General features: G+C 30.3%; 3 protein-coding genes, 3 long non-coding RNA genes and 2 pseudogenes across 14 annotated transcripts in view; 6 read left to right on the top strand and 2 right to left on the bottom strand.

Moving 5' to 3' along the window:
* Positions 1–15,155, bottom strand: part of LOC145184197 (phospholipid-transporting ATPase IB-like) — a 30,256-nt gene extending 15,101 nt beyond the window's left edge. Inside the window, exons 1-5 of one of the 3 annotated variants that reach the window (XM_090077814.1) lie at positions 14,931–15,155; positions 5,336–5,438; positions 586–685; positions 283–381; positions 164–209 (exon numbers count right to left, since the gene is read on the bottom strand). In XM_090077814.1, the coding sequence (XP_089933940.1) occupies positions 164–209; positions 283–381; positions 586–685; positions 5,336–5,438; positions 14,931–14,973 (391 nt within the window). In that variant the 5' untranslated portion in view covers positions 14,974–15,155. Of the gene's footprint in view, positions 1–163; positions 210–282; positions 382–585; positions 686–5,335; positions 5,439–6,854; positions 6,999–7,574; positions 7,783–14,930 lie in introns of those variants that run through there. The other 2 variants (XM_090077813.1, XM_090077812.1) reach the window with 2 other exon arrangements.
* Positions 2,040–5,184, top strand: LOC149891441 (zinc finger BED domain-containing protein 6-like). The gene is made up of 2 exons (XM_090077841.1): positions 2,040–3,645; positions 3,701–5,184. Exon 2 carries the CDS (start codon positions 3,907–3,909, stop codon positions 4,441–4,443), a length of 537 nt encoding a protein of 178 aa, XP_089933967.1. The 5' UTR covers positions 2,040–3,645; positions 3,701–3,906; the 3' UTR covers positions 4,444–5,184.
* Positions 15,156–15,926: 771 nt separating the features above from the next.
* LOC149891440 (uncharacterized) lies at positions 15,927–18,532 on the top strand. 2 transcript variants are annotated; one of them, XR_016449412.1, is made up of 2 exons: positions 15,927–16,172; positions 16,728–18,532. It is a non-coding gene; the product is annotated as an uncharacterized LOC149891440 (long non-coding RNA). The 2 variants fall into 2 exon arrangements; XR_016449411.1 differs by having other exon boundaries at positions 15,927–16,434.
* Positions 18,533–21,484: 2,952 nt separating this feature from the next.
* LOC149891439 (uncharacterized) lies at positions 21,485–27,771 on the top strand. Of its 3 annotated transcripts, XR_016449627.1 has the most exons (5): positions 21,485–21,622; positions 22,564–22,606; positions 24,693–24,943; positions 25,185–25,246; positions 25,434–27,771. It is a non-coding gene; the product is annotated as an uncharacterized LOC149891439 (long non-coding RNA). The 3 variants fall into 3 exon arrangements; XR_016449626.1 differs by lacking the exon at positions 22,564–22,606 and having other exon boundaries at positions 21,491–21,622; XR_016449628.1 differs by lacking the exon at positions 22,564–22,606 and having other exon boundaries at positions 21,491–21,622; positions 25,453–25,644.
* Positions 27,772–29,677: 1,906 nt separating this feature from the next.
* Positions 29,678–30,810, top strand: LOC149891438 (RING finger protein 150-like; annotated as a pseudogene). Its single transcript, XR_016450113.1, has 2 exons — positions 29,678–30,462; positions 30,619–30,810. The product of XR_016450113.1 is annotated as an RING finger protein 150-like (transcript).
* Positions 30,811–41,746: 10,936 nt separating this feature from the next.
* Positions 41,747–53,305, top strand: LOC145195945 (hormone-sensitive lipase-like). 2 transcript variants are annotated; one of them, XM_090078748.1, is made up of 9 exons: positions 41,747–41,916; positions 42,162–42,377; positions 47,743–48,050; positions 49,552–49,788; positions 50,038–50,217; positions 50,570–50,695; positions 51,028–51,214; positions 51,344–52,602; positions 52,697–53,305. In XM_090078748.1, exons 1-9 carry the CDS (start codon positions 41,796–41,798, stop codon positions 52,949–52,951), a joined length of 2,889 nt encoding a protein of 962 aa, XP_089934874.1. In that variant the 5' UTR covers positions 41,747–41,795; the 3' UTR covers positions 52,952–53,305. The 2 variants fall into 2 exon arrangements, with proteins under 2 accessions (XP_089934874.1, XP_089934875.1); XM_090078749.1 differs by lacking the exons at positions 41,747–41,916; positions 42,162–42,377; positions 47,743–48,050 and adding an exon at positions 48,985–49,122.
* LOC149891437 (uncharacterized) lies at positions 44,287–47,223 on the bottom strand (annotated as a pseudogene). The gene has a single exon (XR_016450260.1). The product of XR_016450260.1 is annotated as an uncharacterized LOC149891437 (transcript).
* Positions 53,306–55,395: 2,090 nt separating the features above from the next.
* On the top strand, positions 55,396–59,867 carry LOC149891436 (uncharacterized). Its single transcript, XR_016449657.1, has 3 exons — positions 55,396–55,625; positions 56,316–56,406; positions 59,601–59,867. It is a non-coding gene; the product is annotated as an uncharacterized LOC149891436 (long non-coding RNA).
* The last annotated feature ends 12,222 nt before the right edge of the window (positions 59,868–72,089 follow it).

Here is a 72,089-nt window from a genome sequence, read left to right as displayed (position 1 = left end):
TTCAAGAATATATACAACCATAAAATAATTTTTAAAAGGTTTCCTACAAATTTACAAATAACGAACTTAGTAACTTTATCATTATGTTATTTTTGAATAAGCTTCTAAAAAGTCAAAACTTTTATTTTTATTTCAAATGAGAGTAAAATCTTTAATTATTTACCTTTAACAACTCTATTGTTAGTCTGGTCATCTGCTCTGTGGCGTTTCTAAAATTTTATGCATTTTTTTATAAAGTAAGAAAAAAAAAAGGTAAATTATATAAAAATGTATATGGCCTACTAAGTCTTCTACAATCTCTTTTACAGCTGAACATGTTAACACAAACAATAACGGAACTGCAGTAGTGTATCGACCTGTTGGCGAAACATTAGGAATTTGCTACAAGAAAAAAAGAAAAATCCTTCATAAGTAAATAAACCTGAAACCCTCATTAAAAAAAAGAGCAGTTTTAAATAGATTAAACATCACTAAAATTTTATTAAAAAAACTCTCCAGTTCCAACAATGTCACAACAAAAAATACCATTAGTAAATGTAGGCAAATAAAAGTAGTAAGAAGATTATTACAAAAGGAACAAAATACCTGAAGTAGAGCAATCAGCAAAAAGAATATATTTGCATAGCGACTGAATTGCTCCAGCAGAAATTTTGGTAGGAACGTAACAACATTGTATTTAGCAGTACTAATAAAAAGGCAATGTTTTTTAAATAAAAAAATGTTTTAGGATTGTTCTAAAAAAAATTTACAATTTAAAAAAAAACTTAAACTTTAAAAAATTTTCAGGTTATGCAAAAAATAAGGGTTAATATTATTACATTAATAGTCACAAACATTTTGGATTAAAAAAAAAATCATTTTACAGTAATCATGTATCAAATTTAGAAAAAGCCATAGTTTATGTTGTCTATTGATATCAAGAATTTTTGCATCAGACATTGGATTGTTGTTAACATATAAAAGATTTATAAGTTTAAAACAATTTCCATAAAATTTGAAAAAACCAAAGACCACCAATCACTAGGAACACTGTTTTGATTTTGAAATTACTTTTTTCAACTTTCAGTTACACTTAAATTATTAATGAGCAAACACATCATCTACACTCAGAAAAATTTCCATAGTTCCATCTTGTTATTGTAAATTTTATATGAAATTTTATATGATTTGTAAAACTGATCACAGAAACTTTTTTTATTAGACCTTTTTTTTTTACAGATGCATTTGCTACAATTTTATGTGACTCTGAGAAAATTGAAAAAATTTTTTTTGAAAAGTTAAAATCTCCATAGTTCTATCAGTTTGTTTCGACCATTTAATTAGAGCTGACTGAAATTTGGGTAAGACTTTGATTTTTAACAAAGATTGGTTAAACAGGATCAGAAGAAAAAAGCAAGAATTGTTGATTACAAAGATGTGAATTGTTCTAATTGACAACTGCAAATAAAAATCAAAAGGTTTTGTCATGTAGTAAATAATTTTATAAACTTAAGTTAAAAAACTAGGCACCGCCAATTTGGTTCGTAAAATCCGCAAAAAGCCAATCCGACTTATTTTGCGGATTAAAACAGTCAGTTTGTAAAAATTTTTCGGATTAATAATCCGAAAACTAATTTACGAACCACTACTGAATTTTTTTTTTGCGGATTCACTTCACTGTTCAGATTATTAATCTGAAAAAGTTTTACAATCCATAAGCGGATTTTTTCCCGGATTCTCTTTGCTGTTCGGATTATTAAACCGAAAAATTTTTACGAATCAATTTAACTTTAATTTGCTTAGCGAACTATATGAATCGCGTTCTGTTTGCGTCACCATTAAATGGTATGGTCCAAAAAAATTACTTTTTTATTATGTGCGCGTCCTATAAATAGTGGATTTCCTTTTTATTTTCAATCAGTCCTATTTGGAAATCTTAACCTACAACAATTCATTCAACAGATCAAGTCTACTATTCTTCACCTACATTTATTATGGTAAGCCATTGTTATATTATTTTGATTTAAAAGTTAAGAATATTTCAAACTGAATTTTTGTGGTTTTTTTTTTTGTGGATCCGAATTCCTTTGCAAATTATTTCGTATTGCGGATTGCTTCAGTTAGTGGATTGGTCTGATAAAATTTATATTGTTACATTTCTTCTACTTAAATATTAACAAAATAAAAATAGAAATAGAGATAAAAACTAGTTTAAAAAATTGTTACGTTCATTTCAATAATTAAGGCAAATAATTAGTTCTTTTATTGAAAACTTTATGGATGCCTTTAAAATATCATTTATTGTTAAGACAAATATTAAGGAAAATTTTCAAATAACTTAATAAACAATTAGTTCTTTTTTGGAAACTGTTTGTATGCATCAAAAACAGTCGCGTTTTATTAAGGCAAATATCAAGGAAATATTGAGGCAAATATTTCAATAAAAAGTCCGTAAACCGAAAATGTGATTTGATCCGTGTTTTCGAATTTTTAATCCAAAAAGTAATCCTTATTAACAATCTGATTCATTTTTGTGGATTTTAAGTTCAATAAATAATCTGAAAGATTCGTCCGATCTGATATGGCAAACTTAATCTGATTTGTTTCTTTTTTTTTTATTTCATTTTTTTTTTCTTTTCAGATGCCTAAGCTATCTAATATTTGGGAATTCTTCAACAATGTGGAGGAAAACAAGGCAAAATGCAAGGCCTGTGGCAAAATATACTTAATCAATAAAAGTACCACAAGTCCTTTAAGGAACCATTTGAAAAGAGTCCACTTGAATTTATATAAACAATTAGAAAGGAAAGACAAGCAAAAATCAACAATACCAGACATTTTTGATGAGCTTGCCTCTGAAGACTCAGATTTTGAACAAACACTAGAAAGAGGAAAAAAGAGGAGATGTCCAGAGACACAAAAAGATACACCAGCATCGCCACAGCCTGGACCAAGTGGAACTTGTGGCACTTCCAACACACAGACATGGCAAGGCAGAAAACAGGCTACCAAACCTGAATGGGAAGTTACTGACATCAATCAAATAAGAACTATTGTTGACATTACTAAATGGGTGATTGAGGACACAACCATTTTCTATTGTAGAAACTGACGCATTCACCCGGATGATGAAAACTGCAAGCAATGGTCAATTCAGAGCCATTACAGTAAAGAATATATCTATAAAATACATTCCTCTGCTTTTTAAATTCATCAAGGAACAATTAAAAAACATTTTCAATACAGACAAGTCAAATCTTGATGGAGTGGCTTTTACATCCGACGTGTGGACCACTGATCACATCAATTTGTCTTTCATGAGCCTTACACTCCACTATATAGATTCAAAGTTCCAATTAAAGAGTTTCTTGGTGGAAATATCGTACTTCCCCGAACAACATACTGGCGACAATATTGCCAAGAAGCTCAATGAATCTATCAACAAACTTGAACTTGATTTTGGAGTCAAACCTGGATAACATTCGACGGTGCAGGAAATCAATTGGGATTCAAAGTGCAATTGGTGTGTCGACCACCGTCTAAATTTAGTTGTCAGTGGTGCTGTCGGTGATAAAAGATGTCCAAAATGGTCAATTCTTAACCACAACATAACAAAATTAGTAGGTCACAACCAGTCCTCTCAAAAAGCTATGACTTTAGTTAATGGTGCCAAAGCCTTAAATAACTCCAGAACGAAGTTAGCACAGAGATGCCCCACAAGATGGAACTCTGACCTCCATCAAATGGAGTCTGTGGTGGATCTTCTTCCGGCGATGCATTCTTTAAAGGATCCGAACCCTACTGTTTCTGGAGGTTGTAAATCAAAAACCGAGGTGTCATCAGAGCTTGCTCACTACTTCAATGAAGATCTAAACAAAAGATTCGAAGGGGAGTTGATGAATATTGAATTCTCTGAACAGCAAGGGCATGTGCTTTGTGGATGAGGGGGAAAAATTTGAAGTAGTCAAAACTGCAGTAAAGAAATCTATGGGACAACTGTCAAAAAAAGAAATTTTGGCTAGCCAAAGCACGCCTTTCCCTTCAATCTTGGATGATGAAAATGATGACGACTTTGATTTCACTGAACAACTGAGGAAGAAAGTGTTTGGTGCAGGTTATATTATTCCTGGAGGTGAAACAAGCACCAAGAAAGCCATTTCTGCTGAAATTGAGGGGTATTTGAAATCAAAACCAATTCCAGCAAATACAAATGTACTGGAATTCTGGAAACAAAACCAGTATATTTACCCAATAATGTCAAGGCTGGCCAGAAAAAACCTCAGTATACCTGCTGCATCATCAACATCTGAAAGAGTTTTCTCAACAGCAGGGAATATATACAGCTCTAGAAGAACCAATCTTTCAATCTCAAAGGTTGAGATATTGGTATATATGAAAGAAAACACTAAGCAACTCAGTAAAATTCAAGACATTGTGTGGCCAGGAAATGAATTCGGAAAATGATTAACTTTCAGTGTGATTTTGAGTTATTTTATTTCTTAACAAGGAAATCATTTTGTTTCATTGTATATTTGAATATTATAAATAAATAAAAATGAATCTTATTTCAAAAGCATTTTTTATTCTGAATCTGTATAAATCCGTAAAAATAATATCGGTTCGGATTCTAATTCGAAAAAAATTTTTCGAATTGCAATCCGATCGGAAAGTATCGAATCGGATTGCAATCCGAAAAAATTTTAACAAATTTTTTTCTGATACATTATTTTCGGATCAAATCAATCCATAAATAATTTGAACCGTTTAGCATAGATAATTTGGTGCAAAATCCGCAAACCGATAAACAGTAACGAATCGGCGGTCTCTATAAAAAACCCTTAAAAAAACAGAACATTCTTACAATGTGCATCATCAGGAGAGCTAACAAGACAAAAAAAATAAGGACTGAGCTAAAATTAACTAACATTGACAAAAAAACATTAAGAAGCAAAACTTAAGTTTTCCAAAGATCACATGATATAGGATGAAACGACCAGATAACTACAATATATAATAAATTTTTCACAAAACATATAATTTTTTTCAATTATTGTTTTACTTTATTTCTAAAAATTCCTGCACCAAACCAAAACACAAACAAAAAAATAAAACAAATACTTTATGTATTCATTTTTATGTACAAAACTGTATATGGAACAAAAGGAGATTTGCTCAGTGTATTTAAATTAAAATTTCATGAACCATGTCATGGCTCTTAAAGGAGAACACTCATTTGAACTATTGAAAATTTAATTTAAAAAAGGGGGAGTCTAATTCAATGGACACAAGTGCTTAAAGGAATAAATTAAGTTCTTTGTTTACTTAACTTTCAAAAACAAAAAAGGAAGCATAATACCTAATTTTATTGCCACAAAACTTATGCGGTTGGATTTGATTTAAGTAAATGATACGATCAGCTTTTCGTGTTTCATCAGTCTCTGATAAGGTACCGTATGATTCTAAAAAAGCATTTTTCATTTGTAAAGTCTTTTGTAGTTATGTTACTAGATCTTTTTAAAGAGGATAATTTTAGTAGCACTAATTACTAACGTATAATCAATACAAAGATTAAAAAAAAAAACTTGGAAAGATAGATATGAAGATTGATCCTTTAAAAAATAAAGTCTTTTAGAGCATAATAAGACCATCATTAAGTCATTTAAACATTTAAGACCACGATTCTCACTAAGCGTAATTTTAACCTAATTTACTGATATGGGTTAAAAGATGTAGTTTTTAATTTAAGAACTATATATAACCATAAATGATTTTATGCTGTTTAAATTGTAAAACTGATCACAAAAATATTTTAGATTATCTTTCATATCAAATTGGTAATTAGCTGTAACTTCTTATTTGAAAACTAAAAAAAACAGAATAGCTTTTTTTATTATCTTTATTTCAGAAGACCATTTTTTTAGCAAATGCATCTTAACAGTCATTTAATGAATAATTAATAATTTTAATGTTCCAATATTTCTCACAGTTGAAGATCCTTTGAAAGATCATTACAGAAATATTGAATAACCATCAAATAAAAGATGGTGCATTGAAAATCATCATTAAAAATAAAAAAGATTTTTTAATATTTAAAAAAGTATTATGATCAATAATCATGAATAAATAATTTTTTTAAAAATTTATCTTAAAGACAAATAAAAACTATTTCACACAAAAAGTAAACAATGAGTGCATCTTGATAAGAATAAATTGAAATAGATTTAAAGGTTAATAGAAAAAAAAGCTTTAAAGGTTGATAGAAAAAATTAGAATGGAAAGGAATTAAAATTTAACCAAAAAAAAAAAAATCACAATTCATATTGAAGCAGGTGATTAACAAGATTCCTAAAATTAATATCAATAAATTATAATTCCTATATGCTAACATAAAAGTATAGCAACTTAAAACTTATATATGTTTATATGTGTGTATGTATAGTATTATATATACTACATATGTATATATTCATATAAATACATAAATTATATTATATACATATATATTTTATATTATATTATATTGCATATATATATATATATATATATATATATATATTTTATATATATATATATATATTTTATATATATATATATATATATATATATATATATATATATATATATATATATATATATATATATATATATATATATATATATATATATATATATATATATGTAATATGAACCTCACTATTTAATACAAATTTCAATTGCAACTACACTTATTCCCACTCTTACTAGTTTATTCTTAATTTAAATGACAGTAATAATTTAATACATTGAGGTTTTTACATTTTCTATCAAATAAAAAATATTTTAATATCAAAATTAAATTGCAATACATATAGTACATTTGAAATTATAACTAATGCCTGTGAATGTAGAGCTTTGCTTGAACATTTCCATAAAGGGTTCAAGATCTTCAGAAGTTTTATTTAAATTTTTTTGAAAATTTATTTGATACATTATAAAAGCCCTAAAATGTCAATCAACTCTAAAATGTCATGAACGCATTTTGTGTAGAAAAACTTTTATTGAAGCAATTTTTACATTGAATGTTTGCATTTTGCAAACACCTTAATCTGTGTTATTTCTTATGCCCAGTTAGCTGGGCATAAGAAATAACAAATTTATTTGTTTGCAAGAAAAACATCAACATACGGAAAAATTGAATGGCAGGACTCTATGTTTATTAGGAGCTTAAACTCAGTGTTGTTTCATGGCCCAAATTTTCTTTCAGTGGCCTTGATACACATTACTAACACAATTCAGCTAATTTATTTAACAAGATTTCATTACAATGCACATAGCAATTTATACATCAGGATTTTTATATTTATCAAAATTTTATTATAATGCACATATTAATTTATATTCAGGCATATATATGCTCAAATATAGGTGCAAGTTTAATGTTAAGCAAATATAAATTTATATGTGGATTGAATACAAACAAATTTTTCTTTAAAAATATTATTAAACTCTAGATATATTGTTTCATTTACACTTTAGAAAAGCAACAATTATGATGTTAATAATAACAGCAACAAACAAATTATACAATATATAATTTACAAAAAATGTTACTCCACCTCTGCCGACCATTCGGCCGAAAGATCGTTTAAGATTGAGTTTTTCCATTACTGTTTAAAATATACGTTATTTGGCAAATTATTCTGAGCCATTTAAAAATAAAAATAAAAAAGTTTGACACATTACAAGTGAAATAGTAATGGTATTTTAAAAACTAAACAGGAGAACGACAAGTCTGAGCGACATAAAATAAACAGATTAACAATTAAGTTAGGTTTACATTGGAGCTTCAAAGAGACTGGAACGAACAAACGAGCAATGCTAAACATCCGTAGTTTAAGAAATACATTTCCTCTAAGGAAAACCCATGTTTTTTTCTTTATTCTTTTGTGAACGCATTGGGGCTGATGTAGTGGCTAGGGAGTCTTTATTGTTAATTTTTTTTTTTTTAGATAACCAAAACACCCTTCATCATGTGCTTGAAATATTGTTTTTTTGTTAAATTTGCCATAATTCCCGTTTTCTTAATGTTTATGGGAGAATTACCCAAATGCCGTGTACATTCCGCATTTGATAAAATTCAAAGATTTCTAATGCTGCAATATTCTCACAATTTAGATATTTTGGAACTTCAACTGTTTTTCAAACCATTTTTCAATATCAAATTTAGACCATACATATGCTATTCCCAATTCATCCCCAGTAAATAATATAGCTTATATTAGGTAATATTGATACTCAAAATAGTGCCATGAACGAAACAGAAATAACAGGTTCTAGAATCTATCAAAATTTTCCATTAAAAAAAACAATTCTTTCCAGGGGGTTCTGATATTTTAATTTACCCTCTCAAATCATTAAAAAAACGAAAATCGCATTGAAACAACAGCATTTTTTTTTTCTACATCTAATGAAGAACTGGAGTACGAATGAATAGAAGTTCAAACAAAAAATAGTATTTTGTGACTTCGCCTCTTTAGAATATTCGTGTTCAGTAAAAAGAATGTATTTTAGTGTAAATATTTCTTTAATACAATTTAAAAGTCATTCAAAGAAATTTGAATTTTCTGTAGTGTTTTCAATGAATCAAAAAAATTTATTTTACTCTCAAATAATGTGTGGGAACAAAAAACCATTTGATGCAGTTTTTATCAAACAAGCTGAAGAGCATTAGAAAAAAAAAACGATCTCGCCCCAAGTTTGAATGTGTTTGAAAGTTTCGTTTGGTAGCATAAACAAATTTCTCAAATCATTGCAAAATTTACCAAACGAAAACATGTTTGTATGAAAAAAGTTCCTTTCCAAAAAAAACCTCTTTCCCAAAACTCTTGAACGAGATCTAAACGGTCAGAAACTTGAAAAAGAAATTATGGTAGACCTTACATTCGGAGGACATTTTGAGATGCAGGGTGAAGATGTCACGGAAAGCGAAAAGAGAAAAAATACCTTCTCTAACATGTTAACACTAAAGTCCGATACTTGCTCGATTATGGTTGGGGTTACACGTTTGAAAGAGTCCATAAAAAAGTTCAGAAACCTCCTAAATTGTCTTCCAGCGAGGAAATGAAAAGCACACTGAAAAATTAACTCAAAAATAGTTTTCAGACAAACGAATTGATATAAACCACGCGAAATATGCAAAACTCTTGTTGAAAGCATGCCTAGGCGGATTTTTAAATTCAATAAAACTGTATATATGAATGAAAGTTAGCTTTTTTTACATAAAACAAAATACAAATAATCGAAGAAGTGTATAAAAGAAGTGTAAGTTCGAAGAAGTGTATAAAATTTTGAGAGTCACTGTAAGTAAAAAACGACCATATTAAGTTTGAGTGGGTAAAAATAGGTCTTATAGCTAGTGTTTTAAAAATTGATGCTTAGACAAATGTCATGTTTGATTTTGTCAAAGGTGACCACTTCCGATAGAAGTTCCGGTATCCGCTATTATGATTGTTCGGACTAAGTTAAAAATATCGGACAAATATCGCGAGGTTAGAATTATTTTGTTCTATCTCCATATTTAAAAGTTGGGAGAAAATGAGTTATTGATTTTAGTTAGTAATAATAACTTTTAAAATACGAATTATTTTATAATTTTTTTTCTAAATAATTTGCTTAAACATTAATCATTTAAAGCATAAGTTATTATTTTTTTAAAAATAAAAGCTAAAACTTAAACAATTTTTACTTTTAGAAAAAATCAAAAACTTTCTCTCAACATTTAAACTTGGAGATAGAACAAAATAATTCTAATCTCGCGATATATAAAACGGGATTTCAATAATCAGATAGGTAATACAGTACAATCTCTCTAATTCGAACTTCATAGGTAAAAATAAAAGTTCGAATCAGAGAGATTTTCGAATTATAGAAAGTTATGTTTTTTTCAAATATTTTGGTCAAACTACAAATAGAAATGAAAAAACAAACAAATAGTGATTCTTAGGCATAAAAGCAATAGAGATTAGGTGTTCTAAACTTTTTTATTTTAGAAAAAAAAGTCAGTAACTGTAGATCGCCTTTTTTTGAATATAAGCTCATTTGTTTGAAACATTTAAGTACAGCTTTGTTGACATGATAATACGTATCAACCTACACCCGTTTAGCCAAATTTCCTTGACGAAAAGCGTCAAAGATTTTAACTTTATTATTTTTCCAGGTTAAAAGAATGTTTGGTGGAATATCAAAGATTTTCGAAACCTCTATTTGTTTTTCCTTTCTCCAATTCCAGTAGAACATCGTGTTTCCGCATTAAATTGGTTTCTTTATGCGGTCTCTCTGATGCCATGATGTTTTTTAAACAAAAGATAATAATTCACGGTAATCGTTTTTCAAAAACTCAAAACATTCGAAATTTGAAAAAAGAACTCAACGGTTAACGAGCTTTTTACACGTCAGAAAATAAAAAAATCGATTTACAGACAGATTTTTGCTAAAGGGTCCGAAAAATCCAATCGAATTATTGAGGTTTTTGAATTATAGAGATTCGAATTATAGAAAGTTAAACAAGAATTTCTTTAGAGCATTTCACGGTGACTTTACATTTTATCGAATTACGGAGGTTTTCGAATAAGAGACTTAGGGATCGCCGGTTACAGTATACGGTATACTAACTTTACGGTATACTTTACCGTATACTTGGTATACTAAAAGTTATACCCCATTCACACCAACAAAACCAAGTTTTAATAACACTCGCTTTTAAAACGGTGTTTTATTTAGCTACCGTTTTTTGAAACTCATTTATTTAAAACATGGTTTTAAAAAGCAGTGTGAACGGAAAAATGCGTCACAAGTTTAAATAACCACGATTAAAACAAGTTTTATTTTTGGTGTGAATGGGGTATTAGTATACACAGTGGCGTATCTAGGGTAGGGCAGGCAGGGGAAGTGCCATGGGCGCCAGCCTGAAAGGGGCGCAAAAGAGGCTTGGTTGCGATACAATAAGCGAGAATTATATAAAATAAATTAAGAAATAATATATCATATAAAATAAATATATTATATAAAATAAAGTTTGTGTCATCATTTATTAAAAAATTGTAATTAAGCACTTTATGTGGGGGAAGAGGGGCGCGAGATCGGTGTTTGCCCCAGGCGCTATTTACCCTAGGTACGCCACTGAGTATACAGATTAGTATACCTGTTTACTTTTATTTGTGAAATATTTTTGGACTTTCTTGATAATCTGATAATTATATTTTCTTAATGAATTAAATTACTGGACTATGTCTATTATTTGACTTATGATTAAAGTGCTTTTGTTTTTTTAATTCAATTTTTGTTTCTTAGATTTACTTATAAAAACTTTAATTTGTTAAGTTATTATATTTTTATACCAGGCTGTTTGTGCTGCTCTTCACCGTTTCAAGATTTAAGATTGTTTATTCCATGAATATCTCTGATCTCAAATAAATTAATAGTTATAAAAAAAATTAATAAGTAAAAAGTTTAGTTTACCTTATATTTCACAGTATACTTTACGGTATACTATACGGTAAACTGTACACTAAATTTTTAGTATACCATAGACTAGCGATCCCTAATTGTATTAGACTTTCGATATTCGATAGCTACCGGACTAAATAAAAACTGAGTTAAAACAACTGAGACTTCGACTCGATCAGACTTCGACTCGATTAGACAGTCTAGATTTTGCACAGTAATGTCCGTTATTTCAAATGCTACTCTTTTTGAACATTTGCAATTTCAAACAAAATCTTAAGTCCCCTGAGCTTGCCTTAAGAAACTCTTATAAGCTATATCGTTGTTTTATAGTCTTATGACAAAAATGCCATTCTTTAATACGAACTTTTAAGGGAAAGTTGAAAAAAAAAAACAAAGTTAGAATTTTAATTGAACCAAGATCATTATCATATGTTTTGTAAAACTTTAAACAGTTTAAAGAAATTAATAGAGTTTTAAATGTGTGATTATGGAAACCACGCGTTCGAAACTTTATACAGTACAATCTCTCTAATTCGAACTTCATGGGGAAAAATTAAAGTTCGAATTAGAGAGATTTTCGAATTATAGAAAGTTGATTTTTTTTCAAATATTCTGGTCAAATTACAAATAGAAATGAAAAAAACAAACAAATAGTGATTCTTAAGCCTAAATGCAATAGAGATTATGTGTTTTAAACTTTTTTATTAAAAAAAAAAAAGTCAGTAATTGTAGATCGCCTCTTTTAAATATAAGCTCATTTGTTTGAAACATTTAAGAACAGCTTTGTTAACATGATAATACGTACCAACCTGCACCCGTTTAGCCAAATTTCCTTGACGAAAAGCGTCAAATAATTCATCTTTGTTCTTTTTACAGGTTAAAAGAATGCTTGGTGGAATATCAAAGATTTTCGAAACCTCTATTTGTTTTTCCTTTCTCCAATTCCAGTAGAACATCGTGTTTCCGCTTTAAATTGGTTTCTTTATGCGGTCTCTTTGATGCCATGATGTTTTTTAAACAAAAGATAATAGTTCACGTTAATCGTTTTTCAAAAATTCAAAACGTTCGAAATTTGAAAAAAGAACTCAATGGTTAACGAGCTTTTTACACTTCAGAAAATAAAAAATCGATTTACAGAGAGATACTCACTAAAGGGTCCGAAAAATCCAATCGAATTATTGAGGTTTTTGAATTATAGAGATTCGAATTATAGAAAGTTAAACAAGAATTTCTTTAGAGCATTTCACGGTGACTTTACATTTAGTCGAATTACGGAGGTTTTCGAATTAAGGAGATTCGAATTAGAGAGATTGTACTGTATTACATTTAATTGTTATCTACTTTGCACGTGCATTATAGATTCTCTAATAAAAATTGAATTTTGAAACAAGATCCCACAGAAGCTGATAGCATTTGAAGAAAGAGAAGCGACGTAATGCGCAATTACAAATTTAGTAAATATTTTCAAAATAACTGCTACAAAATAACAGTTCCATTAGAACTGTTGTTCTTCTTATTTTTTTTTTTTTTTTTAAAAAAAAGCATTAGAACATGCTCTGGATACACTTGACTGTATATTTAATTTCGACGAAACTAGTATTATGTTGTAATATCATAGCTAGGTGTGGGTAAAAACGTATTGGTAAAAACTTATCAGCTCAAAGAGGGATTTTATACCGCTATTTTTTTCCGAGAGCAAGAGTTTATGAACATATTCGAAGTAGGATGTAACAGTTGTGGTTTTGCTTACAGCCACAATAGTGGTTTGATGACAGAAGAACTTTTTATAAAAATGCTTGAACATTTTAAAAAGCAATATAAATCAAGATTTTGCAATTACTTGATATCCATGTGAGCCACTTATTGTTGTTAATTTTTGAAAAGATAAAGGAATGGTTTTAGTTTTATTTCTACCACATGTTAAATGCGCAAACTTCAGACTCTTGATGTTTCAATATTATGTCCTTTTAAACAAAAGCTAAATAAAAGTAACTATTTTTCAGCTTTCTCTAAAAAAAACGAAAAATCAGTTTTTTTTCTAATTTCATGTTTATCGTACTGTGAAGGGATGAGCTTGATGAGACATAAAAAAATTTCATGTTTATCGTACTGTGAAGGGATGAGCTTGATGAGACATGTTTTATGTAGCAATGTGCCAAAATAGCTCAAGAACATATATTTTTAAATAGTCATTATTATTGAAAATCCTTTTTTTTTTTTTTTTTTTTCAGTTTTTTTCCACTTACTTTGATTATGCGAAAGTAATGCCACTGTACGCCTAATTTCCATAATTTTACATTTTATGATGCCAATTGGCAATAAATTGTCCGTTCATTTTCTTAATTACTCAGCACAAATTACATCGTGGACATATAAGAGATCAACGTCCGACGATGTTTTTTTTTGCGAACCATGCTATTTGCGCATTGCTTCAAATTTTTTGTAAACAATAGAAATTGAATAAAGTCTGTCGGATTCGTCGGAAATTTTTGGTCTCGTCTAACCAGTCACATCAACTTCCTTTAATTTATTGAAGATAAATTAAAGGAAGTTGATGGAGCTAAATTTTTAGCTGAATTTTTTTTAACAGCGATGGAACTAAATTTTAAGCTGAATTTTATAGAGAAAGACATTCTTAACATTTTAAGAAATAACGCGGATGATGATATAGAAATTGAGATCATTTACTTAAGCACTGTAGTACATGTATAACTAGAGATGTACTAAATGATACAAAATATCAACTAGTTTTGTAGCTACCTAGAGCATATTGGTTTCATGTCCAGGGAACTACTTCATCTACAATATTGCTGTAGACTTCCAGTTTAGGAATGTTATAGAATTTTTAATTTTTATGTTTAACAACAGAAATATATACAGTTAAGCAAAAATAACTTATACATAAAATGAATATAAATACAATAAAAAATAAAATAATTTGTCACAGTTTTAAAGAATTTAGCAAAGCCAATTTATGGCAAACCGCAAGAGTAACTAAGTATTTGATATTAACGTAGCATGATTTACCAGCTATATATAAACTAACTTTTATTTGACAAAAACAAATAAGTTATTATGTGCTTTTTATGACAAATGAAATAATATATGAAATATGAAAAACGAAAACATGAAATATCTGGCCGCTTTTGCAAGATAATTATAAATTTGAATAACTTTTTAAAAGGTTTTGCTTTATCAAATGAATTATAAAAAAACCCATTAGAAATTACACCAACTTTTTAGTTGGTGTAATTTCTAATGGGCTTATAGAATGCATAATAGAATGAATAGTGGAATATATATTATGGAGCTTATAGAGTAGTCGAGGCAAAAAATGGCGACATGTCGGAAATAATACTAAAAAAATGCAAAAAATTAAGGTTGGTGAATGAAGAACCAAGAAATTGAATGAAGCTTTTTTATATTTTGCTATACTTTATTTAGTTATTTTAAATTATCAAACTTACCATCTTGAGATTGATTAGCCTCAAAAAAAACTGTACTTTTCATTTTTTATTTATCAAACTCATTATCAGCTAAACAACTCCAGCGAGTTTGCCTTTTTTCAAATTTAAAAACCATAAAGAATAAGATTTTAATTAAAACGGTACACAGTTTTTTCGAAAAGAAGTCTATTGTTTATACATCGTACGTTTCGCATTGCTTTACTCTTATATGCGTGGCTGTGTAAGGAATGCAACACTTTTACATTTTTGTAACGTGAATAATTATGAATAATACATATAATTGAAGTGTGAAAGTGAATTAACCAGAAGCGTGGGCTGTAAAAATAATGACGCTCAGATAAACCGTTGTAAACATCTTTGTTGAAAACTTTTTTTAAACGAGCAAAATATCTCAATAAATTGTTGTTTGGTTTTATTTGGTTTGATTGAATTCTTAAACATTTGTGGAGTAAAAACAGTTTTTAATCATAATGCTACCGATATTTTATTATATTTCATGTAGAAGCTATCAGAACTGAAGCTAATCGATATCTTTCAAATAGTAATTTTTTGAAATGGTTTCAGGGCTTTTTACAACCATTTTATGCTGCTAATTTTTAAAACCAAACCTTACGTTAGTACTAATATATATTTAAAATGTTTTCTCTACTTTGTTTCTAAAAATTTCAATGATCTTGCCCCTCATAATGCAACTTTAACATTTACAGCATAAAACATACTACTAATAATAATATTCCATATAGGGGGTAACACTGATATTTGAATTCTAACAACAAAATTATCTATCAATAATACTGCATATGTAGTTAAATACTTTTTAGCGGTTTATGGCAGCAATATCATTGGTAAACACACGGAAATATTGCATACCAATATTTTTTTGTCAAAGCTAATATATATATATATATATATATATATATATATATATATATATATATATATATATATATATATATATATATATATATATATATATATATATATATATATATATATTTGTGTGTGTGTGTGTGTGTGTGTGTGTGTGTGTGTGTGTGTGTGTGTGTGTGTGTGTGTGTGTGTGTGTGTGTGTGTGTGTGTGTGTGTGTGTGTGTGTATAGATTCATACACATTTATTCTTAAGATGTGTCAATATTAGCCTATTTTACATGCTATTTCCTGCTCAAACATAAAATGAAGATGTTGTAATGAAACGTTATAAAAAATGCTGGTGACAAGCTCTGAAAACAAGCGCTGAAAAAGGTAAAACAATCACAGTAATTCAATGCTATCATCTAGTGGATTTTATGTCCCATCATATAATTTTTTTTATTTTAAATGGACATACTAATTTATATTTGTAAATCGGACACGCCACGCAAATCTAATTATTTTATCACAACCATCCCGTTGCACGCTTTAACTTCAACCACTCGATGTCTCGTTCTTCAGAAGCTTTATATATTCTCAGGAAGTTGGTCCTTGGCTTCGTTATCATCTAGGTTATCCTGTAACTGAATTAGAGGTAATGCCAACAACTTCCAAACCAAATATTGAGTTTGAAATTTCTGATAGAATTTCATCAAATTAATTTGGCCTCACGTGGCTTTATTGCAATTAAGGATGGTAATCATTTTTAAATTAAAAGAGAATTGTTTAATTAATTTGTCAAACATTTTAATGGGTAACTTTTTTACTAATTAAGCAAACTAGCTGAATATTAACTTTTTATATAAAAAAAAAAAAAAAAGAAAAGAAAAAAAAAAAAAATTTCAGAATTCCGTTAATTATCTAGTTTAATGTTATGACTCTTTTTAGGTCACGTGGTGGTAACCTGACTTTGGATATGATTTGTTTTGTTGCTCTCATACGCTCTCGTGATTTCCTTATCTTCGTCAAGCAACTAGTATAAATATGTATCAATACAACTTATAATAGACATTTCTCTAATTCGATTGCGCAACTAATTTCTCAGCTTGAAAAAGAGGTCAGTAAGGACAAAAATGTAAACAAATAGCGGCAAACTATTTTTTCTTTTTCAAAATTTTGGTAGCTAAAAATATTATTTTTTAGCTGGTCGTTTACTATTTTTAAAGTTTTATATTCTTCAAGCTTCTGTAAATTTCATGACATACTTCTATTTTTTTTTCTATGATTGTTTTTTCGGATGATAAAAGTTTACAATTTTCACAATCTAAGTTTTTGGTAGAATCGATTATTGTATGAGTTTCAGTATCAATATTAGTTGTAAACTCTGGATATTTTAACTTTTTGCATTGAGATTTTCTAAGTAACTTATCTTGTGGTGTCTTGAACGAAAAAATGCTAGGAACGTCATTCCCTGATTTTAAAGTTTTTTTTACCGCATCCTGAACTAACTTTTATTTCCTCATGCCTATAGTGAAATTCACACACTTTCGTGTGTTTCATTATTTCAAATTTATCAGCACCTCCTTTACGTTTATATTTAAATATTTCGCTACACCAAGCTCTGTAAACATCAAATTTGTTTTCCTTAATTGGGAAAGAAAATAGAGCAATGTTAGTCTTTTCCATATTGTTATTATAAAACGAACTTCCGCACAGTGGAATACAGCAATACATCCCTCTTCCACCTTTTTTCACTTCATTTGGTCTGAAAATGCTTGGGTTGGAATGAGACATCTTTTGGAGCGAAATTATGTTTTTAATTTTATAATTTCGAGAAAGAGTTTTTATCTGTTTACATTTTTGTCCTTACTGGCCTCTTTTTCAAGCTGAGAAATTAGTTGCGCAATCGAATTAGAGAAATGTCTATTGTATTTATTCGAATATATACAAATACAATATTTATCTTTATGATGATAATGTAGAAATTGGCAACCAAGTGTGGTAATTTCGGCAATATGGGGCGGTTAATTTCAGCATCCTTAAGGAAACTAAAGCAACCTCTTTAAAAGTTTACTTAAAATGATAAAAAAAAATCTCTCCGTTGAGATGAATTTTAACTCCATTGACTTTTTTAGGGCGTATCACTTAAATTTTCTATGAACTTTTTTTCAATAAAAAAATTCACTGAAAAAAGAAATCTCATTAGAAAAATTTACAACCTTCCAAAGTAAAATGAGGGATTTTCACTGCACAACGAGTCGATAGATTAGTCGAAATCAACTAAAATATAAACACTGCTACGTACAAAGATACTTTAGAAAACAATGTGTTATCATGTGCTGAAGAAATAATGCCGCAGAGTTAGAGATTTTATCAGGAAAATGACTTCAAACATCCAAGTTAACTCTTACATTTGAAAACTCTAACATTTGCAACAGAAAACCACTGTTAAAAAATTGGTTTTCTACTTTGAATGTGGAAGCTTTAAGCTGGCCGAACTTGAATGCACAGTAAAACACATATGGGAAGATCGGCAAGTTCGAATGCATAGATATTCAAATCAAGCCGCATTATCCAAGTTCAAATAATGAACAGGATAAAATTTAACATAAAAATGCAATGGATAATATTAGCACAAACATTTAAGCTTGTTATTGAACATCTAGTAATTTTGCTTGTAGTACATTGTGACCGAAAAGTTTTGCACGTGTAAATATATTAATTAAAATAATAAATAAATTCACAAGCATAAATAATATTTTTTTGGAAAATTATTTTGTAACCAATATCTCATACTAACATCATATAATAATTATAAATCTTTACCCGTTTTTAAAAATAAATGAGAACAAGAAATGCCATTGGGCGGAAATGTATATGCATATACATACGTACATGCATACATACATACATCCATACATACATAGGGCAGCCACGTTAGCTATGGGTTTTTTGAAAATTCTCAACAGTTCAAAGGATTAAGGTGGTAGTATGGTCAAAAATATCAAAATTTTTCATTTTTTGGAAATAACTTTTCTTGGAACTTTCATTCATGCTGAAAATGATAGAATTATTTATTTTCCGATATAGTTTACATAAAATCTTTTACTTTTCATTTAAAAAAAGTACTATAAAGTATTGCTCCTTAGCAACGGCATAGCAACAAGGTAAAAATCATGTATTGATTCTTTTTGAACTGCCTTAAAAGTGGTACATACCTCAAAAAATTCAAAACTTTAAAAATTTAAATTATCAATTTTTCTGGTCAATTTGACATTGCTGATTCTGAAAATAAGATCTAAATTAGCCTAACTTAGCCTTTGAAATGTTCATAAATTTCTAGTTCCTTAGCAAAGGGTCTTAGCAACCAGGGTGATACCTGAATTTATTTTATTTCCTATCTATTGTTGTGTTCATTCAGTATGGAAATTAACTTTAAGTTTTCATTATTGAATAAAATCAAAAGTTTTTTTGCTTCTGCAGTGCTATGCTTCAATGAAGGTGGTTATGGTTTGTTAAGTGTTTATTATAGCTTTTGTTTGCAACCTGGTCAATTTTGAAAATATGATATAGGATGCATAAAAAGTTCTAAAAAAAAATCAAGTGATATTGTTAAATAACGAAGAAAAAAGCTCAGAGCAATAAAAAAAGAGTTTTGATGATAAAAATATTGCTACAGAAAGTGAAATGTTTGCTTCTGGAACTTTTTAGACTTTATAGTAATTGTTTAGATTAATTTTTATTCTTTTTATGAGTTTTTCTCAGATTCGAATTTTTTCAACTTTGATCCTAAGTAACTTAAAATCTGTTTTGTCAAATTTATTGAAATTTTCAGGATTCATTCTTTACATAGAAGTCTTTGTTCTGAACTAAAAAAATATTATTATTTTATTTTTTTTTTACTTATTTTTATATGCATTTTTGTACTTCTTTTCGGGGAAAATTACCCGAATTATTGTAATTGAGCAAATTAAAGTTATAATAAAGTTATTATAAAGTTATAATAAAGCTTTTGGGTCTACAACACTTTAGTTACTCAATCAAAGACTCAGCAAGACTGGTTTAAGACTGTTTCATGGAAATGTTTTCTGAACAATCTGGAAATTCGGATCTCCCCGAAGATGGCCCATTCTATGGTGTTGCCGACAAGCTTCCGTCTGTTTCTACACCTCAAGCCCCTTCTTCAAAATTTGACATATCTACAGAATGAGAGATCTACGAAAAAGTTCCTGCAAAAGCAGGAATGGCTGTTTTAGAACTTTTAAGAAAAACTAAGAGAATTTTTCTCTGTTGGCTGAAGTAGCAAGAAGTTAGCTTTGTGTACCTCCTCTGCCTCCTCTGAACGCACTTTCAGTGCTGTTGGAGCAATTTTATGATATAAACGAACAAAGCTTCAACCAGTGCAGGTTGAAAAACTTTAAGATCTGTAGACGGCAACGATAAATAGGAAATGGTTGAACCAACAGCAACTATTAGAGGGCCACTTGGGTTTTTACAATCTTCAGCATCATCTGCAGTTTCTGGAGTTTCTGGATCATTGTTCCTTCCACCATTTGTCTTTATAGATGATGAAACTATATCATCTATAAAGACAAACTCCTGCTTCTTAAAGAAATCTTTTGATAAAACAAAGAATTATTTTGAATTTGGCGTCATTTGAGACTTTGTTTTGCTAACATATGGTGTTTATTTACTTTTTAGCGTCATTTTCTCGCATTTGGCATCATTTTAAAATTAAACAAATCGTGAATTATGAGTTATTAACTTTTTAAATTAAACTAACGAGCTTAGAAAAATGTTTTGTTTGCCAAAGAGAAAGTTGAAAGCCATAATCACGGTAGCTTTTTGTTAAACTCGCCTCTACTGTAAATCATCGAGTCTTGACAAAATCATCGCATAATTGTGGTTTAAAGAGTATCTTGTGATTCTCCGATAATTTCAGAATAAAATTTAATGTTTAGAAAATCCAATAAACCTATTTATTACTTCTTTTTTATTAAGTTTACCTTACGTTTTGGGTTTCACGTTTGGGTTAATTGTATTTTCTCTAAATTTATGCTGAGTTAGGAGTCCTAACCTATGATTTTGGTGACGTCTAGAGTCTAACTAGGAATCTAGGGTTTAAAGGTTTGTATTTAAAAAAAAAAAATTAACTAACATTAAAAAAAATAAAAAAAAGGTTAAAAATTTAATGTTTACTATACAATTCAAGAAATTAACAACAAAATAAAATATGTTTTCCGAACTTATCGTTATATATTGTTATGTATCAATTATTATCGTTGTATATCCATATTAACAAGTATCATTTGACATTTCGATATCAATTTGTTTGTCATATCGAAACTATTTGACATTTCGATATCAATTTGTTTGTCATATCGAAACTATTTGACATTTCGATATCAATTTGTTTGTCATATCGAAACTATTTGACATTTCGATATTAATTTTTTTGTCATATCGAAACTAACCTATAATATTAGTTAATTTCGATAATTATTGTTACATATTGGTTCTATAGATATATTTCGATAATAATATCGGTAGTGCTAAATTTTCACGATATGATATATCGTTATCGTATTTTATCGCAATAAAATAGTTTTGATACGTTGATGATTAAAAAAGTGTAATAAGAAGTATAAAGTGGTTTGTGCTTAGGTGTGTGCTTACCTCTCTTTTTATACGGTAGAATAATAGATGTTAAACTTGTGTATTTGCTCGCCATCATTTCTTTCTCTCCAGTTGCTTAAAGTTGTGGACTTGAGGTAATATTCAAACCTACCAACACAAATATCAGATCTCACTGAGAAGCATATGCAGTTTTCTTGATCTGGCAGGTATTTGTATTTTTTTTTAAAAAAAAACTTTAAGTTTGAATTATTTTTTTTGGTATTTAAGATATGACGCTAAAATATAAAATAATTACTTAGATATCATCAACGTATAGAAATTTGATATTTGTCCCACAAAAAAATAAATTAACATAATTTAACTTGTTTAACATAATCATTCAAAGAAACCTGTTTTCAACCTGTTTTATTAAATTTTATTCCCAAAGGTTATTTGAAGTAAGCATTCAAATTATAAACATTTTATACCATTTAAAATGCTTTTTTAAAACATTACTGTTAGGAAAGAGTATTATATAGAAAAAATATTTTAAAAATAGAGTAGTTCTTGATAAAATTCAAATGAATTAAAAATGCAGTAGTGTTTTAATGCAGCTTAATGATATAGGAGTTAAGTGATAATTATCTAATGGCTTCCGCTAGAGAAGCCAGAAAAATCCACCATCCTTTCATTAAATCACTTTTTTTCTTTTTAACTCATATTTACAATATAAGTTTATTTACAATGTACTTCGTCAAAAATATTAGTACCTGTTACATATTTTAAGAACATTTATAAAGAAATTGCATAAATGTTTACGGGGTTTTCTGTTTTACAGTTTTCGTTTTTCTACGACATCGAAAGTGAACTTTCAAGTGATGTTTACAAATTCTTTCTCTCTGTTGTTTTAATGAAAAGAAGTTTTAGTGAAAGAACTGTTGGAGGGGTTCAAAGGGGGAAAATGGAAAAACGAAGGGTATTACAGAAGATAAGGATAATGTCGATACACAAAATTAAGGGCTGAGAGAAAAGAAGGGAGTTTTTAGATATGGATAGTGAAATCAATAATTATTTAAATGATCGGTAAATAAATAACCAAATGCAAATAAAACAATAAATGTTCATAAAAGAAAATTTATGTTAACTATAAAGTTTTTCCGTATTTTAGTTGACACAGGATGTTGTTGTGGCAGAAGAGCTCACTGAAGACAGTAAGTGGGCCTCTTTCTGCATGATGATGGTACTTTATTTTGATTATGTCGGTTAGTTTACCGATTATAGTTTTGATGACGGTTTGCGGAGTTACTTTTTTTTTTTTTTGGGCAGTTAGCTCTTCCGAGCTCTCCACCCTGGGTAAAAATTGAAGAAAGAAACGCAGTAATGCATTTCAGTATATACAATTGCGGAAGATTTGAGGAATGCATCAAAAACCTCAAATCCGCAACCACTATTTAGTGTGCATACCTTAATACACAGTGACTAAGTTGTAGTGTGTGTTTAATTCCGTGTATAATTGTAGTATGTGTTTTTTGCGGAGCTACTTTACCATAACCAAAGTCGCATTCACAAAGATTTGCGCAATGCCCCAAAACATTGATATACAGACCCGCTGATTTATCTTTTCTTTCAATCTCCCGCTTGTGGTTTGGACTGTTGAAACAAAAAAAAAAAAGTAAATGAAATTCAAACATTTTTATAATTAAGCTTTTGCATATTGTTAATTTTGTCAGCTTTATATAGTTATTATTTTAAGTAATTAAATTTTAATATTCATTATTTAAGATCAGGCAACGAAACGTAAATCAAATTCAATAGAATGTCTTTCCGAATTTTATGATTCATAAAATGATTGGTTTTTCTCTTTCATTTCACGGTTTCTTTCGTTGATTTAAACAAAGTAAAAAGTAACTTATGTCGTTTTCAAACCTTATAGTTTTTTGTATTTAATCTTCAGCTAGGTCGCTTTTTAAAATTCTTTCTACGTTAGCTAAATTTCTTGTTTAGCTATAACTTTTTTAAATAACATTTAAATTTATATAATTTATTAGAATATTTTATCCAGCGTATTGTTTAAATTATTTACTTTTGTAAGTTTAAAATAAAGAAACTGATTGTAATAAAAAATTTAGTTAAAAGCCGTAAAAATGTTACGAAAGTAACCGATCACGTTGTTTTTCAGTATGAGAACAAGTTCTTCTCTCTTAAGTACAAATTGCTCATAAGGACTGTTTGGATTTTTATTTCATTTACCATAAGAAAAAAATTGCATCTGTGCTTTGAATCAGTTATGATATTAAGAAGTTTCAATTTGTGAACTTTTCTAATATATACAGTTGTTTAAAATGTATATCTTAGTCTGCGAATCAATGAATTCTACTTCAAATTAAATGTCAAATCGAATTATATATAAATTTAAAAATCAAATCGAATTTCGAATTGTTCATCTGATTTGATTTGAATTTCAAAGCTTTACAGTGTTCTGTTATTAAGTTGTTAATAGGATCTTCAAGTAAATATGAGAAATAAAAGTCGACACATGTAAATGCAACATTTCCCCCTTAATTCAGTTAAAGTTAGTATAGAATTTCTATTTTTATTTCTCTATATAAATAGTCATTGTTTCTCAAGTGTGATGTTGCGAAACATATGTAATATAAAGAAATTTTACATAAAAATGTCAAAAAGAGCATGGTGCAAAAAGTTACAAGTGTCCTTATCAAGCCTTAACCAATTTAAACTCTCTCTGAGAATCGAATCTAATTTATCATTGTCTTTGAAAGATATTTATTGATGTGTACCGCATTTCATATCCGCTGAAAAGTCTAAAATATAAAATTTTCAATGAAAATCTTACACCAAGTAATCGATATTGAGGTAGAATATAGGAAACCATTTCTTTTTTGAAACATAAAATGCTCGCAAAAATGAAAGTAGATGATTGATTACGTTACGAAATTATTACGGCCTTTAAAAGCTGATCACTAATCCTAAAAGGTGATCATAATAGGAGAACAAGGATAAACTTTCTATGGCATAAAGACAGCTATTATGGCCTAATTTCGTAAAACGTGTTACTATAGAGATACGGTATCAACTTTGATTTTAATGGAGTTTTTTTAAGTTCACAAAACTTATAAAATTTTGAAAATCAGCTTTCATTGATTGATGCCGATCGTGTACTTTTTTCGATAAACGCCCTAAAGACTTGTAAGCAAAATGTAGGTATGTTTTAAAATTTATCTCGTGTTGAAGTAATTCATTATCTACATAAAAAAGGCTTCCGTTTTATTTTGTCAGATTAAAACAAGAAAATGAATACTTGAGTCCGAAATGAAAAGCAAGTGGTAGAAACAACTTCAACGTTCACGTCGCATTCACGAAGAAATACAAAAACTTAAATTATGGTTTTCAAAAGCCAAAACGAGGTTATCCAAAATTGATAACGATAGCTACAGCCATTGCTTTAACGACTTTATACCTTTTTACGAGAATGAAACTCTTTATTTTGAGTTCATCCCATTTGAGGAATTGGTTTGTTTCAAATTATGGTTAGTAATAGATTAAATTTTGATTCAATTCGTTAAATGTAGGTTTTTCATGACTTAATTTCTCTAAGTTATAATTTTTTCTTCAAAATAATTTTGACACAAATGTGTCTACTGAAATATTTCTGTGGAACTGTTTTATTTAACGCATATCTTTTAATATATATCTTTTAATGTACATCTTTTAATGTACATCCCTTAATGTATATCTTTTAGTGTATATCTTTTAATGCATATCTTTTAGCTAAGGCTTTTGACGACTTCTTACGTCATCAAATAATGTTCATCGAAGAGAAACTTCTTACCGTAAGTATTTTTTGGTAAGCCCACCTAAGCACGTTTAAGCATTCCTCGTGTAAGGTTTAAAATTATTATTATAATGTAGTAACCTTACCTCAAGTGAAAACTTTTCTGAGGAAAATTTTTTAATGTTAAAGTAAAACTTAAATAACAGTAAAAGGGTTTGTGGGTAATTTTTTCTTTCTCTTTTTAGAGCAATATTCTAATTTTAGCTAAAGAAGGTGGAATTCTCAACCGTGTTGTTCAATTTTTATACTTGTGTTTGCGAATAATATTTTTTGCCCCACGATTCTCATGACGCATAATGCTTCCAATATTTCGTGAGTTCTATGAAGAATGTAGAGAAATTTTGTATCCGCTAAAAATTTGCAACAATTCATCCCAACATGTCAGTCGATTTGAAAAACCTTTATCATAGAAAAGATTATAGGATCAAATAGCAAATCACCAGTCTTGAGGACCATGTTAGTGGTTGCAAATGTAATAGTTGCGGCGATAATTCAGCTGCATTAACATTTGAAGTTCAATAGATGTCATATATAGTTCAATAGATGTCTTACATACACCAAGGTTAATAATGTGCACTTAAAAGTTTGAGCAAATCTTTATAAAAAGAAAAGACAAGTTTTTCTCAGTATCATAATAAGTATTTCCTTTGAAGAAAGTCTTCACAGACTTTGCATACTTTGTTTTTGAGAACTTCAAGAATAATAACAGTGCTACTTTGAGGTTTCTTTACATTGATAAGAAGCAAGTACAGAAATAACAACATTAACCGCTTCTGAGATTTTGTAAATCGGAACAACAAAGAACCTGATCAACGAAGCTATTTATATTCAACGAAACCGATAGACTTAATTGTCTTCTATACTTATGGACCTAAATGAAAGGTTTTTAAACCAACTTTAGGAGACCAACTTTGAAGACAAATAATTCCCCGTTTTGCGAAAGTAAATTACTGATACCTATTATTAGTATGAGTTTGAAAGTGTTTAAAAAACTTTAATCTCCCTCTATGGAGATTGTTTTCTTAGACCTCTCCAATACTTACTTTCAGAGTTTAGTAATAGTCTAATGATGATCCAGCTTACCCAAACGTAATAATCAATAAGCCAATTGTTTCATTGTAAGTTCCAAAGTTATTAAAGTTTTTTAAGTCTTAATTGAAAATGAAAAAACATCTTAAGATTGACATTTGTCTCACTGTCCAAGCTACATTATAAAAACTGTAAGAACAGCGTTTTTGTTCAAAATCGTAGTTATACAGCCGGTTAGTAAGCTCGAGAGGAGTATGTTAATAAGAAATCATTAATATTTCGCCTCCGTTTTTTCATAATTGCTTATTTATGAGTAGGGTGTGGTGGATATGTCACTACAACTAAATTCCGAAGTAAGTCTATAAACAATAGGTTGAACTATTATGATCCGACATAAAAACATCTTCATGTTCATGTAATCAAAATTTAATAATATTGATTTAACGCACTTGAGAAATCCAATCAAGAAATCGTTTTGATCGCGTCAAATCGAGAAAGTCTTGATCGCGTCAAAATTGCTACAACAATTTCTATGCGGGTTATAAAATATACAAATTAATAATTATTGTTGGTTTTAAATTGACATATTATCGCGTGTAAGTGAAGCTCTCATTTTTCACAGTTTTTCAAATTAGACAATACGTCTAGATACTTTCGTCTCTAATCACGATCAATGTAAGATCTCGGCTTTAATTTGGTTTTTTATCTGATCATTATTGCTTATAGGAGCTATTATTTTTTGGAAAATGAAACGAAGTGGGCATTCTTATGAGGTTGGAATTAAATTATTAGTTGTGGAACTTCCTGAGATTAATGTCTCAAAAATCTGCTGCTAGGAAAAATAAAATTAAAGAGAAACTTGTTCCTGAAATACCAAACGTGCAAGGAGAGGAGATGGTATATAAACATTTTCAGAAACTGTAATAATTAAAACAACTGGATATGAAGACTCATTTCAGATTTATTTATCTTTAAATAGCTTTGGCTTACTAGGCAGATGGGAAATAATTAAAACCTTTTATTCAAACGAAAACCTCGACCTAAAAGTGAAGAATTCTCACCTGGTGTAAGTTTTCAGGCACACCCTAAAAGATGGATGAACAAGACACATATTTCTAGATACGCAATGTCTGGAACAAAAGATCATAACCAATGATCTGTAAGGGATCATTGTTAATACGGAATATATGAAGAGCTCACTTTACTAATAATTGTAAGAAAAAAAAAGTTGATCTCAAAACTGACCATGCTCTGACTACAGGAGGATTAATGTCCACCCACTGGACATGAATCCTCCTGTAATCCAAAGCAGTTTTATTTCTATACTTTAAAACAATTTTTATATTCAATTATTAATTGACTTTCAATTAAAAAATTGAATTTTACCGTTGCTTACATTTTAGTAAAAAAGAAAACCCTAAAATTTTAGTCGAGGCATTTAATTTTGTAAATTATTTTCAATTTACATTTAGTCTATTAAAGTTTTGTCAAAAACAGGCTTTTAGATTATGACCAATTCCTTTTGATATAAAAATAATAGGTGTTACTTAAAAATGGCTAATTGGCAGACAATTACTTATTTTTACATCAGATAGAAAAATTTTTACCAAAAATTTATTGCAATGCAAAGTTAAGCATTTTCTCCAATTTTGCATTGAACCCAAAAAATATGAGAAATGACAAAATTTCGATGAGTTTTTTCAATTTTTTCAAAACTGTTTGTTACTCATAGATTAAAACTACTGAATAAAGAACTCACATCTCAAACTTTCCTGATAACTGTAAAATCATTTTATCGAATACGAAAAACTTTTATTTGTAAATCCTTCGAGCATTACAACAAGTTATCCAAGTCTTCAAATTGATTGGGTGATGCTTGATTTTAATGATTCTTTGATCCAAAACATTTATCAGAATTATTGTAAACATCAGGGAGTTACATTTCGAGTCTCATTTGGGGGAATTTAGTGAGCTAAAAACGTCGCCTAAGTTTTAAAAATGGCAAAAAAGGGACACCTAAAAATTAAAAAAAAAAAGTAAAAACTAAACATTGATGTGTAATAATTAATATAATTAGGCCACAGAAAATTTTTGAATAGCTTTAGAAATAAGCATTTAAATATATTATATTTTAAACTTTACATTTTTTTAATATGAAAATTAGAATTTTTTCAACAATGATGATTTTCATACTAAAATAAAATAACAAATTAATTTTGCTACATATTTTTTTTAAGTCCAAATTGTTTTTATAAAAGCATAGGATTCTGGTTAATATCTACATGAAATATTTTTAGAAATTTATCTTTTATAAATTTTTTCGCATTTTGAGGAAACACTGCCCACTTTGAGTGTAGTAAAAACTCTTCAATAGGAAAATTTCAAAAGAGTTCAGATGAATTTCCCTAAGACTTTGAGCTTTAAATAATTCCATAAGGCTTTGAGCTTTAAAAAGAATTTCTGACTTTAAATCAAAAGCGATGTGATGGAATTCGTTCAATTCTAATTTATAGAAGCTGTTTTCTAGATGTTAGTTGAAACTTAAAACCTAACATTTTTTATTGGATCGATTAAAGATTTAAAGGTTTCCGGTATATTCCAGGTAGAGAGAGAGAATTGTGTTTATAGTCCTCCAGCCGATGCCTTGCAGACTTACCCGAACCTTTCCAGGGAAGACCCAAAAGCACGTCGACCCTGAGTTTGCCTCCCCTTTGAGGAACGGGCGGAAAAAAAAGAAAAGTATCAGTTTAATACAAGCACGCTGGCTTAGCCAGGTCACTACACTTGGATCTTAGCCATTAGGCCATATATATTCCGGGTATTGAGTATTTTGAGTCCTCCGGCCGATGCCTTGCAGACTTGCCCGAACCTCTCCAGTGAAGACTCAGAAGCACGTCGACCCTGAGTTTGCCTCCCCTTTGAGGAGCGGGCGGAGAAAGAAAGTGTCAGTTTAATACAGGTACACCGGCCTGGCCAGCTCGCAATCAACTCAAGTGATACTACACTTGATCTTAGCCATTAGGGCGAGAAGCGATTATTCCGGGTATATTTTAGAAATATGACTTGATCAACTGTTACGCTAAAGTAATTATGAAATACTGACTAAAGTAATTATTGAAAAACTTGTGGAGCAACAATTATTCAATTTCTACTATTCGTGTGAATATATCGTCTAAAGACAAATATAAAATTGATTTTACAAAATCCAACCATTTAAAATGTAAAAGCAATTATTCTGCAATTACAAAATAGTACGAATGAAAATGTAAATTTACAATTATATTCGTTAAAAAAATGTTAAGTAGATCTGTAAAAACATTAATAACGTGTCGTGACTTGATTACCAGCTGACCTGGTTACCAGCGATGAAGTGTTATTATAAAAGTAAATCAAGCATTGAAATTGCGATTCGTAAAGTGGTTTAACAATTTTCAATAATCTGATTGGATATCAAAAAACTTTTTCACGTTATTGAAGGAACATTTCATGACAAGGAAATAAATGCGAGTCTAATTTATGCAAACACTAAACAGGATATTATGTAATAAGGAATTCGTAAACAGTTGAAAAAATGAAAGACAATCTTCTTTGGTTTGTTTTTTTAGTTTACTTGGTGAATGTTATTTGTGACACCAGTAGTTTCAATGAAAACACTTTTTACACACAAGCTGTATTAAATGCTACAGACAAAAAAATAATATATGGGAAATATGGGAGCGATAGCCCAAAATCTAAGAGGGAAGGATATTTGTTCCACGTAAAAAATCAAGATTGGTGTTCTTCCTTCGGTAAAGTTCAGAAACCGCATGATTGGATTGCATTAATTCCTGTCGGAAACTGTACATACCAAACGAAGATTGAAGTTGCTGTAAGCTACAATGCCACAGCTGTAATCTTTGTTAACAATAATAGTGACGAACCAGTTTTCAAGGATAACAATGGAAAAATAGTGTCAATAATTATAAATAAAGACAATGGTGATAGCTTGATTAATATTTACCATAAGATAAAATATATTGTGAGATAAAGACAGGGACTCATTTTGTAGGCGAAAGATGGAAAGTTAATCGAACTGCAGGATCCTTTGTGTTATTTTTTACATTATTAATGTGCATATCGCTTGCATGTTTGGTTTTTTGTTATGTGCGAAGGTTCTGTCGCACATGTCATCGTGACAAAAAAGAAGTAAGTATAAAATTTACTTTTAGTATTATTGAGGAAAATGTCATCAACAACTTAAATAGTCATGAGATCTGTAAAGATATTACAGAATTTTAGATGTGCAAAGAAAGTTCTTGATGTTTTGTAGATTATTCTTACAAAATTTAAAAATATTTTTAGATCTTGATGTGCAAATCATTTGCTGATAATAAATTGGTTTAAAGTCAGAGTTCATTCTAATGGTTTTCTTTATAATATACAAATTATTTCAAAGTTTGTAACATAGATTTCAATTATTTAACAGCAGTTGTAGAATTATAAGAAAATTTTCTGAAGTCTTTGAATTTATTGTGGGTCTTATCTTTACTAAATGTTGAGGAAAAATAGTTTTTCTTGCTTCGTAAATTTAAAATAAACTAAATAAAAAATATGTTAATTTCAATTGAAGCTTTTATAAAATTTAATGGCTGATCTGTTGTTACGTGAAATTATTTCTTGAAATAAATTTAAACTGCTAAACCTTTTTTAATCATATATTTGTTGTGTATAAAGATTTTTTACATGCGCATGTTCTGTATAGAATTATTTGGGTATGTAGTCAAATGTAATTTATATTAGTTATTGTTTAAAACCCGTTTGTCTTTCGTCGGGATGGCATAGTGGAAGGTTATTAATACAAAAATCGTATAAGATTCGATGCGAGGGTTGCGCTGCATGTCACATTTTTTCTTTTTTTGCGGGCATATTAGTTTTCGTTCTCTCCATAGGTCACCCAAACGTTCATATAGGCAGACAAAATTAGATGTATTAGATGGCATTAGTTAGGGGTAAGCTATATAACAATCTAGTATATACTGATCATTTGTTCATAAAAAATTTTTTTTCATCCACGTCATCTTTTATTCGACTGTTCACATCTATACGAAAAAATTCTTACCGCCCTTCATATTAAGACCTATGCTATTTCTTGCTTGAAGTATTCACCACTCGGTCTTGACCAATGTATGCAAATACAAAAAAATACACTGAATAGAGTCTTAATCCAATCAGGAATATCAGCTTTAAAACAAATGTTGATGCTAGGACGGAATTTAGAAAACTACACTAGAAATGCACTGAGCAGAGACCGAGAGGAGCCGAGAGGAGACCGAGAGGAGACCGAGAGGAGACCGAGAGGAGACCGAATTAGGAGAATTTGGGTAGAGTGAAACAGCCGATTTCGATTAACTCATCCAATCAGAAGTGCAAAAGATTTAAACGAATAATGATTAAGGTTTCACAAAGGTATTATTTGATCCACTAAGAAATATCAACTTTAAAAAAGATTAATGACAGAAGTTGGAAATTTGAAAAATAGGCGAGATTTATATCGTTCGACTACTTAACCCACTAAGAAATATTGATTCTAGAACAGATATCAACATAGGCTAAAATTGGGAGAAATTTGCTAGAAACTTAGCAGAAGCACCAAGCAGAGACTTAATCTAATCAGAAAAGTCAACATTCTAATGAACAGGGCTAAAAACATTACACGAACATTGAAACTAGGCTAGAACATGGAAAAATAGTCTAGAAATACAACGAACAGAGACTTCATCCGATCAGAAATGTCAACCTCACACTCGCCAGAATTTTAAATAGAATATTGAGACTAGATAATGAATAATTTGACGAAAATTAGACAGAGCAAAAAATTTTTCCTAAACAAATGTCATATCGAGGCTAAAAACAGTCCGAGCATAAACTTAATAAACCTTTTTTAAAAAAAAAAAACGAATTTTGACACTCAGCTAAAACTAAGAGAATTGGGATAGAAATATAAATTAGGCAAGAACTTAATGCAATTGGAAATTTTTTTTAAAAAAAAAAATATTGATACTGGGCTAGAACTTATAAAAGACTTTTGAGACAAGGCTAAGAAATTGGGGAATTGGATCAGAATTACACCTAGCAGAAACTTATTCCTATTAGAAATGTCAACTTCCAGAAAACAAATATTCACAAGAGGCTAGATCTAACAAATAGACCGAGCAGAAACATAATCCAATTTAAAATGTCGAGTCTATAAGAAAAACGAATATTGACACTGAACTGGAGCCAAGAGAATTAGGCTAGAAACACACCGAGAAGAGATTTAATGCAATTTGAAAAATAAAAATTTTAAAAACGAATAAATTAGAAAACACATCGAGCAAAGAACTTATTAGAAAAGTCAATTTTAAAATGAGTATTGAAACTAGGCTAGAATTTAAAGAAGTAGGCCAGTATTACATCGAACAAATACCTAATCTATAGGCGAGCGTCAACTTTAAAACGAATAATGACACTAGGCTAGAAACGGAAAAATTAGGCTAGAGTGAAATAGCTGATTTAAAGGAGTTAACTAATTCACTAAAAAATGCTAAAGTCCTAAACTGATATTGATGAAGGTGAGAACCGCATTAAGAGATTATTTGATCCGCTAGTCATCAAAAGATCACAAAAGTCAATTTTTAAACAAATATTAACACAAGGCTATAACATGAATTATAACATAGAATTAGACCAGAATCACACCGAGTAAAAACTTATTCAAATTGTAAAACGGTTACTGATACTAGGCTAGAACTTCTAAAGTGAGGCAAGATTTACACCGAGCAGAAACTGAACCCAATCGGAAAGGTAAAATTTTAAAACGAATAATGACACTAAGCTAGAAATCGATGTCAATTCTTAAAAAACGAATATTGACACTAGGCTAGAACTATGAAAATAAGGCTAGAACACACCTGGCAGAAACATAATCCAATTAGAAACATCGTTTTTTTAAAAATAAAACGAATATGGACACTAGGCTAGAACTAAGAGAATTAGGCTAGAAGTACACTGAGCAGAAACTTAATCCAAGTAGAAATAAAAAAAATTAAAGGACGAACAGTGACACTTGACTAGAACTGTAAAACGGACAATGAGTCTGGGCTTGAAATTGAATAGCTGTACTGAGTAGAAACTTGTCCCTTCTAAAACAAATATTGATATTAGGCTAGAAGTTGGAGAATTAGGCCAGCATCACTCAAAGCAAAAACCTAAGCTAAGACTGGGAGAAATAGGCTAGAATTACACAAGGCAAATACTGAATCCATGTTAACTTTTAAACGAATATTGACACCAAGAAGGCCAGAGCTTGAAGAATTACTTTGGAATTAATAACATCGAATCAGGGAGTTCAACTCTAAAATGATAGGAACACTGGACTAGAAACTTTAAAATGATTACTGACACAGGGCAAGAAGTTGGAACATTAGGTTAGATTTGCACGAACCGAAAAAATTTTTTATTATTATTAATATCATATTATATACATAAAATTGTTAAACCTGATTACAAAAATTAGTTTGTTGTAGAGTTTATATTTATGATTTAAATTCAGCAAGAGCATATAGTCAAATGTAATTTATAAGTAAAGTTAATGTGTAACGTAAATACGTATATTTTCATTTTTATCTAATAAACTTGTACACAACTTCAGTCTTCGTAGTATAGTGAAAAAGTAATAAGCTAACATAAAAAATCAAGCGATCAGATTTCGATGCGGGGGGTTGGTACCACATGCCATTGTTTTTGATGATAATTGAATTTTAATTCTCTACATGGGTAATCTCAGTATCTTTTAAGAGATAGTGACACTATAGACAGATAAGTTTAGGTCGTACGATGATAACCTGTTTGTTAATCTGGTGCATGTGCGTCATTTGCGCAAAAAAACTTTTTCATCAATGTCATTCGTTTTAAGAAGAAAAAAATTTTTCACCTATGAGAGTCTTTCATTTGCTCTGGACATCCGTCCGATAATACTTTTATTACTCCTAATCATAGGAGTTATGCTATTTCTTCGCTGAGGCATTCACTGCTCGGTCTTGACCAATGTATGCAAACAAATGTTAAATAATATTAATTAGTACTAATTTAAAGTTGAAAGTTAAAAAATGCACAGCAAATTGCTTTTTATTGAAGAGTGCAAGTTTTATTGATGCTTTCTTTTTTTTTAGAATCATTTAACGAACTCAATATATATTATGCCACATTGCCATGCACTTATACCACAACGCCGCATTATATAATGCCTAGAAACTCAACAAATTTTACCTTTTGTTACTTTTGCGTATAACTTACGTTATTAACGTACAAAGAAAAAACACCAGAAATTCCGAAATTCTACTAATTGCATTTTAATGGACGCTGCAACTTATCACGAAGTTATATCAACAGTTGAAAGATTCTTTTCGATTTGCTATACCTATGATTTGGAGAAATCCAAATGATCATTACACTAACTGCTTTTTACGCTGTTAACATCACTGGATTTTTGTCGAGAAGTACCAAACTGTGTAATTGAATTTGGATTCTGCGATCAGGTGGTTTTCTCATGACAGTTGCTTAACAGTGCTAACGGTTAATGGGTTAAACTTTGTGAACGATAAAAATGTTGGCAAGTGTACGGGTGATGATAAACATTAAGAAATTTCTTATGCTAATCTTATACCTAATGATGAAGGCAAGTAGCCAATGGCTTTTGCACACCGCAAACTGAATGGTTTGATCAGAGGCTTGTCTCTTAGCAAACAGAAAGCTTAAATTTTGGCATCACTACTGAAAGAAAAAAATTTACCTGAATTAGCTTTAAAGTGGCATACTATCAAAAGCGCGACGTCGGCTTATCTAGCTTTTTTGTTGTTGCCGGACCATTGTGCTATTGTAACAATTTTAATAACCTTTTCGGAAATTTATTGCAAGTGCATTCATCTTTTGATTGGCATCTGTTTATTGATTCATCTAAGAGAAATTTGAAAGTCGTATTGTTGCATAATGGCAATGAGAAGCCATGCATTTCAACTGCTCATTCCGAACATTTGAATGAAACTCATAAAAAAATGAAAGTATTACTTGATATTACAAAATTCATCAGTAGAATATATTCGGCAACTTTGAAGATCATCGTAATGCTTCTAGAAAACTGGGTTTAAAAAGCTTTGCTGCTTCCTTTGTTTGTGAAAGTGAACGATGACTACATAAAACGTGATTGGATGTTGAGAACTGAATGCAACCCGGTGTAAGCAGCGTTCCCTAAATTCCGCTGGTTGATCCACGTAAAATTTTTTACTGCCACTAAACATTAAGCTCGGTTTAACAAAAAGCTTTGTGAAAGCGATGGACAAATCTGATTCGACATGATTTCAATACTAGGTTAGAAAAGTTAGAAAAAAAAGGTTAGAAAAGTTCCCATCATATGTGTAGCAAAACTTGAAACTTGAAATACGAAGATTGTGAACAATCACTTAATCCTGATGAAAGATAAACAGTTTAGATCAAAAACAAAGTTTATTAATTGATTGATAGATTACCGGCACCGATATCCTTCTTCAAAAAAGGAAATCTTACTAAAATAAGTGATTATGCATAGTAAACTAATACTAAATAACAATAAATAATAGTTGATAAAATGGTTCACAAATATCTTTGTTTTCGTTAATTTTAAAGAAATAATTATATTATTAGGCCCAAACGTTATTCTCATTTCTGCTTAAGCAATTCATATAATAACTTTCTTGTTTTTATTTATTGAAAAATGACGTAATTGTTCAAAAGCAACTGATTATTAATATATTTCGTGTTTATAAGAATTTTACAAAACATATGGCATTTCAAATAGTAATTCACTAACAAATCGCATTGACCTAAATAAGATAAAGAAAATAAAAAATAAAATTGGAAATAAATTAATCACGCAATAAAAATAGAATTTCACAAAAGTTTTATTGTAACACCCATAAAACAGAATTTTAAAAGAGATAAAATATCGGTAACATAAGTAATAAAATGTATTCACATTTTATTACTTATGTTACCGATATTTTCTTGTCCTATCGAAGATAAGATCATGGAAGTCATTTGAAAGCACTGTTTGTAAGTGTGAGTTCGCTTAAGAAATTCTTTGGAAGCATTAGTGGTGCCAGACTGTAAAGTTCTTAACGGCTCAGAATGTATTGGAGAAAAATATGCTTGATGATTCATTTGTGAACTTAAAAGCATGCCATTGACTGCTAAGTCGCCTACTGTAAAGAATTTCTCAGGAGTCTGATCTGCTCTGGAAAATCTTGCTACTGTCATTAACATGCTAATTGGTAAAAAGTTGCTCAGCTGTGTGAGCTGCTCTGGAAAAAGCATGTTTCTGACTAGAAAATAGTTATTCAGGAGTTTGATATGCTTTAAGTGCTTCTTGTTTGTGCAGTTGTAATCTGTTCAAAGTCTCTGTTCCAATTACTGCATCTCTTGTTGTAACCTGACGGTTAAGTTGTGATTGCAATCTAGAATCTCTGTCTATTTAATATTCAACTGCTCTGGAAGCTACTACTTTCATAGCACCGGAAGATTTTCTCCAAAGGGAAGAATTCATTTTAAGTAGTATTTTGCCAAGTTTTTTGAGGTTAGTTCTTTAACACCACTCAATCCAAAGGATTACCACCTCCTACTCAATCCTTTGGATTGAGTGGGAGGTGAAGTAAAGAGCTGGTTTGAATGAAAATCACTGAGTAGTTCAGAAAAGTGCAATAAGGAAGTGATACTAATAAGAAAGAGAACATACAAGCTGTTATGTAGCAACCAAGTGATTGGAAAACGGCCTAAGAACGTTTTTATAAAAAATTTGGGCATTTTATGGAGGTCTGTTTTATGGAAAATATATCTCTTTTTGTTTTGATGATTTGCAAGTTTTTTATTTAAATGCTTCTTTTCTGCTACTTAGGGATGTACGTGGTCAGGAAATGTAAGTCACCATTGAATTCAGAGAGTTTAGTTACTCCAATGTGCAAAGTTTTAGCTCATTATATGTTTCAATCTTCGATATAGGTTTGTAACGACTAGGTGTTTAATAGTCGCTACTAATCTCATACCTAAATCTCATACCTACCCAGTAGGCATTGGACGTCCTTAGACATCCGGTGGACGTCTAAGGACGTCTAAGACGTCCATAAACGTCTGCTGGGCGTCTAAGGACGTCCAATGCCTACTAAGTACTACATACCATTCTAATCTCATACCTAAATCTCATACTTACTACATACCATACTAATCTCATACCTAAGGTTAATAAAAAATAATTTTACTAATGTAATGCTTCTGAATGAATTTTTTGAAAGCAATGTTTTTTTAGTTCAAGAAGAGGTGTAAAATTAACGATATTGGAATTATAATGACCTAAATGACAGCAGAAGGTAACCAACTGTCAATTTGATTGTTCCTGATAGTGAAGGAGACCTCAAAAGGGTATGCGAAAAAAAATTTCTAGACATTTTTGTTATTAGACGACAGGCAACTGGTTAAAAACCACATAAACAGCTTTCCCAGGAATGAAAGCTACAACAGTAATGCCAAATATGAGAAAAAGTATTTTGGTTCGAATCTGGTCCGAATCCGAATCAAAAAAATTTAACCAATCTGCTTTTTTTAAAGACTCTCCTAAGCTTTAATATAAAAGGCCAAGGGTTGACACGTGCTCTTGATCTTAATGGAAAAAATAGTAACGTACAGATACCCTCATCAGGTAAGACAGAACTTGAATTACACCATCATAAGTTTGATGCTGTCGCTAAAAAGTTATCAAATGTGATGCTGCAAAAAAGTACACTACCCGGAAGCCAAACATGTACTTTTATTATGGATCTACAAAATAATCTACCCGCTGCCAAAACTGTCCCATATGTATTATAGTCATCAGCTTTCATGCTTCAATTTTGGGATTTATATAACAGATACGGCTAATGGCATCGTGTGCGTGTGGCATGAGGGACAATCTGCACGGGGAGGAAACCAAATTTCGTTGTGTTTGAAGCAAGCTTAACTTCCCAAAAACGAAATCTAACACTTTGGATTGTCAACTGTGCAGGGTAACTTAAAACAGGATGCTTCTTTTTCTGTACATTTGGCTTGTTGCAAAGATACATTTTATACAATTGAGCATAAACTTTTTATATCAGGATATAGCTACTCAGCTTCAGATGCAGACTGCCATCATTGAAAAGCGCGCGAAACAATGTAATTTATGTAATAAAGACGATGTAAAGCGTGCTATTCTTAGCTCTAGACTTGACAGACGGTTCAAGCTCATTGACAGATAGTTCAAGGTCATTGACATGGGTGAGAATTTTTTTTTTATTTTGACTCTTCCTCGGCTATATTATTGGATCCAACTAAGTTGAGAGCAAGCCAGGTTGCCTGGTGACAATAGACAATCCAGGAATCGTCTATTTTAAGAAAAACTCTAGTCCATTTTACCTTTTCAAGGATGTCATGTTTTTAAACTAGGAGTACAAATTGAAAAAATTATGAATGCAGAAACTGAACGTCTTTCGAGTGTGGTACCAATTAATGAAACAAAGAAGAAGGACCTCCTAGCCATGATGCAACATTTGTTGTGCAACAAATAGGTTGTATTTTGAAAAAATTTTAGATGCCTAAACTGTTGGGCTTAGATCATTTCGTGTTAACTAAATATGGACATACATCGCTTCTGTTTTTTTTCATTTAAAATTTTTAAATTATTCATTTTTTATATTACCTTTTTATATTACCTTTATAACGCTTTATTTAGAATATGATTAAAGCTTGGTCCCTCTCACTGCACATTTGTGTTTTAATGAATGCGCGAAAAGTTCCCACTGTTTTTAAATTTGTCACAGTTCGGCTGTGTTTTTCTTATGCCAGATACCGATTAACAGTAAATATAACTTTTGATGTTTTTGAAATAACTATACAATTAAACGTATTAGTTTAACATGATTACTTAATAATCAAAATGAGAACAATACGAAGTAAGCTTTTTAATTAAAACCAAAAGCGAGAATATAATATTAAATGCTAATCGTTGGTGACCGCCAAAAATCGTATAAAGGTCGATTTTCTGACACTAAAAATACCGGCTGGCGAGTATTTACGATCACCCACTAATTACTTGGCGTTTATCACGTCTTACAACAAATCAGTAATCTATTGTTTATAGACAACTGGCTTAATGTAAACAAAAGAAATTATAAAAGATAAACTGTTTTTTCGCTTAAGTAATAGTTTACAGAAAGCTGAGTTAATAAATGAAGATATTTATACTTAAGTTACAAACATTTTTTTCCCAAATAACTCCAAGAAAATTATTTTTAGATCTAACTACGCTTTTAATAAAGATAATTACTTTTAATAAAAATAATTACTTTTAATAAAGATAATTACTTAAACTAATGCTTAGATAAATATTATAAAAAGCCACCCAAGAAAAAAATGCGTTTTAGAAATTCTATAAAAAGTTCTAGACTTGAGATTCTATAGGGTTTTGATTGATCTTCTGATTCGTAGAGATTTTGAATAGACAATTGTAATAAGGATTTTTTTTATATCTGAGGAACGGAACAAAGCATATTTATCAAACTATATTTTAGGCAACCTTTTCACTCAACTGTTTTTTTTATTTTATCTAAAGAGCTTGAATCATTTACGCAAATTTGCGCAATTTTACCGTTGTATTTGGGTAAATTTAAACTTTATTGTAATAAAAACTTGAAAATTAAAACTTTTTATTACAGCTGTAAATTTGCCTAAAAGTAAAAGTTTGCATTACGCATTTTTACCGCATTTTACCGCATTTTATCGTTATTTTTTTTTACTATCGGTGCGGTAACGCTGGTGCTAACCAATAGCTAAAGTAATAAAAACGGTGAACCCTCCTATGCTCCTAAGTCCAAAAAAATCATATAAGTTTTTAAATATGTGAAAATATCTTTAGATTTGGGATTAAGTTGTAAATATTTGCTTAATAAAACTTCTTGTCTATGACAAGAATTTACAAAAATAAAGTTTGTCTAAATCAACAGAAATTTAAAATATTTAATTTAAAATAGCCACTCCAGAAGCTGATATAACGAAAATGTAATAAATCTTTTTAGGAAGTGTCAAAGTTCATTTTAAACTTTGTTTTTATTTGTTGCTAAGTTTAATTCAATGTATTCTGAAAAAAAAAATTGAAAAAAAGTCGAAAAACTTTTGGAAGAGAAATTGAGGAGCAGTTCAAAAAAATATAAAAAACCACAAAAAAAAAAAAAAAATAAATAAATAAAAAGAAATTGGCAGGAAAAGGTGTAGATTATTTAGTTATAATTTTGCGGATCATTTGAAACATAATTCTAACAGAGAATCTAAAATTGCAGGTTTTGATCAATTATGAATATTGTTTGGTTGAAACTTTAGTTGTTACTTTCTAGAAAGTTGTTTTCATTTATTAGAATTTAAACAGAAAATCAAATGTTTAACAAACCAGGATTGGTTTTTATTATTGAAAAAACTGGTAAATCTAAAATAAATATATTTGGTATAGAGTTTTCTATACCAAAAGTTGTAAGATGTTAATAAATTAAAAATAAATTTCAAGTAATTATAAAAATTGTATAAAAAACAAGAATGTCAAGCCAGTGACATCTGTAGAGAAAAACTGACTGCATAAAGCAGCAAATATTCCATTATACCGGACAATTACTCATGAGAGTGACAGCCATCAGAGTTTGGAAATGTTCATAATAAGTAAAAGTCTCTTTCCTCTAAATGTTGATCTAAACAAAAGCATTTTGTTGTGTTGGAATTTAGAAGAGCGGACAGCTCTCAATGACTTCAAACATTTCTTTGTTTAAAGAAAACTCGAATGTAAATTTATTTAGCGCACCTAATTAAAGTTTTATTTGGGAAGAAAAATGAATTTTTCTGACGTATAACAAAATCTCCATATCTAACCCTAACTGCTATGCCTCAATAGCAATCTTGGTATGATTAATTCTAATCTTAAAGCAGTTATAATGTTTTTTTAAAAACGTTTAATAACAAACTCTCTGAACTTTGTATATTTTCTTATCCTAACCATCTCCACTTCGGGTAATATTATTAACTAAATTTTTTTGTTTCGTAAATGAAGATTCCATCATAAACTTGCAAAAACAAAAATAAATTGAATTAAAAAAAAAAATTAAAAAAAAATTATTTCTATTTAATAAAAATTTGGTCTATTTTTAAATAAATTGAAAAACATATTTTAAAACATAAAAACATAGAGAAATACGCCAGGATTTAAATATCAAATATGATTACATTTAATAACTCTTTAAATATCAGAATAAATAGCATTAAACTTATGCTGCATCATGTGTATTAAAAATATAAACAAGAGAAAGTTAAACGATTAAATAGTACGGTACTTGACACACCTCAAGAGCATTGTTACGTCAGTTAAAAAGTAATCCCTTTCCCGTATTCAAAATGATTATAAACAAACATGGCAACCGGCCAACATGATCAGGCCTCTAATTATAAAACACTTTGGAGCAGCTTTTCGTTATAGGTGGTCTGAAGTAAACTTTAATCATAAAATTGCGCCAGTTTCTAAATTTCATAACATGGATAAGTTCTCAGGTATGATTTAACTCTAAGACTGTAGATGTGGTATATCTCGACCTAATATAACATTGCAAAGAATGTTTATCAGGTCGAGAAATCTGCAGTCTTTACTGAGGAGTAAAAACATGTCTTGCTGCTTTTATGTAATGCTTTTAAAAAAGGTATTGCTCAAAAGCAATTAGTTAAAGTTGCTAATGGTGATTTCTTTAGTATGTATTTTTCTATTTTATAAACGCTAGGAGTATATTTACTCTTTTTAGATGGAAATGATTATGAGCATTTACTTCCTCTATTCATAAAAGTTAATCAAGTTGCATCTAATAATGCTGACTTTTTTTATGAAAGAGCAAGTAATAGAAATGTTGATTTCTACAAATCCTTTGAGAGAATTTTAAATGCTTTAAATCCACTTCAGATATCTTTGGAAGTTATTATAAGTTCTTGTGATAAGTTTGATGTTAGTCCTTCTTGTAAAGGTATGAAGTTTTTCATTAATTTTTATAAAAGAAAAGTTGTTAAAAATATTTCAGAAGGGTTTACAGCATCCAATCAAAGTTTAAATTAGTCTCATATAAATCTGGCCTCAGAATATATTAATATAAAATCATATTAAAAGTATTTATTGTAAATTAGTTAGTTTTCTAACTTGTTTACATCTATTTGGTAAATATGTATAGTTAATATCATCACTGAAATAGATGAAGTTGCAATATTTTGTGACTAATATTAAGCATATTTCTGGTAAATTGTATTTACAAAAAAAAAAAGGAAAAAAAAAGGTGAAAAAATATTGTTACACTCTGATTAAAGTTAAAAGTTAGTGGTTTACTAACTGCTTTTTAAGTGCAAGATTTTAATCCTTGAAAAATATAATTAAACATTTTTTTCTATTGTGTTTTGTGGTACAGTTATATGTTCTACAGTTATTGTTTGAGTAACATTATCTCTATTTTTCAGTTCTGCATTTATAAAAAAAAGAAAAATTTATCATCCTGATAATGATATAAACCACTTGATATTGAGTTCTCTAAAGTTTTTCCTAAAAGCCTTAGTAAAGGAGGAAAAAATGAGTTGAAGGCAAAAATTATTTGCATTGTAGCTTTCTTAAAATTGTTTGCAACTGCAGCATTCAGGTGTGAAATAGTTTGTCAAAAAATATTTAAATATTGTTTATAGAAACATTACTTTGAAAAGAATATAGTTAGTATAGTTTACTAAGCTAGTTGGTTTTTTTTTTTTTTTTTAAAAAAAAAAACAAAAAAGTTAGTAAATGACTTTTTTGAGATAAATTTCTCACTATTTTTTTTTTTGCATGATTACAAGTTTTCAAAATTAGTAACGTTCTTATCTGTCATATAAATTAAACTCCATGATTAAAGAATAATATATAGATTCAATTTTTCTTGAATGTTGTCAGTGAAGTTTTAACACAATCATTTTATGACAGTTTGAGATTTAAATGTTGCTGGATATGATCACAGAGTTTGTATATTGCAGTACAAAATTGTTTTATGGAACTTCCACTTATCTAGCTAAGTCTTAATGCATCATAGTTTATTATTGTGAGGTTTAATTGCAATGTTTTGAAAAAGAAGAGAAAAATGACCTGGTTTAAAGAGTTATGTCATTTTTTTGTTCTGAAGTACTGCTTAAATTGCATAAAAGAAATATTTTATTCAAAACTATAGTACTTTGTTGTTAAGCCAGAAAATGAACTTAATTTTTACAGCTAACTAATTTCACTTAAGTTGTAACAGTTTTTCATAATTAGCCTTTTTTATAATGATGTTTTAAATTTTTTTTGTGACACTCTATTTCCTATTAAAGCTCTCACTCATAATAGTAATATTCTTGAACTCCTTTTCTTGCTTTACAAAAGACCACTGTTTTTTCGAGGTTCTGAGAGTTTAACTCAACATCAAATCTTCAAAAGACCACTTGATGACTTTGACTTGATGACCTCAAAAAAAAAGTGTAAAATTCAAGAAAGGTACTCTTTATTTTAAATCTTATTTATGCATTTTATTTAGAATTGCCAAAGACTAAATAAAATAGATTGAAAAAGAAACTTATTTTGTATAAAACAAAAGTAAACATTCTAATCTTTAGTAAGAAATTTAATGTAAATTAATAAAAAATTTTTTTTGAGAATCTGCTGATGTACGTTTTCCTCTTTTGCAAATTCTTTATAAAAAGTATAAATTTTTCAAGTTTTCTGTATTCAAAAAAATTATTTACTGCAAAATGATCTAAATTTTATTTGCATTATAGAGAAACTGATTTCAATACTGGGATCTTAAGTTTTAATAAAAGTTTTAGCACAAAATAAGAAGACTTAATGTTAACTAATTATATTATAAGTCTAAATGGTAAAAATAGTATACTTTACAATATAAACTTTAAGTTACAAACATTAAAATAAGTTATAATTATTTGATTGTTTTTTGATGCAAATTCACCAACACTGGATTTTAGCCGCTTTGCATAATCTTTATGGTTAATTCTTCATTTGTATCTACTATACGTTTTTTTGAACTCATGATGAGTAGCTTCTCCTGTTTGCTCACAGTAAACTCCTAGGCCACAGTTGGTAGAATGAAGAAAAGCAAGTATATGACATACTGCTATGTGAACTTTCCATGTACAAGTAAGCTCAATACCCTTGAAAGTGCCATGCACATATTCAATTAAATCTGTATAGGACTTTTTAAACTCCAGAACAACAGTTTTGATGTTATCACCCCCTGCTACCAAATGCTTCTGCTTGAAGGGATTTAAACTAAGACAGTTTACAATTGGTAATAAGTCTTACTTTTCATCATTTATGATATCTCACTCAAGAATATCCACCAACTTCAGGAACTTGCTTGCATTGTTTCCATTAAATCCTATGCCTTGGTATTCTCGAAACATGATGTACTTTGAGTGTAGCCACTTCTCAAACAATGGCCATATGCTAAGCAAAAGCACTGTAAGTTTACTTACTATTCCCATTAGAACATGGAGCTCAGGAACAGGAACCAACTCCTCAAGAAAAGTTTCAGGATCTTCCTCTTTGTACAAAAGTCTTGGATTTATAATATTTTTGAAGTGTGACATTTTAAACTTCTTCTTTCCATCAAGGGTAAAGTTCTTGTAGTGTTCATCCAAGGACCTAAGTGTTCTCTTGTTACCAGGCTTAAGAGTGCAGGATCCCAGCATGACTACTAATTCCGAAAACTGAATTTGCACATTTAACATCAAATGCAATATAATACTTTACATCTTGTAAATTCAGAGGCTCAATAAGCTTCCAGAGATTTCTATTAGCTTCAGAAACCCCCTCAACAATTGCTATAAGAAAGGATCTCTTTACTCCAGCATCATCAAGCTCTGAATCTGACAAGGTTTTTTCTTGGGGATTAAAAGAATTTGCAGTGACCCTAAGGAATCCCTGACCTGAATCCATAGCTATCCTCAAAGTGGAGTCATGTGGATCTATTCCTCTTTCTGTAATAATGTGCTGTATAAATATGTATCTTCTTCTCCATCCATGAACTCTTCTTCTTTAGTAGTGTAAAATTCATCTATATAGGTATTGAGAGCCTCATTTTTTTAAAAATATTTTCTTCAATGCAGGTTTGAGTTCCCATATTAGCTCTGTATTTGGAACAAAAGTTCTTGGTTTGATTCTTTGAAAGCTCAAGAGATTTAACCAACTCCATAACAGTACTGAAGGAATCCTGTTTCAGCTCAGTTCAGTCACTTTTCTTGTCTGGAGTCCCAACAACAATGTTTAAAGGAGAACCTTGAGCAACTGACTGAAACTTCTGTCCTCTACAAATACTTTCAGCCTCCATCTTTTGCTTCAGTATAGCTGGCAACAGACATTAATAAAATATGTTTATTATTTGGGTTTTTTAAATATGTATTTTTATTAGAAAAAAACAATTCAATTTACTTACCTGAGGCTACTTACTCTGAATACTTAAGTCTAAGCTGTTCTGCTGCTTCAATGAGACTGTTAACAGCTCTGCTCTCGGTACAGATGTGAGCCACTCCTTGCACTAAAGTTTTTGTTTAAAAACAAAAATAAAGACTAAATATTTTTAAAAACTAAATATTTTTGTTTAAAAACAAATACACAAATATTTTATCCAAAAAAACATTCAGTACAATCAATTTTATTATGCAAAACAGTATGAAAAAATAAAACAACAATAATAATGATATTAATAATAATAGTTCTAACCTGCAAAACCAAAGCACGCAGAGCATAGTCTGGAAAATCTACACATTCAGGAGTAGAATCATTTAAAGCATCAATTTCATCTACTATGTGGTTGATATTTGATGATCTTCTAAGATGTAATCTATCAATCTAAAATAGTTTGCTGGTCAGTAAGTGATAGTCTTTTAGCATCCTATATGTTCTTTTAGTCTATTCATCCAATGTAAGCCTCATTTTTATTTATTTTTGTTGTATTTTATCCTATATAAGATTAAAAATTAAGTATATAGTAAGTTCATTACAATTAAATGTACATTTAAGTTATAATACATGTGTTATTAATTTTTTAACAACACATGTATTATTAAAAAACTTTCATTTTTCTCAATTCCATATTTTTATTTAAGAAAATGTGTTTGTAAATAGAAAAAAGAATTAAGTAGAAAGTTATGATGAATAATAAAAACAACAAAACATAGATTAACATGAATTTTACCTTGGATATCTTCTCTATCCTGTTCCCCAGGTACTCCACCTTGTTCATGTTGAGGTTATATAGGTTTCTGTGACATTTGTTACAAATAATCTTGAGATAGTCAAGTACTTCTAAACTTGACTATCTCAAGATTATTTGTAACAAATGTCACAGACGGTTACTCTGGTCCACAGTGTGAACATAAATAAAAAAATCAAAATGTTATTTTATTTTTAAAAAATTATTTGTTTCTTTGTAAATATTTCCTCTCATAAATTCAGTAGATCTCAATTTTCAACACATCATCAGTTTCTGTAATCTTAATTGACTTCTAACATTTAGTGCTCATTTGATGTTTGGTTTAAGTTTGCCAACCTTCCTCATATATTTTCTGTGCCACCAAAAGTAGGACCAATGGCCTAGCTGGAGACATATTTTGTTCGATGTCTTGCTAACCTTATTGGTATTTTTGTCTATCAAAGCTGCTTTTGAATAGTTCTACCTGATTGAGACATGTACTGGAAGACCTGATGAGGTTAAATTGAATTAACATAGAAGAATCCTTTTCTCTAAAAATTCTGCATTATAAATGGTCGTCATTGAATTCATATTCACCATTATCTTTTAGGAAAATACAGAAAAACAATGCTTGAGTCATCAAGCTATTGTTAAAAAATGTTCGCTATAACAATTATTTTATTATATTTACATTTGCACCTTTAGTAAAATACTAAAAGAAACAACCAGGGGATATATTGGAATATCTTACTTGTATCATCCAATATTTTACAACATGCTGTTGTATAAAAAATGCCTTATTCTCTTCAGTTTTTACTGCTTGGCTGAAATTTATGTTGTTTAACATATAAATCTTTTATTCTCTTTAATTGAGGAGTCAGTTTCTGCCATTGCACCATCATAGATAGTATTTACTATATAAGAAATAGTTACTAATAGAAATATTTACTAATAATAAATTAAATATAACTTATAAAAGTGAATTATAATGTGCATAACACAAGTGAAAGCATATAATAAAGTAAAAACCAAAATCCTCACAAAGATATGGGAGCATGTTAAAAACAAAAGATTATTTTTAAACTACTGATTGCTTTAAAACTTATTTTATTTAAGTTTTTGAATATTTTATTTTCAGGGAATGGATACAGAAGTATTGTAAATATAGTTGAATCATGCTTAAATAAAGTATTGGAGTTAAGTGAACAAATAAAAAATGATAGAGAAAAGTTTTTTTTTCGCTCATATCACATATACATGGAGCTGGACTCATATTCCCAAGTGTTAATGCGTCTCTTGTCTATTGTTCAATTTGCAATTATTCTATTAGAGGAAAGTGATGCTAATAGTTTATTTCCTAAAGAAGAAAAAATTGATGAAGGAGTGATGACAGATTTTGAGAAAATAAACCGTGAATGTTTTTATGGAAGAAGTTTTGGATTTCAGGTACGCTGTAGAGTTGAAATTTTTGTTTGGAAAAGTTTCTTTTTTTTTTGTAAATACAACTGTTTAAGTAAAAATGATTTCTGATAATGACTTTCAAAACTTGCTCTTTTATATTTACATTATTACCATGGAAGTGGCTGTGTTTTAGTTAGCATAAATAATTAGATTTTTTGTTTGCAAGTTTTGGTTATACTTCTCTCTATAATGTTTCTCTGCATTATGTTCATATAGTTCTCCTGACCAATTTATGAATTAATTGGGTAGCAGAATTTTATGGAAATAATATTGTCATCATTATTGTATTAATTTTAACACCATTATTGTATGATATTATTGTCATCTATGAGTAATGGCTGGTTATTAAAATCCACTTATCTTAACATGTGGGTTATTAAATGTAAAGTGGGGTAATTTTGGTTTCATAAAAAAACAATTTTAGACATTCTGGATATGATTGATTGTTCAAGTCTTTCTTAATATAAAAATTTAATGCCTCAATTTTTATTAAGCCTTACCACAAATTAAGTATTAAAAATTATGTTTAAGGTTCAAATAAGATAATATGAAATAAAATTCCTGATACCAAAATTTGGTGAGGTGAAGAAATCAGGTGAAATAAATCAATTTCTAATTTAACAACCATGAATACTTTTGATAAATAGGTAATTTTACCAACTTATAATATTTTAAACCTAATGAAACATCTAATGAATACCCTCCCATAAAAGATATTGTTTGAGTTTTTTTGAGGAAATTTTTTTATACAAAGAGTTGTGTCACAAGAGCAATTAAAACTGTTCCAGTGAAATATGGGAAAGATAGAAGATATCAGTTCAAAGAATTGACAATGTTGAAAGGTGTGACAATGCTGAAAATTAAAGCTTTATGATGATTACCTTATCCTTAAAAATGATAGGTACACCTAGTTGTAATTGGCAGGGATTGATCAGTCTTGAGCAGATAAGAGAGCAATAAACAATAAGATGGAGAAAGCTGTAAAGAAAGTAATAAACAATGCAGTGGAGATTCAAGACAAAATCAAAAAGATACTCAGTTGGGAAAAGGCTTGGAGGTGACAGATAATTCTTTAGTGATTTAGCTAAGCTGCACTCAATAATGCTGGGTGCTATCCTTGATACTTTGTAAGGTTTAGGTGGATTGGGATTTTTGACCACCATATCAAAATCTCAATCGAAATAGAAATGGTCAAGTATGGCTGAAAACCTAACATGTTGCAAATCATAGAAACCTCTAGATATTCTTTAATTTTCTTAAAATTGTTGCTTTATTACGTTTCTTATGTAAGAAAGGCAACTTTCAAGAGAATCAACAATGTTTTTAATCACTTGAATATAAAAGCACTTAAAATACTTGTAATTGGTTACTGAAATCTTACTTAAAAATAAATTTTTGGTAAAAAAAATGGTTACTTAAAAAAAAATTTTTCATGCATTTTTATGAAAGCAAGTTTCATTTGAACTTCAGCTTTAATATTTCTTAGTATGTTGAGTCACTAAAAAAGCCTCTGAGATTTGTTGGGGTGATAATGGCAGCATATGGCGATGGTTACACTAGACATGACCATTCACTTTCTCGAGCTCTCTCTTCAGTAATTCACAGTGGGAAATACTATATTAATCCAGAGCTTCGTGCAAAGCGTATCACAGAGTTAACACAGAAATCAAATGTTAACTTTTGTAAAGCATTTTGGTCACTTACTGAAAATCATGGAGTTCAAGTAAGATTTTCTAAGTTCTTGTGTCTTTAATATGTGAATTTAAACAAATGTGATTTTAAGTAAGCTATTGTGATATAACAAGTAATCCTCTCTAGAATTATTTGTCTCTGTATATCTCTTATCATTCCCAGCTTGTACTTAGGTTTAATGAGAGTGATGTTAATTCTGAAATGTTTTTGTAATAATTATTTAGTAGTTAAAAGGTTAACATTGCAGTATATAAGACACTGAAGATATTTTCATTTTCAGCATGCCCCATTGCTAATTTGTCCAGCAATGGCTGTTAACATGGAATTTTCCATCTCTAGTGATCCTATCAGAGTTGAAACAGTTGATAATAAAATAATTGAAGTTAATCTGCCAACTTTAAATGGAAAAAACGTTAGTGTGAGAGCACGTTTGTTGTCATATGTATGGAGAGAAGGACAGGTATATTTTGATATACCACTGCGTTCAGTTAAAACTTTTAGTCTTCATTTCTTAAGTTTCTAATGTTTTAGGAATTTTTTTTTTTCATTCTTTAGTAAATATGCGATACTCAAACTGTTTGTTCATAAAAATATAATAAATATTAAGCTATTATGATAATTATTATAGTCAGTCAAGATAAATAAACAGAATAAGTAACGACGATAATTAATCATGATTATTAAAGCCATAATTTAAACTAACACTAAGGTAATGGGGAATGGAATGTAAAATAGATAAAAAAATGTGCAGTTTTTTATTTTCTCTTTTTCTGATTGTTTATAAAAATATCTTACAAGCTTTATATTCTCAGGTACATGATGTGAATAATAGTAAGTCCATACCTTCTCTTGGTACTAAGCCTTCCCCACCATCACGTTATCTGATGTTTCATGCACATGGTGGTGGCTTTGTTGCGCAGTCTTCTAAATCTCACGAAGTAAGTGCAAAATTTTCTTTTTTCTTTAAATGACAAACCAAATAAATAGGCTAAGTTACACAAATAACTTTTTCCAAAAATTAGTTGTAATTTTCATAATAAAAGTAATAGGCTTCACTAGTGTTTTATTTGACAGGCCATAGACATATAGTTTATTACTCAACATTAGAAAGAAACAAAAAGTTACATGTTTAAATTAAGTTTAGAATGTCCATTGCAGTGTTCGTAGTGATCCATAAGAACCCAATAGTGATTCATAAGGACACGATAGTAATTCATATGAACACTCAAGGACTGTGAATTCATCCGAATTTGTTACAATTTTTGTTTAGATATATCTTCGTTACTGGGCCAAGACCCTAAATATTCCCATACTTTCCATAGACTATTCGCTATCTCCTGGAGCACCATTCCCACAAGCATTAAACGAGATCTATTTTGCATATGCTTGGGCTCTTAAAAATTTAGGCAAGCTTGGATCTACAGGCGAAAAAATCGTATTTGCTGGTGACTCTGCCGGTGATTTACTTTTTAATGATTGAATTAAAATTTTAATTTTAGTTTGTGAAAACTCATAATATGCGACTTTTTTTTCGTATTTAGCATTGTTAAAACATCTTTAAACGTAAATTGCAAATTGATCTTTAGGTGCAAATTTAGTCACAGCAGCTGCTCTCAAAGTTATTGAAGGAAACTTTCGACTTCCGGACTCCATTGTACTTGCTTATCCGCCACTGCGGCTTCAATACATTCCTTCCCCATCGCGCATTTTGAGTTTAATGGATCCACTTTTACCGGTTGGTGTCTTAAAGACCTGTATTGCTGCTTACGTTGGAGATGTCCTAAAAAGTCCTAATAAAAAATTAAACTCTAGTTTTTACAGTGATGAGACTTTCAATCCGTATGATTTAGATATCGGTGACACTCTTGATGAATGCAGTATGAATTATAGACGAGCTTTTTCAGAAAATGATATTCTAAAATTGAGAGCTCAGTATCCAAGTCAAAATGAATTTGATGAAAATGAGCGCTTTTATAGTGATTTTCCTTATTCTGACAGCTCCTCAACATCTGAAGATGATTTTAGTCTTATAGATGACTTTTCATTATCTGGCAGTACAAACGAATGCGAGCCTCCTTCTATGCTTCGCTCTATTACATCAAGTTTTTCGAGCAAAGTTCAGCTCATGACATATAACATGACGTCATACTTGTATGGTAAAGATAAGGTAGAAGGTGAATATCGAGCTGCAGAGCAGGTTAAAAAACCTCGGTCTGATTGTTTTACTAATAGTATTAAAGTTTCTAAAAGCAAAAATAAATGTTACGAATTCCAATCCTCATTAAAAAATGATGAATTAGCTCACTCTGACAAACAAAACAACACGCAATCTTTGAAAGACAATTTAGTTTTATCACACAACCCCACAACAGGTTTTAGTATTTGTAAAGAGTGTCTTCATCGTTCTGAAACCTGTATTTGTCAGCGCCTCATACCGAAGGTGCGCCCTAAAAAAGCTGCTGACAAATATCGCGCTTCTTACCACTACAAAGATCGCTCGTCAAGCGTTTGTTGTGACCAAAACGAAAGTTCCGACATCAGTCTTCGTTCTCATAGTGCATCTTCCTTGTTAGACAAAAATTTTAGAAACGCTGACAACGAAGATGCATTGGTTCAAAGCCAAGATTCTTGTGGTTTGGAAATGCGTCCATGTGGGGACTCCAATAATGATAGTTGCTCAAATTCGGCTATTTCTAAAAGCAGCGAAGTTTCTCCTATTTCTAACCTCCAGCCTCCACAAATAAAATCTTCAGATGACACTTTCGAACTAGGTAGAAACCCGTACTTATCTCCCTTCATGGCAAGTGATGATCTTTTAACAAAGTTGCCGCCTGTCACTATCGTGGTGAGGATTTTTTTTAAAAAATAATTTAGGAAGATTTAAAAAATCAAAGAAATTAATATCGCAGGCTCATGCTAAGTTTATTTTTTGTTTTTAGGCATGTGCGCTTGATCCGTTGTTTGATGACTCTGTTGAGTTTGTTCGTAAAATGAAAACTTTGGGGAAGCCAGCTGAACTATGTGTAGTTGATAAACTTCCTCATGGATTTTTAAACTTTCAAGCTTTCAGCAATGAAGCAAGGGAAGCATCTGATTTGATTATAGCATGCATAAAAAAGTCATTAAACATGGGGATGAGAGTGAACGATTCATCGATGAATCTAAAATGCTATGAAAATAGAGATGCGAGCTAACGTATCAATCGAAGCGTTACAAATTAATTTAAATGAGTGCATATATTTTCTCGAAGAAATCGTTCTTATTACTGGATGAAAAATTTAATCGTTTTAACTTTTAGCTGCATGATCTTGCACGTGATTGCATTTTGTGCAGCTTGGTTTAGAGCCACGTAATTGCATTTTATGCAGCTTGAAGTAGATATAGAAAGATTAAACTTTCTCGGCAAGAAAAATAAAAGCAAATAAACAGAAATAAATAGCGCACGATGTTTGTAAATATTATTGAAGAATTCGCCATATTTAAAGTTTCATATAACAACTTGACAAAGTATTTTGGTAATACGTATTTGAAAATGTTACTTATTTGCACTTCGTTTCCTTTTTCTGTCTGGCAATTAAAATACAGGTATAATTTACTAAATGGCATCCTCTATAAACGGCCATCCGTTGGAATTTAAAATGTCCGTCCTTATTTAAAAATGACTGATAGTTTTCTTTACTTAATTTCGGGGAGTAACACTAAAAGCAGTTTTGAAAAGTTATAGAGTATCATTTACACTTTGTGAAAGATAAATTTGCTCAAAATATGAAAATTAAAATGTGAAAATAAAAAATTTTTTTTTTTAAAAAGTCGTTTTTTTTCTTTTGGGTGAAATAGTCCATTCTGGGTCACAGTTATAACTGTGCCATAGTGCACCAAAAAATGTCCTCTTCATCTATTCCGAGCATAACCTGCAACATTCAACCCTTTCTTGATGATTGTGGAATAACTATCAAAGTGAAGATCCTATGAGAGGAGATGTTGCTTGGATATTTACGATGGTTTTTAGTTCTAAACGTGGCGCTTCAACTGCTTTATCTCGTGCATCTTCAAAGACATTATAAAACTAGAAAGTTACACATCGCTAAATTTTTGTAACACCTATTAACCTACTATCTTTAATTCAAGTTAAGAGTTCATCAAACAGTTCAGTAATTTATGACATTTAAAGTGACATAGTGGGCTGTTTTATTGGGTTGAAACCCAAAATAAAATCCTAAAATTTGTTTTTTGTTACATCATTGGTTTTAATAGGGGCGAGTTTTTCCGTTTTCTTTAACAAAATTAGAAATAGAAAAATTCTGATATTACTAAAAAAAGAACGTCAATGTCCCTCAAAAGATTCCGAAATGAGTAGATTTTTAGATTTTTGACCTTACTGCAAATCGTTTTCTCTAAGCTCCTAAATATTGTCCCCTTTCATGTTTTTATTACACTGTCGTCCTTGGTTCCGATTAAGCTACTGCGTATCGAAACTATGACTGCATATCAAAACTGTAAAATATCTTAAATATATTTCAGATAACTTAAAAATAGTTAAGATGAAATTTTAAATATGGTTACGATAACTTTTCATAACTATTACTAAAACATTTACGATGATCAATATCATATTGAAATATTATCTTATCGTCATAGTTTCAATACACTGGAGCTTAGTACCGATGTTCAATGTCAAGTATTTCCAGGGAAATTAGAACGCTTTGCTCTACTGAGTAATTTTCAATGTTCTCCTTTAACTACTCAAAGAGAGAATCAAAGATATGGAGTTAAAGAAACATTTTTCAGAATGAAATGCACCATTCGTTCAAATTGTGGCTGACCTCTATAGCCTCGAATTGACCGGTTTTACGTTAAAGAAGTTTGAAAATGTTTGGTACCATCACTTAGGGTTAGCTCTGACTTTACGAATTATAAGAATGTTCTTGGATCTGCAATATCTTTGACCATCAGAATCATTTATAAAGTCAGATGCTACAAAAAGTTTTAAATGTTTTGAGTTTATCTGACGCGGTTCTTGGAAATTAATAATTTACTTGCTGTTTCTTTGTTGGTGATCCTGTGGCCTAGATCCGGGAGCTATATTTTATTCTATTATCTGCCACTATGTTGCTTCGTTAATTGTTTTTCGACCCATCGCCAAATATTAAATCTTTTATATTTTCTAAAAATCTCAAAATCTCAAAAAAAAAAAAAAAAAAAAAAGTGAATGAACTGATCATATTTACCATTTTAATGCAACATTTTGTTGGAAATGATCAAACAAGCATTTTTAAATTAAATAGCTATAGGTTACAGTTGGTTTGAGAAAAAAGATGAATGGAAATTTATTTTAAACTTTGCTCATCGGCAAAATGTTCCGGTACGTTTTTTTTTTTTTTATATGCACTTGATAAAAGCTGAAATTAGTAAAAAAAGTAAACGACAGGTGAACTTGTAAGTAACATCAATTGTAGAGAAATATTTTTCCAGTCACATAAAAAAGTGCGTCTTTACCAAATATTTTGTTTTTTATGACGATTTAAAAAAAAAAAAAAAGCAAATAATCTTAATGCGTCACTTCTTTTTTTGAATCCGACGATTTACAAAAGGGGTGTCTGGTTTAAATCTTCTGTTTGTTTTAATGCTTTAAAATTGCATTTTCAGTTTTGTTACGCATGTAAAACGATGGTGTTGTTAAAAAAAATTAAAAAGAAAAATGATGAAGTGAAACTTTTTCCGTAGTCATAAAAGTCGCGTGTTATTTCGTAACTTTCTTTTCGAATTGCACGTGGAGCGTTTTGAGCACATTTGTAACAAGCTTACCTACTTTAGAGAAAAGTTTTTCTTTGCGGCTGTTCATGAAGAATTGTTTCTTGTAAATTACAGGTACGTGTTTTATTTGACTTTTTTGAAGTTTATTTTAGTAATACATTTCACTTTTCTATAAAGTACAAATTTCCAAATGAAAATTATTTAAATAAAAAGTCGTTTTACAAAAACGCAATTAACCAAAAATGTTAGAGACAACAAAATGTTGTAAAATTTTTTTTAAAAAAAAAAAAAAAAAAAAAAAAAAACAACAACATATTTTTGTTCAACTAAATTTGGTTTGACATATTGATTTGAGTTCTTCAAAACCAAACTTTATATGACTAAATAACCAGACGTTTTGGCATTTAATGATCATCGCATAAAAAGGTCTACTTTGCTTTTTTATTATGTGACTTTGCTTGTGCTCTATTAATTCAGTCGTTTCATTTCGCCGTTTCATTCCGCCGTTTCATTCAGTTTACAACTAAAATTATGAACCAAGCAAAATAGGGAGGTTTTTTGTGGTAATGACGATATATATGACAGTAAGTATGTATTTAATTCAACCATTACTAACAAGACATGTTAATTTAAATACAAATAAAGTTAAGGTTCATATTTACGGGGTTGCTAATGTTGCTGAACCTAATTACGGCTAAAATAGAAATTTAACAGTTAAAATTAAATTATCTTTATTTTACTTGAATAACTAAAGTAACGTTTTATCTAATCTTTAATTATTTTAGTTTTTCTGAATTTATTTAGCGACAGTTTCAGTCAAAAATAACGAGGAAATATTATGAGCGTTAATATGCAAATCACCTCAATAGCATCGTTCAAAATCTGAATTTTATTGGTAAGAAAATTAGTCATGAATCATAATTTCGTATTTTCACTTTCTTCGGTTTTTTTCTATTAAGTAATTAAGCTCTTCAAAGATTTTTATAATAATCGTGGAATAAAAGAGCAAGGATACTATGAAAACAAGATCTTACTTTATCAAAAATATAAATACAGAGAAAAAATATATAAATACAGGGGAAAAAGTAACAAATGAGGAGTAGCCCAGTAAGCACACAACGCTGAAACAATGTTGAAATAACGTTGATCAACGTCGATCAACGTTGTTTCAACGTTGTATGCTTGCTGGGAGGCTTTGTAGTATAGAAGCTTTATGATTTTTTATCTCGATTCTGAAGAAAAAGAGAAAGTTGAAAAATTTCATTTTACTCTTGATAAAGGTAGATACTTGTTAAGGTCGCTAATAGCAACCATTTAGGAACGAATATCAGAAATGTAAAATAAAGATACACTGATTACGATAAGCTAGAATAAATTAGTAGCAAGGATGAGCTATATTTTAACATTTTGCATTCTGGAGATTTTGTTGTTTTGACTTAAATAAAGATAAATGGATTGGAACTTATATAGGCTAATAGTTGAAAAAGACAGGAGCAGGTTCACCCCTTTCTTTGACCATCTACCGCCCATTAAAAAACATATCGCCAAAATTATTTTTATCGATGGTTGATTTTTTTGAACGTCGGCATTTTTCATACATGCAATAGAAAAATAACAAAATAATCGACCACATGCTCAACCGTAAACACATAGTTGACATTAATTCCATTTACTGTATCAAAAAGATTAATCATATAAATAATGTCTCTAATTATATAAGTAACAATAAAAGTATGGATAAATTAGTGGTTAAATAAATAAAAAAAGTGTTAATCCATTTCAACCATATACGTAACCATAAACGCATGGATAAAATTTAACCATTTGTCATAATTGCAATAGAACAATCAAATTTCTCAGTTGAAACTATTCAGCAACCATCAAAAAGTGGTTAACTTTTAAGCGTTGTATTTGCTAGCTATATCTTCTCCATTATAATCTTTTATCTTATATGTGACTGAAGTACTATTTTGTACTACAGATACAGTAAAAACCTCTTCCGTACATCTGGTTGTGTAACCCTTTTCAAAGATCCTTGCTTATTCTTATTATATCACCAACTGAAAACTTTGGATTTGATTTTGGTTCTGCTATTTTAAATTTTTCTGAGTATAGACTTTTCCACACTATACTTTCATTCTTATTTATGCTTCAACAAGAGTCATTTTAATAGAAGAATCAATAATATTATTATGTTCTTTAGCGAGATCATCCAAAATGTTTATATATGCAAAAGTTGAATAGCTGTTAGAGTATTTCCAAATTTTTTCTTTTATTGTACGTTTCTATCTACCTACTACGTTTCCATCTACATTTTCGGTAGAGTAAATTCCAACAATACTTTGTACATCTCTATTATAAAATTCTTTACCTTTTTCGACCCAAATATTGCTTTGCTTTCTTTTGTTGAGTAAAATCTTAAATGCTTTTACTAATTTTATCAGTTTTATTTTTCAAGGTAATCAACCAGCCATATTTGGATAAATTATCAATGATAGTAAGTAAGTTATACTCATGTTTAATTTGGAGGATGCTTGCATATTTACAAGATCAGCACTCTTATTTCATCTATAGCATGAGCAATGACTTTTCTTTTCTCTTTGTTGTTTATGCAAGTCATCAGCTAATTGAGACACGAATCATAGTTGTAGCCGTATTATCAATACATTATCAATGTTCATTTCTTCTAAATGTTAGAAGAAATGAACAGTATTGCGAGTGGATTTGTCTTTATTAAGTAGATAGCATACATTATGATAATATGCAGCATTATCAACTCTATTTATAGGTTTACTTCATTCTTTTGGAGTAAGATCCTTACTTAATCTTTTGTCTGGTTTTGTTCCAGGTCCTGTAAAATTATGATCAGGTAAATGCATTTCAAACGGTTGCTTGTTAATAACAGAGTTAAATATTAATCCACCTTTAGACTTTAGAGTTATTGGATGAAGCTTTAACTAAAGAAGAGTCATTTGGTGAAGTACTCACAAAATTTACATCATTCTCTTTTCCTGGTACGACCATTTTCGGAAAGTTTAAAATCTTTGCCATCAGATTCAGTATTTTTTCTACATTTCATGCAATACATTTTTATATACAATATATATATATTTTTTCGCATTCTTTTAGGAGCTAGAGAGTGGTCATTGTGTTATTCAAATAATTGTTTAGGATACTGCAAATCTACTTCATAAACACCAAAGGCATGATTTTCCCATGAATTAAAGTTCATCTTTTGTCATTCAGTCAAAACCATCTGTAGTAGAGGATAACACATTGCACTTGAATAGAGACCATTTACATCTCCCATATACTTATTATTAGCCCTTACTACTATACTTATTATTAACCCTGTTAGAAGCTACCGATGTTTCACTTCTAATACCTTTTTCACACAGGCGTAAAATATGAGGACATGTAATAAATTCTAATTTAACACCAATTAACTTAAGAGCAGTATCCCAATCCATTTAAGAGCAGTATCCCAAGGCAATTTTTGTTTAAGTGGTATGTATCAACTTCCTCTAAGTAAAACATGTTTAACAGTGTGAATTTCTAGAGATAATGTCTACTATAACATCCAAACACTTCCATTTCGAGAAAATTGCTCTAAATTCTTAATAATATGAGCAGTCATGGTGTCATAAAAGTCGTCTGAATCAGTAACTCTTAAGCTAAATTCTATATTAAAATAAAAATCAGTATATTTTACTTTAAAAGCAATTTTACCATTATTTGATATTTTTATACAGATTAGAATCATCTTTATCTTTATTTTTGAGTTATGAGAAAGATCTTTTACTGTTGATCTTACAGATTTAAAAAAAGATTGAAGATCGCCATATATTCCACCATCGATTTGTTGTATTATACCAAATAAATAGTAAAACCGTTTTCAAATTTTTTCAAAGCAGAGTTTTGATTGTTAATACTCTTGAGTTTCTTTCATTTTTCTTGCTTTTTGTATAATTTTTTAAATCTGGTTTTCGAGCCATTGTAAATCATGGTCAATATCTTTCCTCTTTGTTTCTTTAATTTCATTATCAACATCAACAACCCACTTATCAATTTCTGTATTTTTTACTTTAGGTGCCACCGAAGGTATCACTGAAAGTATCACAGGTTCATCATAAAATACAATTAAATCACCCATCTTATGTTTTAATTCATCATTCTTATTTGATATTTTTCTAATCATTTAGACTTTCCTAGATTTGAATAACTAGTTAGGCTAGTTTAAGCTTTTTATAATATTACGCAATTCTTTTAACATCGGCATTTTTAAATGTGTAGATATTATTTTTGTAACTAACAGAATTTCTTATACCATTTTCATTCAATAAATTAAATGAAAAATTCAGAGCTTCGCTCCATGGATCCTTCGGAACTAGTAATTCACATGTTTACTTCTTCGTAGCTAACACTTTACTCAGTGGATCCTTCGGAGTTAATATTAATTTCATATTTATAGTTCCATACACCATCATGCCAGAAAGATATTGTTTTAGATCCTTTACCTATGAATTTAGAAGCTTTTTACAAGCTTGGAAAAATAAATTCTTCTTCAGTTTCTGCAGACTTTCATTTGCAGCAGCTGCTGGAAAAATAACATAGAATGCATTGATGGATGCCAGAAGGTGACATCGAAGATATAGAAGGTATTGAAGGTGATATAGAAGGTGTTAAGTGTGACATCCATCAATGAGTTCTATGTTAATTTTTCAGCAGCTGCTGCATTGTCTCTTACAAGAGCATTGTCATCAGACATTTTGTAAGTGGAAGTGTATGTGTAATACCATACACAACTTTATCGTAATTTTCAAAAAATCCAATGATGTCACTTAAAAAGTCATCTGATATTTTAATGAACCAAGCATAGTTGTACATCTCTCAGGATAATTTATAGTTTCAGTCTTGAGCTCCTAGTTGATACTTAATATTACTAAAAAAATACATTTAACCATTGTTAGTAATAGTAGCGTTATCTGCATTACCATAATCAGTAATAAGAGGGGGGCGATTTTGTAAATATATATTTTATTGATTTTTTTTATTGCTTGTGTTGTGTATAAGTAAGATGATGATGTAAAATATTAGGGAATGGGGAGGTATGGGTTGTAGAATTGTGTGGAAGGTAAATGTGGGAGGTTGGAAACAAGGTTGATGATGGCGTAGGGAGTTACTTTGTTAGGAAAGGGCGAGGTTTGGCGATAGTTTGGTTAGGAATGGACAAGGTTTAATTGTTAAAGGGCTAAAATTCTATTTCCCATCCTCAGTGTATTCTATCATATAATAAAACTCAACAAATGTTCTATTAGTTGTAATGGTTAGCACTCTTTTATTCATTAAGTTATAAAATAGAAATAATGCTCTCTTACTCTACTGGTAGTGCTCAATACTGTTTTAATCAATAACTCCTCTTTAGCTCATCTACCTTTTTACAAATATCTTCTTTTTTTTTTTTATTAAAAATGGCGAAACTTCTGCATACTTCTCTTTAATCAATTTTTCTTCTGACTTCTATTTATTTCTTTACTTCTGCTTTATTTATTTACTTCTGCTTTATCAACAATTTCAAATTCAATAATAAAGACTCTTTTTCTCTAAAAATTCTTCTTAAAAATCTTTCTTAAAAACTAAGACTTCTTCTCTTCATTTATATAAGAAGTGGACCTTTTCCTCCTTCTTTTTCGTTTTTTCAATAATAATTCCTTCTTTCTCTCTTTTTGTTTTTCAAGAAGTTCTTCGTAACTCTATTTTTGAGCTTTAATAGTTCTTCATTATTATTTGTTTCGTTGCTATATATACCTATCACTAATTTACTTGCTAGGTAAAAAAGTCTCTGCGTATACGTCTTTTCTTAATCGTTGTTTTTAATTTTTTCCTTCATTACGTTTTATCGTGTTATCGTTTATCAATATGACAGGGTGAATAAGTCTCTGTATAAGTCTCTCTATAAGTCTCTGTATAAGTCTCTGTATAAGTCTCTGTACGTCTTTTCGCTGTTTTTAACTATTCCCCCTCCTCACAGTACCATCATCCTTAAACAATCTTCCTGAAAATATGAGATAACTCTCACTTGGATGAATATACTTATCTAGTAACTCAATATTTATGCGTATATCACTAAGGCTATTTTGTTTTGTACCATTTTCTTGTTCATACGAGCGATACTCAGACGAGTCAATACTTTTGTCTTTTTTTTATTAAGTATTTGGAAAAAATGAAATATAAAAAAAAGTTTTTACACTCTACCTACACCAAGATTCGTTCAGAATTATGTCACTCAAATTTGACCGAATAATTTTTCTTCATCGGTTATATATACGCTACAAGCTTTGATCGAACCGAATAGCTTTTATGATTTCGTCTTTGGATAAATCTAATCACCATACATACATAAAAGTTATTTCTCCCAAGTCTTAAGATTTGAGATTTGCTTCTATTTCTTTCATCTTTTCCTTTTCCTGTTTTGGTAGCTTTACAACTACTTTCTGGTATCCATATTGTTTATCTGTAACTTCAAATACCTGACACTCTTTAAAACTAACTTCAGCATACTTAATTACTTTGATGGTGAATTAAATTTTTTAAAAATGTCTCGACTGAATTCTATATTTTGTATGCCAAAGAAATTTTTTTTAGCATTTGCAATTTTGCAATTTTATACATCATAACTTTCATTCCAGATCCCTTAGTTCTTTGCTTATATACCAAACTTACACAAAAATAAGTTTGGGAACCACTTCTTGAAACAGAATATGGATGAGAGAAAAAAGCTTTAGAAAAATGACAAGTCAAACATTTGTCTAGCTCTTATTACAGAAGGAACAATATTGAAGCATCGGCGTCCGGTTATTTGGCTTTTAACAAGAAATAACAAGTTTAACAATAGTGTGTGAGACCTCACTAGACCTATTTAACGCACTTATCAAGTTTTCAATATCAATAGCGTTCTTCATACCACTTTCATCATACCATGCATTAATATGTTAAACTAGTCTTTAGGGTTACATACTTTGTAAAACATCATTAGCTTTTTGTGTCCCATCACTTGATCCAACATATTTTTTCAATATAAACTGCGCTTTGGAGTTAGCATTTAGCTGCAACTTTATCAATTTGTTTTGTACTTGTAACAACAACAGCTGTCTTACCAACCTCTAAAGCTTTTGTTTACCAATTTGTTTAGCAAGATATTTACCACCATCCATAGCTGCAGATAAATTTTTTTTTTGCTCTCATGCTTGTTAACAGCAATATGTATGTATGTATGTATGTATGTATGTATGTATGTATGTATGTATGTATGTATGTATGTATGTATGTATGTATGTATGTATGTATGTATGTATGTATGTATGTATGTATGTATGTATGTATGTATGTATGTATGTATGTATGTATGTATGTATGTATGTATGTATGTATGTATGTATGTATGTATGTATGTATGTATGTACATGGCTTACTAATTTATTAATCATTTCAACCATTGGTTTCAAAACTTTTACTTCATTTCTCGCTTTAAACATTTCTTAGATAAGCATAACTGTCATTCCCCCTGTCACTTAAAGTTATAAGTTAGAAGAAAAATATTCCATGTTTAAAAAGAACCTTTTAAAATTACATTTCAAACAATAAATGCGACTTATGAGCTTGCCTTTTGCACACAAAGCCTTTAATGTTTAGCTCAGTTATAGATAGTGCGACGCTAGCGTCTGGCTCAACGTACAGTTTGTTTCTGTGCACAGTTTTGATTATAGTAATTTAGCTGAAGAAAAATAATAATTTTTAAAGCTTTTTAAAGAAAGTTACAATGATCTTTCAAAATTTTCGTTCTCTTAAAAAAGCCAAAAATCCCCATTAAGGAAAGGAGAGGTAGAATTTCCTCCCATAAGGAAACGCTAATTTAGATAATACAACTAAAAGAGATCTTTTATTAAAAAAAAAAATATTACGTAAAACTAGCATTTAAACAAATAAAGCAACCTTAAAATAAACTTATTAAAATCATTTGAAGGATTTCATGAGTGAAAAAAAAATAGTTATAAATAAACAAACCTTATCTTAATGAATAAATAATGATTGTAAAATAGATTCTTACCTTCATTCAAGCACAGAATTTCTTTCTCTACTATATGATTTAATAAATCAAAAAAGGAAATAGAATCACCAAAAATGAAATATTGTTTCCTTTTTACAAAAGATTACCAGCTTTTACAAGATAAAAGCTTGAACTTTAAAAGCTTTTCAAATAATGCATCGAAAAAACAGAAAAAATAAATCTTTATCACATTCTTGCAAAAAATAAATCTTTATAACAACTTAAAGATTGATAAATCAAGAATAAAAGAGTAACAGATAGCTAAATAAGAAAAACATTTTTGTAATCATGTCTCTGTTATAATTCTAGAGTTCTTTAAATATTAAAAAAAATAAACATATCCAAACTGAAAACCTTTCCCAAAAATCATTTTACGATTTGGTTATAGAAAGTTTAAGTGCAGAGAAAAACGAGGAGCAACTGATCTAACCAGTAATTATACGTTTCAAATAAGAGAAATATACAAGCACTAAAAACCTTGGAACGTGTAGCGACGATTATTTAACTATGAAGGAGTATGATAAGCAACTCCTTCATAGTTAAATAATCATTCCCTCTTACAGAATAAGAAACTCACTTACAAAGGGCTGAATAAAAGAGCAAACAAACTAGCACGCTATCTCATCAACCATCATGACATCAAAGCAGATACTTTAGTGACTCTCCTTCTAGATAGAAGTGAAGAGATGATAGTAGCAATACTTGGGATGATCAAAGCTGGCGGAGCTTACGTTCCTCTTGATCCAGAGTATCCAGACGAAAAGATTGGATACATACTGGATGATACAAGTTCTGGCGTGGTGGTAGCTAATGAGAAGTATGTGGAGAGAATAAGAGGAATCGGAATCAAAGCAGCAGTAGTTCCTATAGATAGTAGTGAGCTACTTAGAGTATTATCCAGTGAGTCGGGTAGTAATCTGGCGTCACATAACAGAGGCATCACAAGCTCTAACCTAGCTTACGTTATCTACACATCACTACTAGGAAAAGCGGATTCTGAGCCATTGATATATTCCTATACTGAAGCCTAGCATGCAAGATGGTGTCGTGTTTTTTTCTCATTTCTAAAATAATTTGTTTTCCGCAATGTTAAGGAATGGATCTGATTTTGTAGTGTCCAATGGCTAGCGTATGTATTCCATCTTCCAAGATGAATCTTTTATCGTCGTTACCGCTGAGTGCTACTTTGTTGATTTCTTCAGTGTAGACATCGTGAAGATGTGATCGTATAACGTTCATGGTTGCAAGTTTTTCTTTCTTGTTCATTAAGCAGTCGTAATAATCTTGATGCTCTATTTTATTTTTAACAACGATCTTCTTGACTCCTTTGCATTTTTTCTCTTCTTTTTCATGGGTTTTGTAGGAGTAGAGTTTCGGTCGAAGCCCAACAAACTCTTCAATTTTTTTACCAGCAGCCTCGTCCTTGAACATTCCGATAACTTTTTTGTTTAAACCAACCTTGAACCCAACGTTTTGAATGGCAGGATGGTTTTTGTCAAATTCGCTCGTATCAAACTTGCTCTCCGCGTCTGCGACAATGTCTTGATAAAAATCATCCGTTTCGATTTCATAGATGAGCGAGTCAGTGTCAGTCATTAATAATTTCGCGCTATCTCCGTATTTAGGCTTCATGTAGTCGTAATGATGCTCAAACATGAGAGTTTTGCTTATGTCCAGGATGCTCATTCCCAAGTAAACAGGCTTGTCGTAAAAGAGTTTTGTTCTTTTCATATGAACCGCGATCAAGTTTTCATGAAAAATGGTATTTCGCTCATAATTAGGTTTTCTTGACAATTTTAAGACTTCTTTTCTCGTGGTGATAAGCCTAACATCAACATGCTTTTGAATATTCTCCATTGTTTTTCCAAACACGGAGTTGTTCATGAGCTTAAAAAAGTCCTTTTCAAACTCGTTTTTAGCTTTTGCTCTTAATGTAGTGTTGAGATCAATGTATTGTTTCATAAAAGGTTCTTCTTCAAAGGCGATACCACGATGAATTTTTGTGATGATCAATCCCATTCGTTCATAAAGTTTTAGGTTTTCATGGTGAATGACATATTTTTCTTTGTTGTTTAAATTGGGAACAAGCTTGTCGACTTTATTAATTTTTAATCTTTCAGGAGCCAAAGGGTAGTCATTATGTAAATCGTGTAGGCTTTCAGGATAGGTCAAATCGACTTCGAGAATACAAGACATGGATTTCCAATTGGAGAGTTCATCCTCAGCCATCCATCTAAATCCTCTAACAGGAAGAGGTTTGCACATGGCCCAACCATAAAGATTATTAGCGTCTAAATACTGAATGAATTTCGAAGGTTGTGAAGGATCGTACGAGTCTCCCATGTATTTGTTGTTAGCAGTTCCATGTCGTTTGGAGATCATGCTAATTCCACCGCGTATCCCTCTTTGAACCATGAGAAGCATATCAATATTGGTCAGAAGCTCTAACTGAATTCCAGTTAGTTTTAACATTGCATCCCAAGCCAAACCGGGTGAGGTGTAATACCAAGGAGGGTCAAGCCTGTAATAGGTACGACACACGTCTCTGAAATTTTCAAAGACATCAGCAAGTATCAAGACGTCGGACGTTTTTTTCTTAATAAATCAAACTGCTTTCCAGAGTAATATTGAGCAACGTTTTTGCATTGGTCGTTGTTTAGATTTTTAGCCAAACTGTCTAAACTACCAGCCATGAATCTGAAGCTATCAATAAACCTTAGCTCTTTCCATACTTCCTTTAGTTTACCTTTCTTATCAGTAAATTCTCTCACTTTGATGCTTTTTGTGAAGCTGATGTATTTCTCATCGTTGTTGGGTATACATTTTAATTTCCCTCCTAATTTTTTGATGAATAAATGGCTGTCGTAGCCGGACAAATTATGGAAAATGATGGGTATGATTTTTGGAATTTTATAATCCAAGTTGCATTTGTTATGAGCAGCTCCTCGATAATTTCCAGTCAAATGGCAATGGTCTAAGACTTTGTCGCCGTTAAGATCTTTTTCGCAAATATGACATTGAGTAGCCTCTTTAAAATTCTTTTCATCCTCATCAGTGATTACTTTCTTTTTTACTATATCAATCTTGTCGAAAATCTTTTTAAGGTCTGTTTCAAGACTGGTTACAAACTTTTGAGCTACGTCATCCTCACCGCTTTCTGCTGTGTACATGACTGGTTTTCCTTTGTAAAGGTTGTCGTCAAAGCATTTGATATAATAGCAGAAGGAGCTTGGAACGTGCTTTTGATATTGTTTGGTGTATGACTCTTTCGAATTCGGTGTGCAAGTGTTAACAGGTTTGGTGAAACTTTCAAAGTCTGCGTATACGACGTACGGAACCCTCATAGACTTGTTATTGTTTTTAAACTGAACGGTTGTTCCTTCTTTAGGAAGTTCAATTCTTACTGAGGTGTTATCATAACAATAAGGTTGATGATGTTGAAGCTTTTCTTCCTGGTCATAGCCTTGCAGACAATTTCGGCAATAATGTTGTTTTCTTTTTGTTTTTGATGTTTGCGTAGACAATAATCGACTCAAACTTTTAATGAGACAGTAATGGTCAGTGTCTTCGTTTGAAATAAACAACAAATCAACACAGTTCTTTCGATCGGTAAATTTAGATATTCGCAAAGGGTAAGGTTTTTTATTTTCATACCCAAAGACGTTGATGCTAATGTCTGGATTATTTTTCTCAAACTTGTCGATTTTATTAAGCTTGACAGGAAACTCCATTCCATCCCAATGGAGCTCTTCTGATTTTAGAACCAAGTCTTCATCAATTCTTCCGTTATGCATATTTTTCAGATTCAAAGCTCTGGTGACTGACCATTTAAAGCATTGATTGTCCTCGTTTTCCATGTTGATGATAGCCTTTTTGTCTTTCAGCTCTTTAGACAGCTCAATATAGATTGCTGGTAGGTTCGCAATCAGTAAAGTTAATGTCCATTTTAAAAATTTTTGACATGGTACAATTAGATCCTAAAGCATTGTATTTGACACTACGCTCCAAGACTTTTTCTTCCATCTCACTCATTAACGTTCTTAAATCTGTAGTCGCTAGAATAATCTCCGAGTTGGATGAAAAGTTTGCCATTCGAGTCGTTTCTTCACCAGTCGTGATGCTTACAGATTTGATTTCACACGTTAAAATAATTCTTACCTTTGTGTTTCTTTCCCCTTCCATGGTTTGAATGGCAGACTCTCTTACCAAATTAAAAAAGGATGTAAGGTCTTGATATCGAGAAGAAGGTGTGTAAGAAAATTGTCTAACAGATCTCTCCGCTGAATGTTCAGTTAACTTGAATTTTATTTTATAAGGTTTTGACGCAATAGGTTTATACACTGTTTTTAATACAAGTGATTTGATAGACTTTATCTTTTTATCGATTTGTTTCACTGATTCGCTTACGTTCTTCTTGACTACTTCAGGAACGTAGGGTTCTACCCATTCTTTAATATCGTTAAACTTAGTTGCAACATATGACGTCACACTTTTTGCAACTGCCGTAAGACTTGAAAACAGTCCAGGTTTCGTTGGAATGACTGGTTTTGGTATAATGACAGGTGTTAAATCTGAAACCGGCTCATCCAGGATATGATGTGGTTTTTGCAAATGAATTGGTTTCGGAGTAATAGGAGGTTTTACCACAACATGTCTTGGTGGAATGATCGCTGGTTTAGGAGCAATGACAGGTCTCACAACAACTGGCAAAGGTCTCACCTCAGTCGTTCGTCTACGAGGAGCAGGACCATACCCAATGATGGGTCTTGTTGTTTTAATAGCCTCAACAAGCTCTTCCCTAGTCATTCTGGTATAGCCTTTTATAGCTCTTTCTTTAGCATCCCTTCTTAATGATGTCATTGATACTTTTCGATCTTTCACAGTTTTACTTTCCATTTTTATAACGGAAAGATTTTTCTTTATACCACTTTCAATTTTTCGCTCTTTAGCGGTAGTTTTTGCTTTTTGCTTTTTAGAATCAGTTTTATCACCCATTTTATTAATGGAAAGAAAATTTTTTTCGATGCATTCAAGTTTTCGCTCTTTAGCAATTAAATCTGGTTTTGAAGAATAGATACTCATTTTTATTATACTAAGATTTTCTTTAAGTCAATTCAATTTTTTTAAATCTTGGCACACTTTCAGCATATTTTCTTCTTCGAAAAGTTTTTACCGTTTTTTAATTCCCCGCGAAAAGAATTAAAAAATTATTTAGAAAGACGTGAATACATATTTTTAATCTCTCTAATATGTTCAGTGATTTTACGACAATTATTACGTCCGCTAGCATTTAGTTTCCAATTTGTTCCGATCAGGAATTTATTACGCAGATAAATGTCTTCTTTTATATTTCTGATCACTTCTTCAAAAGGTGCTACTTCAACCATTTCTTTGAAAATGATTCGATGTTCCTTTGGAAGTTTTCTTATGTTTTTTAGAAATTTAAGCAAACTTTTTGATTTAGTCGTATCAGAAGTTGACTCAAAGCTATCATCAAGAGCATTTAAAAGATCATCCTTTTGCATGCTTTCCATCTTTTTATTTATGCCAAGAATTTTATTTAAGTCAATTTTTTAACATGTTAAAAGTTAAAAAATCAATTTTGCTGCTTTTTACGTTTTTCAAGCTTTTCAGAATTTAAAAATTCAATCTTGATTCCATTATCCACCTTTCCAGTTCCTGCCATCGCTTTGTAAAGAGACTTGTATTCTACCACCTCACCCGTTTCAATGTTGGTTATTCTCACAGTGATGGGTTTTTTCTTAACTAAACTAAGCCATTCCCATTTTGGATCAACAGGTTTTTTTTCTTTTGGAGGAGGCTTTATTTTTTTTTCTTTTGCTCTTTCCAAAATCTCATCTTTACTGATCAAATTATTTTCAACCGCAAGCATCATCAACGTTATTAAATCATCTGCTGTTTTACTAACGCCGTTTTCATTCAACAAATTTTTCAAATACGATGTTGTATATCTCATTTTATTATAACAAGATTTTTTTTTAAGTCAAATCAAAAATCATGATTCTTTAGAATGTTTACTAATGACTGGTCTTGTGTTTTTTATTGCTTTCACAAGCTCATCCTTTTTTTATTTCCGAGTAACCCTTTATCGCATGGCTTTTACCTAATTCACGCAATTCTTTTACCGTTTTGCTATCCATTTTTATTCAGATTAAAAACTAATAAACAGCAGTCATGTTGGTTCCGTCTGAAACAAATTTAAGCAGTTTGTCAGAGATCACCACTGCAAAAATAACGGTATTTGCAATAGTTGAAGTTCGAAATTTAAGGTTTACCACTAATTCAGCTGTTTCCGACGCCACTCTTTCTTTTTGCTTGCTGATATCCACAAAGAACAACGGATATAATTTTATATATTCAAGCAAGCTTAACCCAGATTGACAAACAAGTTCATTTGTGCCGTAATATTTTTCATCAAAAGAGAACGCATCTGAATAAGCCATAACCACTCTCTTTTCTCCAAAATTCAAGTCGTAATTGTAATTTGGATACTTTATTCCGTTAACAGTCACGTAAAAATTGCTAACATCACAATGGTCGAATAGTGACGGATTAACTGTTTGACTGGAATTTCTGTTTGTCTGAAGTCCGAACAAGATAAATCTTGGAATGCTTTTGTCAGTAACTCTTCCAAGCGACCAGGTAAATTCTGTTTGACCGGCTGGAATAAGCTGTCTTTCACATTTGTTTGATTTATAAGCCACTTGAATGGGGATTTTTTGAGCTATTAAATTCATGAAATCAGTCTTTTTCGAAATATCCAATTCAACGCGAGGCATATAAAGTCTGAATTTTTTAAGGTTGATCATTCCTGCACTAACGCTCTCCGCTCTATAAATCGCATCATCACATTCTTTCTTAGTAAAGGTGATGGTATGCCTAAACCCATAAACAACTTTGTCATAAGTTTCGCAAAATCCAAAAATGTGCTTCAACGGAATTTTAAACGAAAAAGCTCCAACGGATGTAGTGTCTGCAAACAAGTGGTCTCGTCTAACATTGAATCCTGAATTTCCAACAAGATTTGACGTATCCATATACCACATCTGTTTTAATCCATCAGCAAACTGAAATCCATAAGGATATTTCATCAATCCAAGTATGGTGGTGGCTGGACCTGGATACATCACTCTTTCCACTTGCTCTCCCGACAAGTCATAAGTCACATCATTAAACAAATACATCAAAGCGTTGTTCACCAGTGCAATGTTGTCTTTAGCATCATAAAAGGTTCCATCGCTCTTTTTCAACACTCCTTCAGTAAGAATGTAAGCCTCTGATGGTACTGTTTGAATCGATTGACAGTCAATCTCAAAAGTAATCGTGCCTGAAGAATTTAAATCGAGATTGGTTGGAAGGTACTCAAAAAAATCAACTTTTTCAATACCAATATCATACTCTGGGTTCTCAGTAACTCTTAATCGCTCAGTACTTATCATTTTTTTATATAATAAAAAAATTATTTAATTCATTTAAATGTCTCTCATTGCAAGTCATCGCAACAAAATGCTATCTTCATACTATTTTCATGCCCTGCCCCATTTTCATGCCCTGCCCCATTTTCACCAGGTCTTGGATTCGAATCGCGTTCTTTTTAGACATTTTCTTAATTTGAATAGATGAACCAGTCTTTAATTTTTCAATGGTCTTTTTACCTTTATCAATAGCCACGTCTTTAGCAGCGGAGATGGCTGAAAGGGCTAACTCTGTCCCAGCAGATTTTGCAGCTGTAATCGCTTCTTGCCCAATTTTACTTGTAGCAGCATTTTTAAGCAAATTCACTGTTGCTTTTGATACACTTGACGCAGCTGCTCTTTTTATGAAATTTTTAATCATGTCTACAATACCACCTCCACCAACAACGTTCTTTTTCACATATCGTCTTTTGTTCACAATGAGCATTTTTTTTAAATAAAACAATTTTTTTAAATAATTTTATCAATAGCCTTCATTAACGATTTATATTCCTCTTTATTAATCTCTCCTTGTCTCAACAGCTCATCGCAAATAGCAACAGCCTCGTTTCTTGAAGCCGTGTTTCCAGCATGCCAAGCAGCTATACTCAATTCAAGCTTTTCCACCAACGCATTAGGATCGCTTGGAAGAATAATGACACCGCGACCTTTTTTACCTTTTTCAATACGCATCATTTTTTCGCAAATAGGAGCAATAAGTTGTTGATACTTTGGTCTTCTTGATGATTTCGGTTTATGCGGTTGCAAATCAGATATTATAGCATCACTATCCATTAAAATTTTTTCATAATTTTGCAAATCTTCATCGGTATAGCTCTTTGGTATTGTTAATTCAGTCATCAGTTCCCAAAGACCTTTTGTTCCTTCATACCTTTCATCACCAACAATGATATCATATATATAAGGAAAAGCGGGTTCTGGCGCATTGACCCATTCCCTATACTTAAGGATGCATAAAAAATGGTGAACACTTCA

This window comes from Hydra viridissima, unplaced genomic scaffold, assembly GCF_058129835.1.
Source record: "Hydra viridissima isolate aposymbiotic clone 2 unplaced genomic scaffold, HvirCarnegie_v1 scaffold_2, whole genome shotgun sequence".
NCBI lineage: Eukaryota > Metazoa > Cnidaria > Hydrozoa > Anthoathecata > Hydridae > Hydra > Hydra viridissima.
The sequence above is the reverse complement of the archived record's forward strand: the minus strand, read 5'-3'. Positions and strand labels throughout refer to the sequence as shown.

Excerpts from the sequence above, each read along its gene's own strand:
- LOC145195945 (XM_090078748.1), top strand. The coding sequence starts at position 41,796 with ATGATCAGGCCTCTAATTATAAAACACTTTGGAGCAGCTTTTCGTTAT. Across the intron at positions 48,051-49,551 it reads GAAGAAGTTTTGGATTTCAG|TATGTTGAGTCACTAAAAAA; the intron begins GTACGCTGTAGA and ends AATATTTCTTAG. Across the intron at positions 49,789-50,037 it reads CTGAAAATCATGGAGTTCAA|CATGCCCCATTGCTAATTTG; the intron begins GTAAGATTTTCT and ends TTTCATTTTCAG.
- LOC149891441 (XM_090077841.1), top strand. The coding sequence starts at position 3,907 with ATGTGCTTTGTGGATGAGGGGGAAAAATTTGAAGTAGTCAAAACTGCA.